Source organism: Phaenicophaeus curvirostris, chromosome 1 (assembly GCF_032191515.1).
Source record: "Phaenicophaeus curvirostris isolate KB17595 chromosome 1, BPBGC_Pcur_1.0, whole genome shotgun sequence".
NCBI classification, from domain to species: Eukaryota; Metazoa; Chordata; class Aves; order Cuculiformes; family Cuculidae; genus Phaenicophaeus; species Phaenicophaeus curvirostris.
The window spans coordinates 45,347,885-45,419,585 of record NC_091392.1 but is presented as its reverse complement, the minus strand read 5'-3'; positions in this window follow the sequence as shown (position 1 = coordinate 45,419,585).

The window sequence follows — 71,701 nt, the reverse complement described above, 5'->3', positions numbered from 1 at the left end:
CCGATATGATTTTTAGCGTGGCAGGAAAAAATAGTGGTTTTTTTGCATGGCAACAGGTAAAGAAAGAGTCGGTGTCACTTCTCAAGTACCTCTCTTATATTACACAGACTAATTCCGTGGCTTCTGAGGACAGGCTGGCCAATGATCTGATCCCACCTCCCTCCTCTGGGGAGGCTTGAGATGGGATTGTGCTCCAGGTCAAGGACTAGCACAGACCTACTGCTAACAATCAGTTACCAGGGTTTTTTTTGCCTTAAAATGCAGAAAAAAAGAGCTCTAAAGAGCAATCCTCAGTCCTCCAGGGAGTCTAGGCAAAAGATGGTGGCTGGGCTTCTGGTAGCCATGGAAGCTTTGCAGATCCCACAGGGATCTGATGGATTTGTAGCCTGCTGAGGGGAAAGATGTGAAGAAGTGGCACAAGCTGGTGAGAGAGCGATGTCAGGGAGCAGCATGGGCACTGCTCCCTTGCGGACTGGGAGCCAACGAGATCCCCACGGCCGGCAGGGCAGGGCCCAGCCTCGCCCGATGTGAGCAAGAGAAGCAGGCGGTGCCAGGGCGGGCAGCTGGGGCAGCCGAGAGCCCAGGGGGTTGAAGAAGTGCCTGGTGAGGCCGCAGCTCTGAGGGCGCGCCAGGACCAGGCCAGGCCGGGCTGGGGTTCAGGCCCGGTGGTGGCAGCAGGGTCAGACACAGCCCAGCCATGGCCAGGCAGGGCCACGGGGAGGCCAAGGGCAGGCCGGAAAGGCAGCCGGGGGCTGGAGCAGCGAGGTCTGTGGCCAGGCAGAGGCTCAGCTGAGACACAGCTGGAGACAGGGACACCGTGACAGAGCTCAGGCAGGGTCTGGAGGCCTGCGCCTCAGCTCAGCTTGCTCATGGTTTCTTTGTGCCACTGAGAGGTTGTGGAGCCTCCATGCCCAGAGATGCTCCAAACTGGACATGGTCCTGTGCCACCTGCCTTGTATGACCTTGCTTTCAGCAGGGTGTAGATGGAAGAGAGGAGGCCCCTTGATTATGCTGTGCTTTCAAGGCACAAACATCTGTAGTCATTGAGAAATTTCACACTGCTGTGTGAAAACAAACCCTCTAAGGCTCATTCTGGAGTGTTAAAAAGCAAGCATCCTTTATCAGGCCTGGGCAACACGAGGGACTGATCTCCGTCAATCATGTGCTGCAACACAAGTGCTGGTTACAGAATATATCTCCCACTCACATGCAGACAGATAAATCTTCCCAGAAATCTTGTGCACATTCTATTACTTCTCCGTCACCCTGATCCAGCCCAGGAGCAGCCGCTGCTGGATGCCCCTCGCCACCTCCGCACTAGAAGCTGTCATACCGCCCCAAGTGGGAAGCACAGGCACCCACGTGCCCCAAAGCATCGCTAGGGCAGCATTCTCTCGTCAGTCCCAGCCCTTTTTGCCTCCAAATCGTGGATACGGGTGAGCAGCAAACCAACCAGGTGATACAAGAAGTAGTTCTGCTGCATAAAGTGGAATATTTTTGCTCACCCAGGGGGAATAATGGACACCCAGATGCTGACATAGAACTTGACCTGATGCATCTCATGGCTGCGGGGCTATTGGCTTTTAGCTGGGGATGGTGGCAGGGAAGAGACATGCTATTCGGTGGAAGTTTGCAGATGACACCAAGCTGAGTGGTGGTGTTGTCACACCACAAGGACCGGATGTCATCCCGAGGGACTTGGGCAAGCTGGAGAAGTGGGCCTTTTTCTGGTGGTTGTCTCTGTTCATTTTTCAGAGACCTCAGTGCGTGGTGCCACCAGTCTATCTCTTACTCAGACTCCCTGATGCTTCTTAGCCTGTCTACTTCCTCTCACAGCTCTGCCACCAGGCTGAAGAGGTAGTCCACTGGATCACAGCTTATACAACTGTTGCCTCTACTGCCCTCTGTTTCCTCTGCACGCTGGTGTCACTCCCTGCAGCCAGAGACATGAATGGCTGTGTCTTCCTGGGAGCTCAGTCTGGGTTGACACCTCCCTTCTGGCAGGTGCAGAGGATGCAGTCTCACCAGGAGGACGCCATGGCTGGGCTCCCTCTCACTGACTGAACTTACCTCTTAACCTCGGAGACAGACTGCACCCTCCCTGCTCACCCTGCCTGCAAGGGATGCAGGCAACTTGCTGGGTGATCCCATCTGTGTCCATTCCGTGCATTCCAGAAAACCACAAATGTCTCAGGCTCTTCCTATTAGTTCTGCTTAGAGATCAAAGGCGGCATCAGCAGCTCTGTTCCTGTACCATCCGTGTGTGCAGCATCACGTGCAGGAAGGCAAAGAGCAACAACATGGGGTCATAGCCAGATAGAAGCCTCGGAGGGCTACACAAGGAGAGGGTGCCCTGCCGGGCTTGCTTGGTTGCCAGGACAGAGGCAGGAACTTGCACAGGGTGGGTAATGGACACACAGAAGCTGACACAGCATCAAGGGGAAATTGCCTTTTGAGCTGGGCAGGTGATAGTTGGTGATCTCAGATTTGCATAGGAGTATTCTGTTCCCACCTCAAGTCTAGGATTCCCTCTCTTGTCTGACTCTTTCTATGAAATCGCTAAGCATCCTTGGGCAGTGCACTTGCGTAGCTTGGAGCAAAGAGCACTGACTGACTGAAGCAGTTGATGGCAGGGATTAAGCAGAAGCTTCATGGGATTTCAAGCCTCTCCAGTGGTCTTTGACAATGTCCAGAAAGGGGCACTCTGAGAAACAATTGGATACTCTTAACTCTGAAAATGTTTGATGCTGTGTGAGCTAAGGTATAGTAGGAATTGATGGAGTTCAGTGGTCAGAGCTGTGAACAGGGGAAACAAAGGGGCCTACCAGCAGCCCCTGGGCTCACCCGTAGCATTCAGATACAGAGATATCCTCATCTCTGGCTTCCATTTCTCTTCTACTTCAGATAATTATGAGGAGTTAAAGCTCTGGTCCTCTGACCAACATTCCAGATCTGCCAGAGCTGCTCCAGTTGCCACCTCAAGGTCTCAGCATAAGGGCAATCTAGAAGAGATGCAAACACTCCAGAGAAGAGGAGATATTGATGATGGGCTGGCCCAATTCAGTGGTTTTCTGAGATGATCTTGCTTCTTGAGTATCATCTTTGGGTGGCCAGCTCATGGTGGCTTTCCTCCAGTCTAAGCTGCTGAAAGGAACACAGGAGGAACCTCCTGCCCCTGTTAAAAGCTTCCGCAGGGGAAGCAACTAGGGTATTAATGCAGAACACCACCTAGGAATTCTTGGATACAGCTGTTGGAAAACTCTGTGTACACAACACAGGACATGACTACACCTAGTGTACCGTTCTGCTGATATCCACATGCCAAGGCCCTTTTGCCTCATCTCCAGTTTTGTAAATAACTGCTTCATAAAATGACTGGCACACTTTAGCGGGGACTTCAAAAAGAAATACATGCATTGTTCCTCTAGAAGAAACAATACACTTTTTCCTCAGTAGGACAGATCAAGAATGCTCTAGGAACAGAAGGATACCTCCTTACTCCGAAGGTGGCCTCACTTCTTTGCTAAAACGACACTGGAAAGTAGCTCTGGATTAAATTCTTCACTGTGGCAAGCTTACACTTGAAATACAAATTCATAACTCTGTGCTAGAAATCCTAAATAGAAATGAGTGAGGCGGTCAAGGTTGCCACACCAGAGGATTCTGTGTCAGATACTGTGAAAAATAAGTGACAGAACATTTGAAATCCAGAAAATTTTTCCTGAGTTTTGGAATGTAATTTGAAAGTGCAACGATGAAAATCAGTCATCTCGAATGCTAGCCTGCTTCATCACTTTTTATGCAATGCTTTAGTATCATGTTCAAATTAACACAAGAAAATTCTATGAGAGTGGACCAGGTTGGAGTAGGCTTTGAGCAACCTGATCTAGGGGAAGGTGTCCCTGCCCTTGGCAGGAGCGTTGGAAATGGATGATGTTCCCAACGAAAACATTTTATGAGTCTATGGTTCTTCAATCTTGTGATCCTATGACTTCCACCGCCTCCATCACCCTGACCCTCCCCCTGCTGCCCCCCCACCCCCAGCCCTGACATGACACGCCCCAACAAACCCCACCCCCAGCCCTACCCCTCTTTGTGACACCACAGTAAACTCCCCACCCCTGTCCAGACACCCCGCAGGCAGCAGCCCTCAGTGCTGTCGGGGCTGTGCCTGGACTGGCAGCACTTCTCTGCCTGGCAGCGACGAGACTCAGTTCTTGGTGGTTCTCACCCTCCCCTCACAACCTCCCCCTCCCTACGCTCTCTCCACCCCCATCCCCATTGCACCATGCAGCGCCTCACCAAGCACCTGAGGCGGGCATGGAAGCGACTGTCATGCTGCAGCGCTTCTGCGGCCGGTGTTGATGAGGCTGATGAGCCCGACGAGCCCGACGAGCCCGACGAGCCCAACGAGCCCCAGGAGAAGGGCCAGGACGGACTGCACAGCGTAGCCATCAGTGGTCACCTGGCCAAGCCACATAAGCAGCGGTGGTGGAAGAGGCTTCACATCAAGAGACAGCCTGCAAAGAAACAGTAAGGATCAGGCAATGCCTGTTGCTAAGTCTCCAGCCCCTTGGCTGGAAGAGGGAGGAGGACTGCCCAAGCTGGAACAGGAGCCGGTGGATGCTCCACTCTGCCCTACACTGCCGTGCCCTTCCCTGCTCCGCTCTGCTAGACTGGTCCCTGTGAGAAACCTTGTGTGGAGCTCAGCAGGCCTTCGTCCAAGCAGAGATGGCTCCTTTCCTCTTGTCTGACTGAACACCTGGCTTGAGCAAGGCACGTGCTTCCAGGAAGACACCACACAGCCGTGCCGTTGCTGTTTAGAAATCCCTAATCCCCTCTGTCTCTGGGGCACGTCCGATGTGGGACTGATCAGGGTTAAAACCAGAGTTCTATACAGACTTTCCAGTCTCCATAGATGTAGGCAGCCTCCAGAGACTCCCGGCTTCCAAGACACAGTCTCTTTTGCTGTGCTTGATGGCTGGGCAGCCCTGCTGGAGGCAGAGACCAGTGCCTGGGCACAGGAGTCTCTTTGAGCAGGGAGCCTAGCGGTGGGTGAATGAACTGCATTATGCCTAGGAGCTGAGCATGCCTTGTCCTGCTACAAACCACTGCCTGACACTTCATGGCACTAGATCTCGACTTCAGTTCTTCTTCCCCTGCCCCTCTCTCAGCCTGGATTGATGGGAAGCAGGAGGAAAGGGTGCCTGTAGTAAAAGTCCCTTTAGGAAGACAGCAAGCTTAAGGACTTGCTCTAGCAAAACAAGATGTTCGTTCCCTGCCTCCAGGCTTCTGGCAAAGTATCAGTATGGTGTTAACACACCATTTAGCGGAGCAGACTTGACCTGGAGCACGTTTTTAATGTTTCCTTTCCTTGTTTGTTTGGGGGTTTTGTTTTGGTCTTAGTTCTGCTTATGAAGCAAACCTGAGAGCAGTCTCTCTCTGGAGCACCAAGAGACCCTCTGCCACGGGTGTTAGAAGAGAATGCCTATGCAAAGTAGTTAAGCAGTGCAGTGCTTGGAATGCAACCCCCATCTTTCTTGGTCCCTTGCTACTCCACTTAGGAGCTCTTTAAAAAACCGGCTCCTGAGACTATCCATGGGAACACCTGAAACCCTTCAAAATCAGGACTGGGTGTGAGGAGATGTTAGCCGAGCATGGTGTGCAGAGTTGTTGCAGCATTACTGCAGCATCCTGATGAGGTACAAGCCTTGTAGCTAGATGTTGGTATTCCAGTGGGCTCATTATCCTCCCCGACCCTCGAAGGGGAGAGGGGATTTATCAGCTGCGACTGTAGCCAGCAGGGACAAGTTACTCCAGGGACAAGAATAGGTGGCAGTAGCGTGAACGTGCCTGTAGTCAGTGTTTCAGTCTCCACTACTACTGTCGTGCAGTAAGTTGTGTGTGAGTTACCCTTTCTCAGAGGTCTATGAATGTAGGTAGAATGGCAAAGAAATGGCCGTTGAATTCCAGCAGAAAGTGTATGCAAGTGTGTGTGTATTTTTACAGAACGCATTCCCTTCCTTTCTGTGTATAGTGTTACTGACCATCAGAAGGATGATGCAGAAGATGAAAAGACAGAAGGTTGTTCTGCGTGGGGCACAAAAGGCCAGGAAAAAATGGAGGTGGCTGCAGCCTTTCCCAAGGGTGAACCTGTATCAATGAAAGAAGGTAGGACACTTGACCATGGAGGAGGCTATGGGGAGAGATTGGAGTGGCCTGTAGGAGGCACAGAAATATTCTGTGTCTTCCAACGATGGGCTGGACAATGACATTATTCCACCAGCAGAGAGAGACGGAGAATGCTCATGTTCCATTTTGGAGAAGGGTTGCAATGATAATTTCCTAATGAACTAAACAGGTCAAATCTGCAAGATTATCTGTAGTAAAGGAGATGGGGGAAAGCAGGGTGGAAAAGCACCCACAGCTCCTTTGTGCTTTTTGCCTCCTTTGCAGATGTCTTTCCCATGTCAGACTTTGAAAATGGTGACAATGACGAGGACATCGCCAAGGATTTTGAGGTAGAATGATACAATCTGTAGTTACGGCACAGAATTACACCGGCTATTGGAGGAACGGTCTCAGCAGTGCCAAGTCGAAAGGGGCAATCACTTTCCTAGTCCTGCCGGCCAAACTGCTCTTGCTGGAAGCCACGATGCAATTCGCCTTCTTGGCTGCCTGGCAACCCTTCCCACTCATATTCAGCACCTTTTGAGCAACACCCCCCAGCCCCTTTTCCACCAGCCAGCTTTCCAGTCACTCTTGCCCTTCTCTGAAGGAGGCAGTGGAGTCCCACTGGGCTGACTTGCTTCTGGACTCCTTTTCCTCTGCTGCTTCTGCCACACCTTCTCACGGGGACTTTGGCGCACCAGTGCTGCAGACAAGCTGTTCAATTAGGACTGAGACAATGTTAGGGCAATCCAATGACTTGGCTCTCCTAGCAGCTGCCCTTTGAGCTTGATTTCTAGTAGAGCACTGATGCAGCTAAGCCTCCTGCCACTTAGAGTCCTCCGAAAACCAAGGTGGCTTCTGCTGCAAGAAGAAATGCCTTTCCACCACTCAGCTCTCTTGCAGATCCCATCCGTGTCAAGTGATTGCCCATAGGACCCACAGTTTAGAGAAACAGGTGCCCCTGTGCATCTTGGGCTGGTGTACTTAAGCCCCTTTCAAAAGCCCTACTCAGCAGAAATGCCAAAGATGCTCTCGGTGTTTCTCCCTTCTCTTCTATCCCTCACCTCTAACATTTTACGCATGTTTTCAAAGAGGGAGCTTTGTGCGTGGCAATGGGTTGAGAAGGAGCCAGTGCCAATGCTCACGTATCTCTTTTAAATTACACAGAAGGAATCTGTGCCTTCCGATGATGAGCTGGACAATCACATTGTTCCAGAAGATGGCAGAGACGGAGCACGTTCGCGATCTATTTTGGAGCGGCATGGTAATGGTGAAAAAGATATCAAACCTATGGCAGCCAGCTGTGAAGCTTTTGGACAGAGACGTGCAACTCTGGGACAGTTTGCAGCAGCTGAAAATAAGGAATTACAACTCAATGAACTTATAAAACAGATTTCAAACAAAGCTAGTGAAGAGAAGAAGAAGATGGAGAAGAAACTTAAAAGTAGAGACCGATATATTAATAGCCTGAAAAAGAAATGCCTCAAGATGTCTAAGCAAAGCAAAGAAAAACAAAGACAAATTGAAACCTTATTGAAATATCTGACTGAGCTACGAACGCTGTATGATACACAAGGGCAGACTAAACAGCTACAGATTTTAGAAGAGAAGACCAAGCAACTTCATGAAACTATGACTGAGTTAGAAACAAAGCTCCCAGAGGTCCAGTCACAGTGCAGAGAGAGAGAATTGCAACTCGTGCATCAGAAGGAAAAAGAAAAAGAGCTGGTCACAGTGGTGCGGGGTTTACAACAGAGTGTGGAAGAATGCCTGGAAGATGATATGAGCCTTCCCCTGTTGGACAAAAACGAGCTTCTGAGTGAGAATGAATATCTCAAAGAGAAGAATGAGATAGCCAGTAAGGTCATAGAGAATCAGCAAAATCAGATAGCTGCACTGAATTTAGTCATGCAGTCTATGCAAGAGGACCTCTTGCAAGACTATCTGGTAAGCTGAGCAGATCACAAAAGAAGAAGAAGAAAGGAAAATAGAGCAGTTAAATGAAGCTTTCTCCTAAAACCAAAGACTGATTGAAGAGAATGCCACACTGTTATGCTCAGGGCATGGGGGACAATTGCACCGTTCAATAACAACATTTATTAAATGCTGCTGTGTCACAAGTCTTTGCCTTTTTATTTAGGAGCCATATTGGAAGACTGTAAATAGCACGGCACATGCAAGTCCCTGCAGATTGTGAAGATTTAATCTTGGGAATCTGGTGAGCAGGGGACAGTCATCATTGAATGGAGTGGTACAAACTATAAGAAATCTTTTCTCCAAACTACTGAATGTAGGAACAAGCTGTGAAGAATGATTAGTTGGATGCTCTCTTTCCTTCATTAGGGCTCATTTTATTATTTTACCTAGTTTCTGGAATCAAAGCATCAAAACAGCCATGCTGCTGCTACTCTCGGTCTTCTAAGGTAGAATCATAGAATCATTTTGTTCAGGAAAGAGCCTGAAGATCCTTGATTCCAACGGGAATCTTAACACTTCCAAGTTCACCTCATAAACCACGTCCGTAAGTGCCACATCTACAATTTTCTGAATACCTCCAATGATGGCAACGCAAGCACTTCCTTGGGAAGCCTGTGCCAGTGCTTGATAGCCCTTTCAGTGAAGAGCCTTTCTTAATCTCCTATCTAGTCCTCCCCAGGCACCACTTAAGGCCATTCCCTACTCTCCTATGACTTTCCGCTTGGAAAAGGACAGCCACTTTCACCTCGACCCAATCCACTTTCAGGTAGCTCTAGGCAGCAGTAAGGTTTCCCCTCAGCTTCCTGTTTTCTACTTTAAACAAGCCCAGTTCCTACGCTCCTCCTCCAAACAGTTGTTCTCTACACCATGCACCACTTCTTTGCTGGAGGTGTTTACCCTTTTTTTTTGCTTTGTCTCAACCGATATGATTTTTAGCGTGGCAGGAAAAAATAGTGGTTTTTTTGCATGGCAACAGGTAAAGAAAGAGTCGGTGTCACTTCTCAAGTACCTCTCTTATATTACACAGACTAATTCCGTGGCTTCTGAGGACAGGCTGGCCAATGATCTGATCCCACCTCCCTCCTCTGGGGAGGCTTGAGATGGGATTGTGCTCCAGGTCAAGGACTAGCACAGACCTACTGCTAACAATCAGTTACCAGGGTTTTTTTTGCCTTAAAATGCAGAAAAAAAGAGCTCTAAAGAGCAATCCTCAGTCCTCCAGGGAGTCTAGGCAAAAGATGGTGGCTGGGCTTCTGGTAGCCATGGAAGCTTTGCAGATCCCACAGGGATCTGATGGATTTGTAGCCTGCTGAGGGGAAAGATGTGAAGAAGTGGCACAAGCTGGTGAGAGAGCGATGTCAGGGAGCAGCATGGGCACTGCTCCCTTGCGGACTGGGAGCCAACGAGATCCCCACGGCCGGCAGGGCAGGGCCCAGCCTCGCCCGATGTGAGCAAGAGAAGCAGGCGGTGCCAGGGCGGGCAGCTGGGGCAGCCGAGAGCCCAGGGGGTTGAAGAAGTGCCTGGTGAGGCCGCAGCTCTGAGGGCGCGCCAGGACCAGGCCAGGCCGGGCTGGGGTTCAGGCCCGGTGGTGGCAGCAGGGTCAGACACAGCCCAGCCATGGCCAGGCAGGGCCACGGGGAGGCCAAGGGCAGGCCGGAAAGGCAGCCGGGGGCTGGAGCAGCGAGGTCTGTGGCCAGGCAGAGGCTCAGCTGAGACACAGCTGGAGACAGGGACACCGTGACAGAGCTCAGGCAGGGTCTGGAGGCCTGCGCCTCAGCTCAGCTTGCTCATGGTTTCTTTGTGCCACTGAGAGGTTGTGGAGCCTCCATGCCCAGAGATGCTCCAAACTGGACATGGTCCTGTGCCACCTGCCTTGTATGACCTTGCTTTCAGCAGGGTGTAGATGGAAGAGAGGAGGCCCCTTGATTATGCTGTGCTTTCAAGGCACAAACATCTGTAGTCATTGAGAAATTTCACACTGCTGTGTGAAAACAAACCCTCTAAGGCTCATTCTGGAGTGTTAAAAAGCAAGCATCCTTTATCAGGCCTGGGCAACACGAGGGACTGATCTCCGTCAATCATGTGCTGCAACACAAGTGCTGGTTACAGAATATATCTCCCACTCACATGCAGACAGATAAATCTTCCCAGAAATCTTGTGCACATTCTATTACTTCTCCGTCACCCTGATCCAGCCCAGGAGCAGCCGCTGCTGGATGCCCCTCGCCACCTCCGCACTAGAAGCTGTCATACCGCCCCAAGTGGGAAGCACAGGCACCCACGTGCCCCAAAGCATCGCTAGGGCAGCATTCTCTCGTCAGTCCCAGCCCTTTTTGCCTCCAAATCGTGGATACGGGTGAGCAGCAAACCAACCAGGTGATACAAGAAGTAGTTCTGCTGCATAAAGTGGAATATTTTTGCTCACCCAGGGGGAATAATGGACACCCAGATGCTGACATAGAACTTGACCTGATGCATCTCATGGCTGCGGGGCTATTGGCTTTTAGCTGGGGATGGTGGCAGGGAAGAGACATGCTATTCGGTGGAAGTTTGCAGATGACACCAAGCTGAGTGGTGGTGTTGTCACACCACAAGGACCGGATGTCATCCCGAGGGACTTGGGCAAGCTGGAGAAGTGGGCCTTTTTCTGGTGGTTGTCTCTGTTCATTTTTCAGAGACCTCAGTGCGTGGTGCCACCAGTCTATCTCTTACTCAGACTCCCTGATGCTTCTTAGCCTGTCTACTTCCTCTCACAGCTCTGCCACCAGGCTGAAGAGGTAGTCCACTGGATCACAGCTTATACAACTGTTGCCTCTACTGCCCTCTGTTTCCTCTGCACGCTGGTGTCACTCCCTGCAGCCAGAGACATGAATGGCTGTGTCTTCCTGGGAGCTCAGTCTGGGTTGACACCTCCCTTCTGGCAGGTGCAGAGGATGCAGTCTCACCAGGAGGACGCCATGGCTGGGCTCCCTCTCACTGACTGAACTTACCTCTTAACCTCGGAGACAGACTGCACCCTCCCTGCTCACCCTGCCTGCAAGGGATGCAGGCAACTTGCTGGGTGATCCCATCTGTGTCCATTCCGTGCATTCCAGAAAACCACAAATGTCTCAGGCTCTTCCTATTAGTTCTGCTTAGAGATCAAAGGCGGCATCAGCAGCTCTGTTCCTGTACCATCCGTGTGTGCAGCATCACGTGCAGGAAGGCAAAGAGCAACAACATGGGGTCATAGCCAGATAGAAGCCTCGGAGGGCTACACAAGGAGAGGGTGCCCTGCCGGGCTTGCTTGGTTGCCAGGACAGAGGCAGGAACTTGCACAGGGTGGGTAATGGACACACAGAAGCTGACACAGCATCAAGGGGAAATTGCCTTTTGAGCTGGGCAGGTGATAGTTGGTGATCTCAGATTTGCATAGGAGTATTCTGTTCCCACCTCAAGTCTAGGATTCCCTCTCTTGTCTGACTCTTTCTATGAAATCGCTAAGCATCCTTGGGCAGTGCACTTGCGTAGCTTGGAGCAAAGAGCACTGACTGACTGAAGCAGTTGATGGCAGGGATTAAGCAGAAGCTTCATGGGATTTCAAGCCTCTCCAGTGGTCTTTGACAATGTCCAGAAAGGGGCACTCTGAGAAACAATTGGATACTCTTAACTCTGAAAATGTTTGATGCTGTGTGAGCTAAGGTATAGTAGGAATTGATGGAGTTCAGTGGTCAGAGCTGTGAACAGGGGAAACAAAGGGGCCTACCAGCAGCCCCTGGGCTCACCCGTAGCATTCAGATACAGAGATATCCTCATCTCTGGCTTCCATTTCTCTTCTACTTCAGATAATTATGAGGAGTTAAAGCTCTGGTCCTCTGACCAACATTCCAGATCTGCCAGAGCTGCTCCAGTTGCCACCTCAAGGTCTCAGCATAAGGGCAATCTAGAAGAGATGCAAACACTCCAGAGAAGAGGAGATATTGATGATGGGCTGGCCCAATTCAGTGGTTTTCTGAGATGATCTTGCTTCTTGAGTATCATCTTTGGGTGGCCAGCTCATGGTGGCTTTCCTCCAGTCTAAGCTGCTGAAAGGAACACAGGAGGAACCTCCTGCCCCTGTTAAAAGCTTCCGCAGGGGAAGCAACTAGGGTATTAATGCAGAACACCACCTAGGAATTCTTGGATACAGCTGTTGGAAAACTCTGTGTACACAACACAGGACATGACTACACCTAGTGTACCGTTCTGCTGATATCCACATGCCAAGGCCCTTTTGCCTCATCTCCAGTTTTGTAAATAACTGCTTCATAAAATGACTGGCACACTTTAGCGGGGACTTCAAAAAGAAATACATGCATTGTTCCTCTAGAAGAAACAATACACTTTTTCCTCAGTAGGACAGATCAAGAATGCTCTAGGAACAGAAGGATACCTCCTTACTCCGAAGGTGGCCTCACTTCTTTGCTAAAACGACACTGGAAAGTAGCTCTGGATTAAATTCTTCACTGTGGCAAGCTTACACTTGAAATACAAATTCATAACTCTGTGCTAGAAATCCTAAATAGAAATGAGTGAGGCGGTCAAGGTTGCCACACCAGAGGATTCTGTGTCAGATACTGTGAAAAATAAGTGACAGAACATTTGAAATCCAGAAAATTTTTCCTGAGTTTTGGAATGTAATTTGAAAGTGCAACGATGAAAATCAGTCATCTCGAATGCTAGCCTGCTTCATCACTTTTTATGCAATGCTTTAGTATCATGTTCAAATTAACACAAGAAAATTCTATGAGAGTGGACCAGGTTGGAGTAGGCTTTGAGCAACCTGATCTAGGGGAAGGTGTCCCTGCCCTTGGCAGGAGCGTTGGAAATGGATGATGTTCCCAACGAAAACATTTTATGAGTCTATGGTTCTTCAATCTTGTGATCCTATGACTTCCACCGCCTCCATCACCCTGACCCTCCCCCTGCTGCCCCCCCACCCCCAGCCCTGACATGACACGCCCCAACAAACCCCACCCCCAGCCCTACCCCTCTTTGTGACACCACAGTAAACTCCCCACCCCTGTCCAGACACCCCGCAGGCAGCAGCCCTCAGTGCTGTCGGGGCTGTGCCTGGACTGGCAGCACTTCTCTGCCTGGCAGCGACGAGACTCAGTTCTTGGTGGTTCTCACCCTCCCCTCACAACCTCCCCCTCCCTACGCTCTCTCCACCCCCATCCCCATTGCACCATGCAGCGCCTCACCAAGCACCTGAGGCGGGCATGGAAGCGACTGTCATGCTGCAGCGCTTCTGCGGCCGGTGTTGATGAGGCTGATGAGCCCGATGAGCCCGACGAGCCCGACGAGCCCAACGAGCCCCAGGAGAAGGGCCAGGACGGACTGCACAGCGTAGCCATCAGTGGTCACCTGGCCAAGCCACATAAGCAGCGGTGGTGGAAGAGGCTTCACATCAAGAGACAGCCTGCAAAGAAACAGTAAGGATCAGGCAATGCCTGTTGCTAAGTCTCCAGCCCCTTGGCTGGAAGAGGGAGGAGGACTGCCCAAGCTGGAACAGGAGCCGGTGGATGCTCCACTCTGCCCTACACTGCCGTGCCCTTCCCTGCTCCGCTCTGCTAGACTGGTCCCTGTGAGAAACCTTGTGTGGAGCTCAGCAGGCCTTCGTCCAAGCAGAGATGGCTCCTTTCCTCTTGTCTGACTGAACACCTGGCTTGAGCAAGGCACGTGCTTCCAGGAAGACACCACACAGCCGTGCCGTTGCTGTTTAGAAATCCCTAATCCCCTCTGTCTCTGGGGCACGTCCGATGTGGGACTGATCAGGGTTAAAACCAGAGTTCTATACAGACTTTCCAGTCTCCATAGATGTAGGCAGCCTCCAGAGACTCCCGGCTTCCAAGACACAGTCTCTTTTGCTGTGCTTGATGGCTGGGCAGCCCTGCTGGAGGCAGAGACCAGTGCCTGGGCACAGGAGTCTCTTTGAGCAGGGAGCCTAGCGGTGGGTGAATGAACTGCATTATGCCTAGGAGCTGAGCATGCCTTGTCCTGCTGCAAACCACTGCCTGACACTTCATGGCACTAGATCTCGACTTCAGTTCTTCTTCCCCTGCCCCTCTCTCAGCCTGGATTGATGGGAAGCAGGAGGAAAGGGTGCCTGTAGTAAAAGTCCCTTTAGGAAGACAGCAAGCTTAAGGACTTGCTCTAGCAAAACAAGATGTTCGTTCCCTGCCTCCAGGCTTCTGGCAAAGTATCAGTATGGTGTTAACACACCATTTAGCGGAGCAGACTTGACCTGGAGCACGTTTTTAATGTTTCCTTTCCTTGTTTGTTTGGGGGTTTTGTTTTGGTCTTAGTTCTGCTTATGAAGCAAACCTGAGAGCAGTCTCTCTCTGGAGCACCAAGAGACCCTCTGCCACGGGTGTTAGAAGAGAATGCCTATGCAAAGTAGTTAAGCAGTGCAGTGCTTGGAATGCAACCCCCATCTTTCTTGGTCCCTTGCTACTCCACTTAGGAGCTCTTTAAAAAACCGGCTCCTGAGACTATCCATGGGAACACCTGAAACCCTTCAAAATCAGGACTGGGTGTGAGGAGATGTTAGCCGAGCATGGTGTGCAGAGTTGTTGCAGCATTACTGCAGCATCCTGATGAGGTACAAGCCTTGTAGCTAGATGTTGGTATTCCAGTGGGCTCATTATCCTCCCCGACCCTCGAAGGGGAGAGGGGATTTATCAGCTGCGACTGTAGCCAGCAGGGACAAGTTACTCCAGGGACAAGAATAGGTGGCAGTAGCGTGAACGTGCCTGTAGTCAGTGTTTCAGTCTCCACTACTACTGTCGTGCAGTAAGTTGTGTGTGAGTTACCCTTTCTCAGAGGTCTATGAATGTAGGTAGAATGGCAAAGAAATGGCCGTTGAATTCCAGCAGAAAGTGTATGCAAGTGTGTGTGTATTTTTACAGAACGCATTCCCTTCCTTTCTGTGTATAGTGTTACTGACCATCAGAAGGATGATGCAGAAGATGAAAAGACAGAAGGTTGTTCTGCGTGGGGCACAAAAGGCCAGGAAAAAATGGAGGTGGCTGCAGCCTTTCCCAAGGGTGAACCTGTATCAATGAAAGAAGGTAGGACACTTGACCATGGAGGAGGCTATGGGGAGAGATTGGAGTGGCCTGTAGGAGGCACAGAAATATTCTGTGTCTTCCAACGATGGGCTGGACAATGACATTATTCCACCAGCAGAGAGAGACGGAGAATGCTCATGTTCCATTTTGGAGAAGGGTTGCAATGATAATTTCCTAATGAACTAAACAGGTCAAATCTGCAAGATTATCTGTAGTAAAGGAGATGGGGGAAAGCAGGGTGGAAAAGCACCCACAGCTCCTTTGTGCTTTTTGCCTCCTTTGCAGATGTCTTTCCCATGTCAGACTTTGAAAATGGTGACAATGACGAGGACATCGCCAAGGATTTTGAGGTAGAATGATACAATCTGTAGTTACGGCACAGAATTACACCGGCTGTTGGAGGAACGGTCTCAGCAGTGCCAAGTCGAAAGGGGCAATCACTTTCCTAGTCCTGCCGGCCAAACTGCTCTTGCTGGAAGCCACGATGCAATTCGCCTTCTTGGCTGCCTGGCAACCCTTCCCACTCATATTCAGCACCTTTTGAGCAACACCCCCCAGCCCCTTTTCCACCAGCCAGCTTTCCAGTCACTCTTGCCCTTCTCTGAAGGAGGCAGTGGAGTCCCACTGGGCTGACTTGCTTCTGGACTCCTTTTCCTCTGCTGCTTCTGCCACACCTTCTCACGGGGACTTTGGCGCACCAGTGCTGCAGACAAGCTGTTCAATTAGGACTGAGACAATGTTAGGGCAATCCAATGACTTGGCTCTCCTAGCAGCTGCCCTTTGAGCTTGATTTCTAGTAGAGCACTGATGCAGCTAAGCCTCCTGCCACTTAGAGTCCTCCGAAAACCAAGGTGGCTTCTGCTGCAAGAAGAAATGCCTTTCCACCACTCAGCTCTCTTGCAGATCCCATCCGTGTCAAGTGATTGCCCATAGGACCCACAGTTTAGAGAAACAGGTGCCCCTGTGCATCTTGGGCTGGTGTACTTAAGCCCCTTTCAAAAGCCCTACTCAGCAGAAATGCCAAAGATGCTCTCGGTGTTTCTCCCTTCTCTTCTATCCCTCACCTCTAACATTTTACGCATGTTTTCAAAGAGGGAGCTTTGTGCGTGGCAATGGGTTGAGAAGGAGCCAGTGCCAATGCTCACGTATCTCTTTTAAATTACACAGAAGGAATCTGTGCCTTCCGATGATGAGCTGGACAATCACATTGTTCCAGAAGATGGCAGAGACGGAGCACGTTCGCGATCTATTTTGGAGCGGCATGGTAATGGTGAAAAAGATATCAAACCTATGGCAGCCAGCTGTGAAGCTTTTGGACAGAGACGTGCAACTCTGGGACAGTTTGCAGCAGCTGAAAATAAGGAATTACAACTCAATGAACTTATAAAACAGATTTCAAACAAAGCTAGTGAAGAGAAGAAGAAGATGGAGAAGAAACTTAAAAGTAGAGACCGATATATTAATAGCCTGAAAAAGAAATGCCTCAAGATGTCTAAGCAAAGCAAAGAAAAACAAAGACAAATTGAAACCTTATTGAAATATCTGACTGAGCTACGAACGCTGTATGATACACAAGGGCAGACTAAACAGCTACAGATTTTAGAAGAGAAGACCAAGCAACTTCATGAAACTATGACTGAGTTAGAAACAAAGCTCCCAGAGGTCCAGTCACAGTGCAGAGAGAGAGAATTGCAACTCGTGCATCAGAAGGAAAAAGAAAAAGAGCTGGTCACAGTGGTGCGGGGTTTACAACAGAGTGTGGAAGAATGCCTGGAAGATGATATGAGCCTTCCCCTGTTGGACAAAAACGAGCTTCTGAGTGAGAATGAATATCTCAAAGAGAAGAATGAGATAGCCAGTAAGGTCATAGAGAATCAGCAAAATCAGATAGCTGCACTGAATTTAGTCATGCAGTCTATGCAAGAGGACCTCTTGCAAGACTATCTGGTAAGCTGAGCAGATCACAAAAGAAGAAGAAGAAAGGAAAATAGAGCAGTTAAATGAAGCTTTCTCCTAAAACCAAAGACTGATTGAAGAGAATGCCACACTGTTATGCTCAGGGCATGGGGGACAATTGCACCGTTCAATAACAACATTTATTAAATGCTGCTGTGTCACAAGTCTTTGCCTTTTTATTTAGGAGCCATATTGGAAGACTGTAAATAGCACGGCACATGCAAGTCCCTGCAGATTGTGAAGATTTAATCTTGGGAATCTGGTGAGCAGGGGACAGTCATCATTGAATGGAGTGGTACAAACTATAAGAAATCTTTTCTCCAAACTACTGAATGTAGGAACAAGCTGTGAAGAATGATTAGTTGGATGCTCTCTTTCCTTCATTAGGGCTCATTTTATTATTTTACCTAGTTTCTGGAATCAAAGCATCAAAACAGCCATGCTGCTGCTACTCTCGGTCTTCTAAGGTAGAATCATAGAATCATTTTGTTCAGGAAAGAGCCTGAAGATCCTTGATTCCAACGGGAATCTTAACACTTCCAAGTTCACCTCATAAACCACGTCCGTAAGTGCCACATCTACAATTTTCTGAATACCTCCAATGATGGCAACGCAAGCACTTCCTTGGGAAGCCTGTGCCAGTGCTTGATAGCCCTTTCAGTGAAGAGCCTTTCTTAATCTCCTATCTAGTCCTCCCCAGGCACCACTTAAGGCCATTCCCTACTCTCCTATGACTTTCCGCTTGGAAAAGGACAGCCACTTTCACCTCGACCCAATCCACTTTCAGGTAGCTCTAGGCAGCAGTAAGGTTTCCCCTCAGCTTCCTGTTTTCTACTTTAAACAAGCCCAGTTCCTACGCTCCTCCTCCAAACAGTTGTTCTCTACACCATGCACCACTTCTTTGCTGGAGGTGTTTACCCTTTTTTTTTGCTTTGTCTCAACCGATATGATTTTTAGCGTGGCAGGAAAAAATAGTGGTTTTTTTGCATGGCAACAGGTAAAGAAAGAGTCGGTGTCACTTCTCAAGTACCTCTCTTATATTACACAGACTAATTCCGTGGCTTCTGAGGACAGGCTGGCCAATGATCTGATCCCACCTCCCTCCTCTGGGGAGGCTTGAGATGGGATTGTGCTCCAGGTCAAGGACTAGCACAGACCTACTGCTAACAATCAGTTACCAGGGTTTTTTTTGCCTTAAAATGCAGAAAAAAAGAGCTCTAAAGAGCAATCCTCAGTCCTCCAGGGAGTCTAGGCAAAAGATGGTGGCTGGGCTTCTGGTAGCCATGGAAGCTTTGCAGATCCCACAGGGATCTGATGGATTTGTAGCCTGCTGAGGGGAAAGATGTGAAGAAGTGGCACAAGCTGGTGAGAGAGCGATGTCAGGGAGCAGCATGGGCACTGCTCCCTTGCGGACTGGGAGCCAACGAGATCCCCACGGCCGGCAGGGCAGGGCCCAGCCTCGCCCGATGTGAGCAAGAGAAGCAGGCGGTGCCAGGGCGGGCAGCTGGGGCAGCCGAGAGCCCAGGGGGTTGAAGAAGTGCCTGGTGAGGCCGCAGCTCTGAGGGCGCGCCAGGACCAGGCCAGGCCGGGCTGGGGTTCAGGCCCGGTGGTGGCAGCAGGGTCAGACACAGCCCAGCCATGGCCAGGCAGGGCCACGGGGAGGCCAAGGGCAGGCCGGAAAGGCAGCCGGGGGCTGGAGCAGCGAGGTCTGTGGCCAGGCAGAGGCTCAGCTGAGACACAGCTGGAGACAGGGACACCGTGACAGAGCTCAGGCAGGGTCTGGAGGCCTGCGCCTCAGCTCAGCTTGCTCATGGTTTCTTTGTGCCACTGAGAGGTTGTGGAGCCTCCATGCCCAGAGATGCTCCAAACTGGACATGGTCCTGTGCCACCTGCCTTGTATGACCTTGCTTTCAGCAGGGTGTAGATGGAAGAGAGGAGGCCCCTTGATTATGCTGTGCTTTCAAGGCACAAACATCTGTAGTCATTGAGAAATTTCACACTGCTGTGTGAAAACAAACCCTCTAAGGCTCATTCTGGAGTGTTAAAAAGCAAGCATCCTTTATCAGGCCTGGGCAACACGAGGGACTGATCTCCGTCAATCATGTGCTGCAACACAAGTGCTGGTTACAGAATATATCTCCCACTCACATGCAGACAGATAAATCTTCCCAGAAATCTTGTGCACATTCTATTACTTCTCCGTCACCCTGATCCAGCCCAGGAGCAGCCGCTGCTGGATGCCCCTCGCCACCTCCGCACTAGAAGCTGTCATACCGCCCCAAGTGGGAAGCACAGGCACCCACGTGCCCCAAAGCATCGCTAGGGCAGCATTCTCTCGTCAGTCCCAGCCCTTTTTGCCTCCAAATCGTGGATACGGGTGAGCAGCAAACCAACCAGGTGATACAAGAAGTAGTTCTGCTGCATAAAGTGGAATATTTTTGCTCACCCAGGGGGAATAATGGACACCCAGATGCTGACATAGAACTTGACCTGATGCATCTCATGGCTGCGGGGCTATTGGCTTTTAGCTGGGGATGGTGGCAGGGAAGAGACATGATATTCGGTGGAAGTTTGCAGATGACACCAAGCTGAGTGGTGGTGTTGTCACACCACAAGGACCGGATGTCATCCCGAGGGACTTGGGCAAGCTGGAGAAGTGGGCCTTTTTCTGGTGGTTGTCTCTGTTCATTTTTCAGAGACCTCAGTGCGTGGTGCCACCAGTCTATCTCTTACTCAGACTCCCTGATGCTTCTTAGCCTGTCTACTTCCTCTCACAGCTCTGCCACCAGGCTGAAGAGGTAGTCCACTGGATCACAGCTTATACAACTGTTGCCTCTACTGCCCTCTGTTTCCTCTGCACGCTGGTGTCACTCCCTGCAGCCAGAGACATGAATGGCTGTGTCTTCCTGGGAGCTCAGTCTGGGTTGACACCTCCCTTCTGGCAGGTGCAGAGGATGCAGTCTCACCAGGAGGACGCCATGGCTGGGCTCCCTCTCACTGACTGAACTTACCTCTTAACCTCGGAGACAGACTGCACCCTCCCTGCTCACCCTGCCTGCAAGGGATGCAGGCAACTTGCTGGGTGGTCCCATCTGTGTCCATTCCGTGCATTCCAGAAAACCACAAATGTCTCAGGCTCTTCCTATTAGTTCTGCTTAGAGATCAAAGGCGGCATCAGCAGCTCTGTTCCTGTACCATCCGTGTGTGCAGCATCACGTGCAGGAAGGCAAAGAGCAACAACATGGGGTCATAGCCAGATAGAAGCCTCGGAGGGCTACACAAGGAGAGGGTGCCCTGCCGGGCTTGCTTGGTTGCCAGGACAGAGGCAGGAACTTGCACAGGGTGGGTAATGGACACACAGAAGCTGACACAGCATCAAGGGGAAATTGCCTTTTGAGCTGGGCAGGTGATAGTTGGTGATCTCAGATTTGCATAGGAGTATTCTGTTCCCAGCTCAAGTCTAGGATTCCCTCTCTTGTCTGACTCTTTCTATGAAATCGCTAAGCATCCTTGGGCAGTGCACTTGCGTAGCTTGGAGCAAAGAGCACTGACTGACTGAAGCAGTTGATGGCAGGGATTAAGCAGAAGCTTCATGGGATTTCAAGCCTCTCCAGTGGTCTTTGACAATGTCCAGAAAGGGGCACTCTGAGAAACAATTGGATACTCTTAACTCTGAAAATGTTTGATGCTGTGTGAGCTAAGGTATAGTAGGAATTGATGGAGTTCAGTGGTCAGAGCTGTGAACAGGGGAAACAAAGGGGCCTACCAGCAGCCCCTGGGCTCACCCGTAGCATTCAGATACAGAGATATCCTCATCTCTGGCTTCCATTTCTCTTCTACTTCAGATAATTATGAGGAGTTAAAGCTCTGGTCCTCTGACCAACATTCCAGATCTGCCAGAGCTGCTCCAGTTGCCACCTCAAGGTCTCAGCATAAGGGCAATCTAGAAGAGATGCAAACACTCCAGAGAAGAGGAGATATTGATGATGGGCTGGCCCAATTCAGTGGTTTTCTGAGATGATCTTGCTTCTTGAGTATCATCTTTGGGTGGCCAGCTCATGGTGGCTTTCCTCCAGTCTAAGCTGCTGAAAGGAACACAGGAGGAACCTCCTGCCCCTGTTAAAAGCTTCCGCAGGGGAAGCAACTAGGGTATTAATGCAGAACACCACCTAGGAATTCTTGGATACAGCTGTTGGAAAACTCTGTGTACACAACACAGGACATGACTACACCTAGTGTACCGTTCTGCTGATATCCACATGCCAAGGCCCTTTTGCCTCATCTCCAGTTTTGTAAATAACTGCTTCATAAAATGACTGGCACACTTTAGCGGGGACTTCAAAAAGAAATACATGCATTGTTCCTCTAGAAGAAACAATACACTTTTTCCTCAGTAGGACAGATCAAGAATGCTCTAGGAACAGAAGGATACCTCCTTACTCCGAAGGTGGCCTCACTTCTTTGCTAAAACGACACTGGAAAGTAGCTCTGGATTAAATTCTTCACTGTGGCAAGCTTACACTTGAAATACAAATTCATAACTCTGTGCTAGAAATCCTAAATAGAAATGAGTGAGGCGGTCAAGGTTGCCACACCAGAGGATTCTGTGTCAGATACTGTGAAAAATAAGTGACAGAACATTTGAAATCCAGAAAATTTTTCCTGAGTTTTGGAATGTAATTTGAAAGTGCAACGATGAAAATCAGTCATCTCGAATGCTAGCCTGCTTCATCACTTTTTATGCAATGCTTTAGTATCATGTTCAAATTAACACAAGAAAATTCTATGAGAGTGGACCAGGTTGGAGTAGGCTTTGAGCAACCTGATCTAGGGGAAGGTGTCCCTGCCCTTGGCAGGAGCGTTGGAAATGGATGATGTTCCCAACGAAAACATTTTATGAGTCTATGGTTCTTCAATCTTGTGATCCTATGACTTCCACCGCCTCCATCACCCTGACCCTCCCCCTGCTGCCCCCCGACCCCCAGCCCTGACATGACACGCCCCAACAAACCCCACCCCCAGCCCTACCCCTCTTTGTGACACCACAGTAAACTCCCCACCCCTGTCCAGACACCCCGCAGGCAGCAGCCCTCAGTGCTGTCGGGGCTGTGCCTGGACTGGCAGCACTTCTCTGCCTGGCAGCGACGAGACTCAGTTCTTGGTGGTTCTCACCCTCCCCTCACAACCTCCCCCTCCCTACGCTCTCTCCACCCCCATCCCCATTGCACCATGCAGCGCCTCACCAAGCACCTGAGGCGGGCATGGAAGCGACTGTCATGCTGCAGCGCTTCTGCGGCCGGTGTTGATGAGGCTGATGAGCCCGACGAGCCCGACGAGCCCGACGAGCCCAACGAGCCCCAGGAGAAGGGCCAGGACGGACTGCACAGCGTAGCCATCAGTGGTCACCTGGCCAAGCCACATAAGCAGCGGTGGTGGAAGAGGCTTCACATCAAGAGACAGCCTGCAAAGAAACAGTAAGGATCAGGCAATGCCTGTTGCTAAGTCTCCAGCCCCTTGGCTGGAAGAGGGAGGAGGACTGCCCAAGCTGGAACAGGAGCCGGTGGATGCTCCACTCTGCCCTACACTGCCGTGCCCTTCCCTGCTCCGCTCTGCTAGACTGGTCCCTGTGAGAAACCTTGTGTGGAGCTCAGCAGGCCTTCGTCCAAGCAGAGATGGCTCCTTTCCTCTTGTCTGACTGAACACCTGGCTTGAGCAAGGCACGTGCTTCCAGGAAGACACCACACAGCCGTGCCGTTGCTGTTTAGAAATCCCTAATCCCCTCTGTCTCTGGGGCACGTCCGATGTGGGACTGATCAGGGTTAAAACCAGAGTTCTATACAGACTTTCCAGTCTCCATAGATGTAGGCAGCCTCCAGAGACTCCCGGCTTCCAAGACACAGTCTCTTTTGCTGTGCTTGATGGCTGGGCAGCCCTGCTGGAGGCAGAGACCAGTGCCTGGGCACAGGAGTCTCTTTGAGCAGGGAGCCTAGCGGTGGGTGAATGAACTGCATTATGCCTAGGAGCTGAGCATGCCTTGTCCTGCTACAAACCACTGCCTGACACTTCATGGCACTAGATCTCGACTTCAGTTCTTCTTCCCCTGCCCCTCTCTCAGCCTGGATTGATGGGAAGCAGGAGGAAAGGGTGCCTGTAGTAAAAGTCCCTTTAGGAAGACAGCAAGCTTAAGGACTTGCTCTAGCAAAACAAGATGTTCGTTCCCTGCCTCCAGGCTTCTGGCAAAGTATCAGTATGGTGTTAACACACCATTTAGCGGAGCAGACTTGACCTGGAGCACGTTTTTAATGTTTCCTTTCCTTGTTTGTTTGGGGGTTTTGTTTTGGTCTTAGTTCTGCTTATGAAGCAAACCTGAGAGCAGTCTCTCTCTGGAGCACCAAGAGACCCTCTGCCACGGGTGTTAGAAGAGAATGCCTATGCAAAGTAGTTAAGCAGTGCAGTGCTTGGAATGCAACCCCCATCTTTCTTGGTCCCTTGCTACTCCACTTAGGAGCTCTTTAAAAAACCGGCTCCTGAGACTATCCATGGGAACACCTGAAACCCTTCAAAATCAGGACTGGGTGTGAGGAGATGTTAGCCGAGCATGGTGTGCAGAGTTGTTGCAGCATTACTGCAGCATCCTGATGAGGTACAAGCCTTGTAGCTAGATGTTGGTATTCCAGTGGGCTCATTATCCTCCCCGACCCTCGAAGGGGAGAGGGGATTTATCAGCTGCGACTGTAGCCAGCAGGGACAAGTTACTCCAGGGACAAGAATAGGTGGCAGTAGCGTGAACGTGCCTGTAGTCAGTGTTTCAGTCTCCACTACTACTGTCGTGCAGTAAGTTGTGTGTGAGTTACCCTTTCTCAGAGGTCTATGAATGTAGGTAGAATGGCAAAGAAATGGCCGTTGAATTCCAGCAGAAAGTGTATGCAAGTGTGTGTGTATTTTTACAGAACGCATTCCCTTCCTTTCTGTGTATAGTGTTACTGACCATCAGAAGGATGATGCAGAAGATGAAAAGACAGAAGGTTGTTCTGCGTGGGGCACAAAAGGCCAGGAAAAAATGGAGGTGGCTGCAGCCTTTCCCAAGGGTGAACCTGTATCAATGAAAGAAGGTAGGACACTTGACCATGGAGGAGGCTATGGGGAGAGATTGGAGTGGCCTGTAGGAGGCACAGAAATATTCTGTGTCTTCCAACGATGGGCTGGACAATGACATTATTCCACCAGCAGAGAGAGACGGAGAATGCTCATGTTCCATTTTGGAGAAGGGTTGCAATGATAATTTCCTAATGAACTAAACAGGTCAAATCTGCAAGATTATCTGTAGTAAAGGAGATGGGGGAAAGCAGGGTGGAAAAGCACCCACAGCTCCTTTGTGCTTTTTGCCTCCTTTGCAGATGTCTTTCCCATGTCAGACTTTGAAAATGGTGACAATGACGAGGACATCGCCAAGGATTTTGAGGTAGAATGATACAATCTGTAGTTACGGCACAGAATTACACCGGCTATTGGAGGAACGGTCTCAGCAGTGCCAAGTCGAAAGGGGCAATCACTTTCCTAGTCCTGCCGGCCAAACTGCTCTTGCTGGAAGCCACGATGCAATTCGCCTTCTTGGCTGCCTGGCAACCCTTCCCACTCATATTCAGCACCTTTTGAGCAACACCCCCCAGCCCCTTTTCCACCAGCCAGCTTTCCAGTCACTCTTGCCCTTCTCTGAAGGAGGCAGTGGAGTCCCACTGGGCTGACTTGCTTCTGGACTCCTTTTCCTCTGCTGCTTCTGCCACACCTTCTCACGGGGACTTTGGCGCACCAGTGCTGCAGACAAGCTGTTCAATTAGGACTGAGACAATGTTAGGGCAATCCAATGACTTGGCTCTCCTAGCAGCTGCCCTTTGAGCTTGATTTCTAGTAGAGCACTGATGCAGCTAAGCCTCCTGCCACTTAGAGTCCTCCGAAAACCAAGGTGGCTTCTGCTGCAAGAAGAAATGCCTTTCCACCACTCAGCTCTCTTGCAGATCCCATCCGTGTCAAGTGATTGCCCATAGGACCCACAGTTTAGAGAAACAGGTGCCCCTGTGCATCTTGGGCTGGTGTACTTAAGCCCCTTTCAAAAGCCCTACTCAGCAGAAATGCCAAAGATGCTCTCGGTGTTTCTCCCTTCTCTTCTATCCCTCACCTCTAACATTTTACGCATGTTTTCAAAGAGGGAGCTTTGTGCGTGGCAATGGGTTGAGAAGGAGCCAGTGCCAATGCTCACGTATCTCTTTTAAATTACACAGAAGGAATCTGTGCCTTCCGATGATGAGCTGGACAATCACATTGTTCCAGAAGATGGCAGAGACGGAGCACGTTCGCGATCTATTTTGGAGCGGCATGGTAATGGTGAAAAAGATATCAAACCTATGGCAGCCAGCTGTGAAGCTTTTGGACAGAGACGTGCAACTCTGGGACAGTTTGCAGCAGCTGAAAATAAGGAATTACAACTCAATGAACTTATAAAACAGATTTCAAACAAAGCTAGTGAAGAGAAGAAGAAGATGGAGAAGAAACTTAAAAGTAGAGACCGATATATTAATAGCCTGAAAAAGAAATGCCTCAAGATGTCTAAGCAAAGCAAAGAAAAACAAAGACAAATTGAAACCTTATTGAAATATCTGACTGAGCTACGAACGCTGTATGATACACAAGGGCAGACTAAACAGCTACAGATTTTAGAAGAGAAGACCAAGCAACTTCATGAAACTATGACTGAGTTAGAAACAAAGCTCCCAGAGGTCCAGTCACAGTGCAGAGAGAGAGAATTGCAACTCGTGCATCAGAAGGAAAAAGAAAAAGAGCTGGTCACAGTGGTGCGGGGTTTACAACAGAGTGTGGAAGAATGCCTGGAAGATGATATGAGCCTTCCCCTGTTGGACAAAAACGAGCTTCTGAGTGAGAATGAATATCTCAAAGAGAAGAATGAGATAGCCAGTAAGGTCATAGAGAATCAGCAAAATCAGATAGCTGCACTGAATTTAGTCATGCAGTCTATGCAAGAGGACCTCTTGCAAGACTATCTGGTAAGCTGAGCAGATCACAAAAGAAGAAGAAGAAAGGAAAATAGAGCAGTTAAATGAAGCTTTCTCCTAAAACCAAAGACTGATTGAAGAGAATGCCACACTGTTATGCTCAGGGCATGGGGGACAATTGCACCGTTCAATAACAACATTTATTAAATGCTGCTGTGTCACAAGTCTTTGCCTTTTTATTTAGGAGCCATATTGGAAGACTGTAAATAGCACGGCACATGCAAGTCCCTGCAGATTGTGAAGATTTAATCTTGGGAATCTGGTGAGCAGGGGACAGTCATCATTGAATGGAGTGGTACAAACTATAAGAAATCTTTTCTCCAAACTACTGAATGTAGGAACAAGCTGTGAAGAATGATTAGTTGGATGCTCTCTTTCCTTCATTAGGGCTCATTTTATTATTTTACCTAGTTTCTGGAATCAAAGCATCAAAACAGCCATGCTGCTGCTACTCTCGGTCTTCTAAGGTAGAATCATAGAATCATTTTGTTCAGGAAAGAGCCTGAAGATCCTTGATTCCAACGGGAATCTTAACACTTCCAAGTTCACCTCATAAACCACGTCCGTAAGTGCCACATCTACAATTTTCTGAATACCTCCAATGATGGCAACGCAAGAACTTCCTTGGGAAGCCTGTGCCAGTGCTTGATAGCCCTTTCAGTGAAGAGCCTTTCTTAATCTCCTATCTAGTCCTCCCCAGGCACCACTTAAGGCCATTCCCTACTCTCCTATGACTTTCCGCTTGGAAAAGGACAGCCACTTTCACCTCGACCCAATCCACTTTCAGGTAGCTCTAGGCAGCAGTAAGGTTTCCCCTCAGCTTCCTGTTTTCTACTTTAAACAAGCCCAGTTCCTACGCTCCTCCTCCAAACAGTTGTTCTCTACACCATGCACCACTTCTTTGCTGGAGGTGTTTACCCTTTTTTTTTGCTTTGTCTCAACCGATATGATTTTTAGCGTGGCAGGAAAAAATAGTGGTTTTTTTGCATGGCAACAGGTAAAGAAAGAGTCGGTGTCACTTCTCAAGTACCTCTCTTATATTACACAGACTAATTCCGTGGCTTCTGAGGACAGGCTGGCCAATGATCTGATCCCACCTCCCTCCTCTGGGGAGGCTTGAGATGGGATTGTGCTCCAGGTCAAGGACTAGCACAGACCTACTGCTAACAATCAGTTACCAGGGTTTTTTTTGCCTTAAAATGCAGAAAAAAAGAGCTCTAAAGAGCAATCCTCAGTCCTCCAGGGAGTCTAGGCAAAAGATGGTGGCTGGGCTTCTGGTAGCCATGGAAGCTTTGCAGATCCCACAGGGATCTGATGGATTTGTAGCCTGCTGAGGGGAAAGATGTGAAGAAGTGGCACAAGCTGGTGAGAGAGCGATGTCAGGGAGCAGCATGGGCACTGCTCCCTTGCGGACTGGGAGCCAACGAGATCCCCACGGCCGGCAGGGCAGGGCCCAGCCTCGCCCGATGTGAGCAAGAGAAGCAGGCGGTGCCAGGGCGGGCAGCTGGGGCAGCCGAGAGCCCAGGGGGTTGAAGAAGTGCCTGGTGAGGCCGCAGCTCTGAGGGCGCGCCAGGACCAGGCCAGGCCGGGCTGGGGTTCAGGCCCGGTGGTGGCAGCAGGGTCAGACACAGCCCAGCCATGGCCAGGCAGGGCCACGGGGAGGCCAAGGGCAGGCCGGAAAGGCAGCCGGGGGCTGGAGCAGCGAGGTCTGTGGCCAGGCAGAGGCTCAGCTGAGACACAGCTGGAGACAGGGACACCGTGACAGAGCTCAGGCAGGGTCTGGAGGCCTGCGCCTCAGCTCAGCTTGCTCATGGTTTCTTTGTGCCACTGAGAGGTTGTGGAGCCTCCATGCCCAGAGATGCTCCAAACTGGACATGGTCCTGTGCCACCTGCCTTGTATGACCTTGCTTTCAGCAGGGTGTAGATGGAAGAGAGGAGGCCCCTTGATTATGCTGTGCTTTCAAGGCACAAACATCTGTAGTCATTGAGAAATTTCACACTGCTGTGTGAAAACAAACCCTCTAAGGCTCATTCTGGAGTGTTAAAAAGCAAGCATCCTTTATCAGGCCTGGGCAACACGAGGGACTGATCTCCGTCAATCATGTGCTGCAACACAAGTGCTGGTTACAGAATATATCTCCCACTCACATGCAGACAGATAAATCTTCCCAGAAATCTTGTGCACATTCTATTACTTCTCCGTCACCCTGATCCAGCCCAGGAGCAGCCGCTGCTGGATGCCCCTCGCCACCTCCGCACTAGAAGCTGTCATACCGCCCCAAGTGGGAAGCACAGGCACCCACGTGCCCCAAAGCATCGCTAGGGCAGCATTCTCTCGTCAGTCCCAGCCCTTTTTGCCTCCAAATCGTGGATACGGGTGAGCAGCAAACCAACCAGGTGATACAAGAAGTAGTTCTGCTGCATAAAGTGGAATATTTTTGCTCACCCAGGGGGAATAATGGACACCCAGATGCTGACATAGAACTTGACCTGATGCATCTCATGGCTGCGGGGCTATTGGCTTTTAGCTGGGGATGGTGGCAGGGAAGAGACATGCTATTCGGTGGAAGTTTGCAGATGACACCAAGCTGAGTGGTGGTGTTGTCACACCAGAAGGACCGGATGTCATCCCGAGGGACTTGGGCAAGCTGGAGAAGTGGGCCTTTTTCTGGTGGTTGTCTCTGTTCATTTTTCAGAGACCTCAGTGCGTGGTGCCACCAGTCTATCTCTTACTCAGACTCCCTGATGCTTCTTAGCCTGTCTACTTCCTCTCACAGCTCTGCCACCAGGCTGAAGAGGTAGTCCACTGGATCACAGCTTATACAACTGTTGCCTCTACTGCCCTCTGTTTCCTCTGCACGCTGGTGTCACTCCCTGCAGCCAGAGACATGAATGGCTGTGTCTTCCTGGGAGCTCAGTCTGGGTTGACACCTCCCTTCTGGCAGGTGCAGAGGATGCAGTCTCACCAGGAGGACGCCATGGCTGGGCTCCCTCTCACTGACTGAACTTACCTCTTAACCTCGGAGACAGACTGCACCCTCCCTGCTCACCCTGCCTGCAAGGGATGCAGGCAACTTGCTGGGTGATCCCATCTGTGTCCATTCCGTGCATTCCAGAAAACCACAAATGTCTCAGGCTCTTCCTATTAGTTCTGCTTAGAGATCAAAGGCGGCATCAGCAGCTCTGTTCCTGTACCATCCGTGTGTGCAGCATCACGTGCAGGAAGGCAAAGAGCAACAACATGGGGTCATAGCCAGATAGAAGCCTCGGAGGGCTACACAAGGAGAGGGTGCCCTGCCGGGCTTGCTTGGTTGCCAGGACAGAGGCAGGAACTTGCACAGGGTGGGTAATGGACACACAGAAGCTGACACAGCATCAAGGGGAAATTGCCTTTTGAGCTGGGCAGGTGATAGTTGGTGATCTCAGATTTGCATAGGAGTATTCTGTTCCCAGCTCAAGTCTAGGATTCCCTCTCTTGTCTGACTCTTTCTATGAAATCGCTAAGCATCCTTGGGCAGTGCACTTGCGTAGCTTGGAGCAAAGAGCACTGACTGACTGAAGCAGTTGATGGCAGGGATTAAGCAGAAGCTTCATGGGATTTCAAGCCTCTCCAGTGGTCTTTGACAATGTCCAGAAAGGGGCACTCTGAGAAACAATTGGATACTCTTAACTCTGAAAATGTTTGATGCTGTGTGAGCTAAGGTATAGTAGGAATTGATGGAGTTCAGTGGTCAGAGCTGTGAACAGGGGAAACAAAGGGGCCTACCAGCAGCCCCTGGGCTCACCCGTAGCATTCAGATACAGAGATATCCTCATCTCTGGCTTCCATTTCTCTTCTACTTCAGATAATTATGAGGAGTTAAAGCTCTGGTCCTCTGACCAACATTCCAGATCTGCCAGAGCTGCTCCAGTTGCCACCTCAAGGTCTCAGCATAAGGGCAATCTAGAAGAGATGCAAACACTCCAGAGAAGAGGAGATATTGATGATGGGCTGGCCCAATTCAGTGGTTTTCTGAGATGATCTTGCTTCTTGAGTATCATCTTTGGGTGGCCAGCTCATGGTGGCTTTCCTCCAGTCTAAGCTGCTGAAAGGAACACAGGAGGAACCTCCTGCCCCTGTTAAAAGCTTCCGCAGGGGAAGCAACTAGGGTATTAATGCAGAACACCACCTAGGAATTCTTGGATACAGCTGTTGGAAAACTCTGTGTACACAACACAGGACATGACTACACCTAGTGTACCGTTCTGCTGATATCCACATGCCAAGGCCCTTTTGCCTCATCTCCAGTTTTGTAAATAACTGCTTCATAAAATGACTGGCACACTTTAGCGGGGACTTCAAAAAGAAATACATGCATTGTTCCTCTAGAAGAAACAATACACTTTTTCCTCAGTAGGACAGATCAAGAATGCTCTAGGAACAGAAGGATACCTCCTTACTCCGAAGGTGGCCTCACTTCTTTGCTAAAACGACACTGGAAAGTAGCTCTGGATTAAATTCTTCACTGTGGCAAGCTTACACTTGAAATACAAATTCATAACTCTGTGCTAGAAATCCTAAATAGAAATGAGTGAGGCGGTCAAGGTTGCCACACCAGAGGATTCTGTGTCAGATACTGTGAAAAATAAGTGACAGAACATTTGAAATCCAGAAAATTTTTCCTGAGTTTTGGAATGTAATTTGAAAGTGCAACGATGAAAATCAGTCATCTCGAATGCTAGCCTGCTTCATCACTTTTTATGCAATGCTTTAGTATCATGTTCAAATTAACACAAGAAAATTCTATGAGAGTGGACCAGGTTGGAGTAGGCTTTGAGCAACCTGATCTAGGGGAAGGTGTCCCTGCCCTTGGCAGGAGCGTTGGAAACGGATGATGTTCCCAACGAAAACATTTTATGAGTCTATGGTTCTTCAATCTTGTGATCCTATGACTTCCACCGCCTCCATCACCCTGACCCTCCCCCTGCTGCCCCCCCACCCCCAGCCCTGACATGACACGCCCCAACAAACCCCACCCCCAGCCCTACCCCTCTTTGTGACACCACAGTAAACTCCCCACCCCTGTCCAGACACCCCGCAGGCAGCAGCCCTCAGTGCTGTCGGGGCTGTGCCTGGACTGGCAGCACTTCTCTGCCTGGCAGCGACGAGACTCAGTTCTTGGTGGTTCTCACCCTCCCCTCACAACCTCCCCCTCCCTACGCTCTCTCCACCCCCATCCCCATTGCACCATGCAGCGCCTCACCAAGCACCTGAGGCGGGCATGGAAGCGACTGTCATGCTGCAGCGCTTCTGCGGCCGGTGTTGATGAGGCTGATGAGCCCGACGAGCCCGACGAGCCCGACGAGCCCAACGAGCCCCAGGAGAAGGGCCAGGACGGACTGCACAGCGTAGCCATCAGTGGTCACCTGGCCAAGCCACATAAGCAGCGGTGGTGGAAGAGGCTTCACATCAAGAGACAGCCTGCAAAGAAACAGTAAGGATCAGGCAATGCCTGTTGCTAAGTCTCCAGCCCCTTGGCTGGAAGAGGGAGGAGGACTGCCCAAGCTGGAACAGGAGCCGGTGGATGCTCCACTCTGCCCTACACTGCCGTGCCCTTCCCTGCTCCGCTCTGCTAGACTGGTCCCTGTGAGAAACCTTGTGTGGAGCTCAGCAGGCCTTCGTCCAAGCAGAGATGGCTCCTTTCCTCTTGTCTGACTGAACACCTGGCTTGAGCAAGGCACGTGCTTCCAGGAAGACACCACACAGCCGTGCCGTTGCTGTTTAGAAATCCCTAATCCCCTCTGTCTCTGGGGCACGTCCGATGTGGGACTGATCAGGGTTAAAACCAGAGTTCTATACAGACTTTCCAGTCTCCATAGATGTAGGCAGCCTCCAGAGACTCCCGGCTTCCAAGACACAGTCTCTTTTGCTGTGCTTGATGGCTGGGCAGCCCTGCTGGAGGCAGAGACCAGTGCCTGGGCACAGGAGTCTCTTTGAGCAGGGAGCCTAGCGGTGGGTGAATGAACTGCATTATGCCTAGGAGCTGAGCATGCCTTGTCCTGCTACAAACCACTGCCTGACACTTCATGGCACTAGATCTCGACTTCAGTTCTTCTTCCCCTGCCCCTCTCTCAGCCTGGATTGATGGGAAGCAGGAGGAAAGGGTGCCTGTAGTAAAAGTCCCTTTAGGAAGACAGCAAGCTTAAGGACTTGCTCTAGCAAAACAAGATGTTCGTTCCCTGCCTCCAGGCTTCTGGCAAAGTATCAGTATGGTGTTAACACACCATTTAGCGGAGCAGACTTGACCTGGAGCACGTTTTTAATGTTTCCTTTCCTTGTTTGTTTGGGGGTTTTGTTTTGGTCTTAGTTCTGCTTATGAAGCAAACCTGAGAGCAGTCTCTCTCTGGAGCACCAAGAGACCCTCTGCCACGGGTGTTAGAAGAGAATGCCTATGCAAAGTAGTTAAGCAGTGCAGTGCTTGGAATGCAACCCCCATCTTTCTTGGTCCCTTGCTACTCCACTTAGGAGCTCTTTAAAAAACCGGCTCCTGAGACTATCCATGGGAACACCTGAAACCCTTCAAAATCAGGACTGGGTGTGAGGAGATGTTAGCCGAGCATGGTGTGCAGAGTTGTTGCAGCATTACTGCAGCATCCTGATGAGGTACAAGCCTTGTAGCTAGATGTTGGTATTCCAGTGGGCTCATTATCCTCCCCGACCCTCGAAGGGGAGAGGGGATTTATCAGCTGCGACTGTAGCCAGCAGGGACAAGTTACTCCAGGGACAAGAATAGGTGGCAGTAGCGTGAACGTGCCTGTAGTCAGTGTTTCAGTCTCCACTACTACTGTCGTGCAGTAAGTTGTGTGTGAGTTACCCTTTCTCAGAGGTCTATGAATGTAGGTAGAATGGCAAAGAAATGGCCGTTGAATTCCAGCAGAAAGTGTATGCAAGTGTGTGTGTATTTTTACAGAACGCATTCCCTTCCTTTCTGTGTATAGTGTTACTGACCATCAGAAGGATGATGCAGAAGATGAAAAGACAGAAGGTTGTTCTGCGTGGGGCACAAAAGGCCAGGAAAAAATGGAGGTGGCTGCAGCCTTTCCCAAGGGTGAACCTGTATCAATGAAAGAAGGTAGGACACTTGACCATGGAGGAGGCTATGGGGAGAGATTGGAGTGGCCTGTAGGAGGCACAGAAATATTCTGTGTCTTCCAACGATGGGCTGGACAATGACATTATTCCACCAGCAGAGAGAGACGGAGAATGCTCATGTTCCATTTTGGAGAAGGGTTGCAATGATAATTTCCTAATGAACTAAACAGGTCAAATCTGCAAGATTATCTGTAGTAAAGGAGATGGGGGAAAGCAGGGTGGAAAAGCACCCACAGCTCCTTTGTGCTTTTTGCCTCCTTTGCAGATGTCTTTCCCATGTCAGACTTTGAAAATGGTGACAATGACGAGGACATCGCCAAGGATTTTGAGGTAGAATGATACAATCTGTAGTTACGGCACAGAATTACACCGGCTATTGGAGGAACGGTCTCAGCAGTGCCAAGTCGAAAGGGGCAATCACTTTCCTAGTCCTGCCGGCCAAACTGCTCTTGCTGGAAGCCACGATGCAATTCGCCTTCTTGGCTGCCTGGCAACCCTTCCCACTCATATTCAGCACCTTTTGAGCAACACCCCCCAGCCCCTTTTCCACCAGCCAGCTTTCCAGTCACTCTTGCCCTTCTCTGAAGGAGGCAGTGGAGTCCCACTGGGCTGACTTGCTTCTGGACTCCTTTTCCTCTGCTGCTTCTGCCACACCTTCTCACGGGGACTTTGGCGCACCAGTGCTGCAGACAAGCTGTTCAATTAGGACTGAGACAATGTTAGGGCAATCCAATGACTTGGCTCTCCTAGCAGCTGCCCTTTGAGCTTGATTTCTAGTAGAGCACTGATGCAGCTAAGCCTCCTGCCACTTAGAGTCCTCCGAAAACCAAGGTGGCTTCTGCTGCAAGAAGAAATGCCTTTCCACCACTCAGCTCTCTTGCAGATCCCATCCGTGTCAAGTGATTGCCCATAGGACCCACAGTTTAGAGAAACAGGTGCCCCTGTGCATCTTGGGCTGGTGTACTTAAGCCCCTTTCAAAAGCCCTACTCAGCAGAAATGCCAAAGATGCTCTCGGTGTTTCTCCCTTCTCTTCTATCCCTCACCTCTAACATTTTACGCATGTTTTCAAAGAGGGAGCTTTGTGCGTGGCAATGGGTTGAGAAGGAGCCAGTGCCAATGCTCACGTATCTCTTTTAAATTACACAGAAGGAATCTGTGCCTTCCGATGATGAGCTGGACAATCACATTGTTCCAGAAGATGGCAGAGACGGAGCACGTTCGCGATCTATTTTGGAGCGGCATGGTAATGGTGAAAAAGATATCAAACCTATGGCAGCCAGCTGTGAAGCTTTTGGACAGAGACGTGCAACTCTGGGACAGTTTGCAGCAGCTGAAAATAAGGAATTACAACTCAATGAACTTATAAAACAGATTTCAAACAAAGCTAGTGAAGAGAAGAAGAAGATGGAGAAGAAACTTAAAAGTAGAGACCGATATATTAATAGCCTGAAAAAGAAATGCCTCAAGATGTCTAAGCAAAGCAAAGAAAAACAAAGACAAATTGAAACCTTATTGAAATATCTGACTGAGCTACGAACGCTGTATGATACACAAGGGCAGACTAAACAGCTACAGATTTTAGAAGAGAAGACCAAGCAACTTCATGAAACTATGACTGAGTTAGAAACAAAGCTCCCAGAGGTCCAGTCACAGTGCAGAGAGAGAGAATTGCAACTCGTGCATCAGAAGGAAAAAGAAAAAGAGCTGGTCACAGTGGTGCGGGGTTTACAACAGAGTGTGGAAGAATGCCTGGAAGATGATATGAGCCTTCCCCTGTTGGACAAAAACGAGCTTCTGAGTGAGAATGAATATCTCAAAGAGAAGAATGAGATAGCCAGTAAGGTCATAGAGAATCAGCAAAATCAGATAGCTGCACTGAATTTAGTCATGCAGTCTATGCAAGAGGACCTCTTGCAAGACTATCTGGTAAGCTGAGCAGATCACAAAAGAAGAAGAAGAAAGGAAAATAGAGCAGTTAAATGAAGCTTTCTCCTAAAACCAAAGACTGATTGAAGAGAATGCCACACTGTTATGCTCAGGGCATGGGGGACAATTGCACCGTTCAATAACAACATTTATTAAATGCTGCTGTGTCACAAGTCTTTGCCTTTTTATTTAGGAGCCATATTGGAAGACTGTAAATAGCACGGCACATGCAAGTCCCTGCAGATTGTGAAGATTTAATCTTGGGAATCTGGTGAGCAGGGGACAGTCATCATTGAATGGAGTGGTACAAACTATAAGAAATCTTTTCTCCAAACTACTGAATGTAGGAACAAGCTGTGAAGAATGATTAGTTGGATGCTCTCTTTCCTTCATTAGGGCTCATTTTATTATTTTACCTAGTTTCTGGAATCAAAGCATCAAAACAGCCATGCTGCTGCTACTCTCGGTCTTCTAAGGTAGAATCATAGAATCATTTTGTTCAGGAAAGAGCCTGAAGATCCTTGATTCCAACGGGAATCTTAACACTTCCAAGTTCACCTCATAAACCACGTCCGTAAGTGCCACATCTACAATTTTCTGAATACCTCCAATGATGGCAACGCAAGCACTTCCTTGGGAAGCCTGTGCCAGTGCTTGATAGCCCTTTCAGTGAAGAGCCTTTCTTAATCTCCTATCTAGTCCTCCCCAGGCACCACTTAAGGCCATTCCCTACTCTCCTATGACTTTCCGCTTGGAAAAGGACAGCCACTTTCACCTCGACCCAATCCACTTTCAGGTAGCTCTAGGCAGCAGTAAGGTTTCCCCTCAGCTTCCTGTTTTCTACTTTAAACAAGCCCAGTTCCTACGCTCCTCCTCCAAACAGTTGTTCTCTACACCATGCACCACTTCTTTGCTGGAGGTGTTTACCCTTTTTTTTTGCTTTGTCTCAACCGATATGATTTTTAGCGTGGCAGGAAAAAATAGTGGTTTTTTTGCATGGCAACAGGTAAAGAAAGAGTCGGTGTCACTTCTCAAGTACCTCTCTTATATTACACAGACTAATTCCGTGGCTTCTGAGGACAGGCTGGCCAATGATCTGATCCCACCTCCCTCCTCTGGGGAGGCTTGAGATGGGATTGTGCTCCAGGTCAAGGACTAGCACAGACCTACTGCTAACAATCAGTTACCAGGGTTTTTTTTGCCTTAAAATGCAGAAAAAAAGAGCTCTAAAGAGCAATCCTCAGTCCTCCAGGGAGTCTAGGCAAAAGATGGTGGCTGGGCTTCTGGTAGCCATGGAAGCTTTGCAGATCCCACAGGGATCTGATGGATTTGTAGCCTGCTGAGGGGAAAGATGTGAAGAAGTGGCACAAGCTGGTGAGAGAGCGATGTCAGGGAGCAGCATGGGCACTGCTCCCTTGCGGACTGGGAGCCAACGAGATCCCCACGGCCGGCAGGGCAGGGCCCAGCCTCGCCCGATGTGAGCAAGAGAAGCAGGCGGTGCCAGGGCGGGCAGCTGGGGCAGCCGAGAGCCCAGGGGGTTGAAGAAGTGCCTGGTGAGGCCGCAGCTCTGAGGGCGCGCCAGGACCAGGCCAGGCCGGGCTGGGGTTCAGGCCCGGTGGTGGCAGCAGGGTCAGACACAGCCCAGCCATGGCCAGGCAGGGCCACGGGGAGGCCAAGGGCAGGCCGGAAAGGCAGCCGGGGGCTGGAGCAGCGAGGTCTGTGGCCAGGCAGAGGCTCAGCTGAGACACAGCTGGAGACAGGGACACCGTGACAGAGCTCAGGCAGGGTCTGGAGGCCTGCGCCTCAGCTCAGCTTGCTCATGGTTTCTTTGTGCCACTGAGAGGTTGTGGAGCCTCCATGCCCAGAGATGCTCCAAACTGGACATGGTCCTGTGCCACCTGCCTTGTATGACCTTGCTTTCAGCAGGGTGTAGATGGAAGAGAGGAGGCCCCTTGATTATGCTGTGCTTTCAAGGCACAAACATCTGTAGTCATTGAGAAATTTCACACTGCTGTGTGAAAACAAACCCTCTAAGGCTCATTCTGGAGTGTTAAAAAGCAAGCATCCTTTATCAGGCCTGGGCAACACGAGGGACTGATCTCCGTCAATCATGTGCTGCAACACAAGTGCTGGTTACAGAATATATCTCCCACTCACATGCAGACAGATAAATCTTCCCAGAAATCTTGTGCACATTCTATTACTTCTCCGTCACCCTGATCCAGCCCAGGAGCAGCCGCTGCTGGATGCCCCTCACCACCTCCGCACTAGAAGCTGTCATACCGCCCCAAGTGGGAAGCACAGGCACCCACGTGCCCCAAAGCATCGCTAGGGCAGCATTCTCTCGTCAGTCCCAGCCCTTTTTGCCTCCAAATCGTGGATACGGGTGAGCAGCAAACCAACCAGGTGATACAAGAAGTAGTTCTGCTGCATAAAGTGGAATATTTTTGCTCACCCAGGGGGAATAATGGACACCCAGATGCTGACATAGAACTTGACCTGATGCATCTCATGGCTGCGGGGCTATTGGCTTTTAGCTGGGGATGGTGGCAGGGAAGAGACATGATATTCGGTGGAAGTTTGCAGATGACACCAAGCTGAGTGGTGGTGGTGTCACACCACAAGGACCGGATGTCATCCCGAGGGACTTGGGCAAGCTGGAGAAGTGGGCCTTTTTCTGGTGGTTGTCTCTGTTCATTTTTCAGAGACCTCAGTGCGTGGTGCCACCAGTCTATCTCTTACTCAGACTCCCTGATGCTTCTTAGCCTGTCTACTTCCTCTCACAGCTCTGCCACCAGGCTGAAGAGGTAGTCCACTGGATCACAGCTTATACAACTGTTGCCTCTACTGCCCTCTGTTTCCTCTGCACGCTGGTGTCACTCCCTGCAGCCAGAGACATGAATGGCTGTGTCTTCCTGGGAGCTCAGTCTGGGTTGACACCTCCCTTCTGGCAGGTGCAGAGGATGCAGTCTCACCAGGAGGACGCCATGGCTGGGCTCCCTCTCACTGACTGAACTTACCTCTTAACCTCGGAGACAGACTGCACCCTCCCTGCTCACCCTGCCTGCAAGGGATGCAGGCAACTTGCTGGGTGATCCCATCTGTGTCCATTCCGTGCATTCCAGAAAACCACAAATGTCTCAGGCTCTTCCTATTAGTTCTGCTTAGAGATCAAAGGCGGCATCAGCAGCTCTGTTCCTGTACCATCCGTGTGTGCAGCATCACGTGCAGGAAGGCAAAGAGCAACAACATGGGGTCATAGCCAGATAGAAGCCTCGGAGGGCTACACAAGGAGAGGGTGCCCTGCCGGGCTTGCTTGGTTGCCAGGACAGAGGCAGGAACTTGCACAGGGTGGGTAATGGACACACAGAAGCTGACACAGCATCAAGGGGAAATTGCCTTTTGAGCTGGGCAGGTGATAGTTGGTGATCTCAGATTTGCATAGGAGTATTCTGTTCCCAGCTCAAGTCTAGGATTCCCTCTCTTGTCTGACTCTTTCTATGAAATCGCTAAGCATCCTTGGGCAGTGCACTTGCGTAGCTTGGAGCAAAGAGCACTGACTGACTGAAGCAGTTGATGGCAGGGATTAAGCAGAAGCTTCATGGGATTTCAAGCCTCTCCAGTGGTCTTTGACAATGTCCAGAAAGGGGCACTCTGAGAAACAATTGGATACTCTTAACTCTGAAAATGTTTGATGCTGTGTGAGCTAAGGTATAGTAGGAATTGATGGAGTTCAGTGGTCAGAGCTGTGAACAGGGGAAACAAAGGGGCCTACCAGCAGCCCCTGGGCTCACCCGTAGCATTCAGATACAGAGATATCCTCATCTCTGGCTTCCATTTCTCTTCTACTTCAGATAATTATGAGGAGTTAAAGCTCTGGTCCTCTGACCAACATTCCAGATCTGCCAGAGCTGCTCCAGTTGCCACCTCAAGGTCTCAGCATAAGGGCAATCTAGAAGAGATGCAAACACTCCAGAGAAGAGGAGATATTGATGATGGGCTGGCCCAATTCAGTGGTTTTCTGAGATGATCTTGCTTCTTGAGTATCATCTTTGGGTGGCCAGCTCATGGTGGCTTTCCTCCAGTCTAAGCTGCTGAAAGGAACACAGGAGGAACCTCCTGCCCCTGTTAAAAGCTTCCGCAGGGGAAGCAACTAGGGTATTAATGCAGAACACCACCTAGGAATTCTTGGATACAGCTGTTGGAAAACTCTGTGTACACAACACAGGACATGACTACACCTAGTGTACCGTTCTGCTGATATCCACATGCCAAGGCCCTTTTGCCTCATCTCCAGTTTTGTAAATAACTGCTTCATAAAATGACTGGCACACTTTAGCGGGGACTTCAAAAAGAAATACATGCATTGTTCCTCTAGAAGAAACAATACACTTTTTCCTCAGTAGGACAGATCAAGAATGCTCTAGGAACAGAAGGATACCTCCTTACTCCGAAGGTGGCCTCACTTCTTTGCTAAAACGACACTGGAAAGTAGCTCTGGATTAAATTCTTCACTGTGGCAAGCTTACACTTGAAATACAAATTCATAACTCTGTGTTAGAAATCCTAAATAGAAATGAGTGAGGCGGTCAAGGTTGCCACACCAGAGGATTCTGTGTCAGATACTGTGAAAAATAAGTGACAGAACATTTGAAATCCAGAAAATTTTTCCTGAGTTTTGGAATGTAATTTGAAAGTGCAACGATGAAAATCAGTCATCTCGAATGCTAGCCTGCTTCATCACTTTTTATGCAATGCTTTAGTATCATGTTCAAATTAACACAAGAAAATTCTATGAGAGTGGACCAGGTTGGAGTAGGCTTTGAGCAACCTGATCTAGGGGAAGGTGTCCCTGCCCTTGGCAGGAGCGTTGGAAACGGATGATGTTCCCAACGAAAACATTTTATGAGTCTATGGTTCTTCAATCTTGTGATCCTATGACTTCCACCGCCTCCATCACCCTGACCCTCCCCCTGCTGCCCCCCCACCCCCAGCCCTGACATGACACGCCCCAACAAACCCCACCCCCAGCCCTACCCCTCTTTGTGACACCACAGTAAACTCCCCACCCCTGTCCAGACACCCCGCAGGCAGCAGCCCTCAGTGCTGTCGGGGCTGTGCCTGGACTGGCAGCACTTCTCTGCCTGGCAGCGACGAGACTCAGTTCTTGGTGGTTCTCACCCTCCCCTCACAACCTCCCCCTCCCTACGCTCTCTCCACCCCCATCCCCATTGCACCATGCAGCGCCTCACCAAGCACCTGAGGCGGGCATGGAAGCGACTGTCATGCTGCAGCGCTTCTGCGGCCGGTGTTGATGAGGCTGATGAGCCCGACGAGCCCGACGAGCCCGACGAGCCCAACGAGCCCCAGGAGAAGGGCCAGGACGGACTGCACAGCGTAGCCATCAGTGGTCACCTGGCCAAGCCACATAAGCAGCGGTGGTGGAAGAGGCTTCACATCAAGAGACAGCCTGCAAAGAAACAGTAAGGATCAGGCAATGCCTGTTGCTAAGTCTCCAGCCCCTTGGCTGGAAGAGGGAGGAGGACTGCCCAAGCTGGAACAGGAGCCGGTGGATGCTCCACTCTGCCCTACACTGCCGTGCCCTTCCCTGCTCCGCTCTGCTAGACTGGTCCCTGTGAGAAACCTTGTGTGGAGCTCAGCAGGCCTTCGTCCAAGCAGAGATGGCTCCTTTCCTCTTGTCTGACTGAACACCTGGCTTGAGCAAGGCACGTGCTTCCAGGAAGACACCACACAGCCGTGCCGTTGCTGTTTAGAAATCCCTAATCCCCTCTGTCTCTGGGGCACGTCCGATGTGGGACTGATCAGGGTTAAAACCAGAGTTCTATACAGACTTTCCAGTCTCCATAGATGTAGGCAGCCTCCAGAGACTCCCGGCTTCCAAGACACAGTCTCTTTTGCTGTGCTTGATGGCTGGGCAGCCCTGCTGGAGGCAGAGACCAGTGCCTGGGCACAGGAGTCTCTTTGAGCAGGGAGCCTAGCGGTGGGTGAATGAACTGCATTATGCCTAGGAGCTGAGCATGCCTTGTCCTGCTACAAACCACTGCCTGACACTTCATGGCACTAGATCTCGACTTCAGTTCTTCTTCCCCTGCCCCTCTCTCAGCCTGGATTGATGGGAAGCAGGAGGAAAGGGTGCCTGTAGTAAAAGTCCCTTTAGGAAGACAGCAAGCTTAAGGACTTGCTCTAGCAAAACAAGATGTTCGTTCCCTGCCTCCAGGCTTCTGGCAAAGTATCAGTATGGTGTTAACACACCATTTAGCGGAGCAGACTTGACCTGGAGCACGTTTTTAATGTTTCCTTTCCTTGTTTGTTTGGGGGTTTTGTTTTGGTCTTAGTTCTGCTTATGAAGCAAACCTGAGAGCAGTCTCTCTCTGGAGCACCAAGAGACCCTCTGCCACGGGTGTTAGAAGAGAATGCCTATGCAAAGTAGTTAAGCAGTGCAGTGCTTGGAATGCAACCCCCATCTTTCTTGGTCCCTTGCTACTCCACTTAGGAGCTCTTTAAAAAACCGGCTCCTGAGACTATCCATGGGAACACCTGAAACCCTTCAAAATCAGGACTGGGTGTGAGGAGATGTTAGCCGAGCATGGTGTGCAGAGTTGTTGCAGCATTACTGCAGCATCCTGATGAGGTACAAGCCTTGTAGCTAGATGTTGGTATTCCAGTGGGCTCATTATCCTCCCCGACCCTCGAAGGGGAGAGGGGATTTATCAGCTGCGACTGTAGCCAGCAGGGACAAGTTACTCCAGGGACAAGAATAGGTGGCAGTAGCGTGAACGTGCCTGTAGTCAGTGTTTCAGTCTCCACTACTACTGTCGTGCAGTAAGTTGTGTGTGAGTTACCCTTTCTCAGAGGTCTATGAATGTAGGTAGAATGGCAAAGAAATGGCCGTTGAATTCCAGCAGAAAGTGTATGCAAGTGTGTGTGTATTTTTACAGAACGCATTCCCTTCCTTTCTGTGTATAGTGTTACTGACCATCAGAAGGATGATGCAGAAGATGAAAAGACAGAAGGTTGTTCTGCGTGGGGCACAAAAGGCCAGGAAAAAATGGAGGTGGCTGCAGCCTTTCCCAAGGGTGAACCTGTATCAATGAAAGAAGGTAGGACACTTGACCATGGAGGAGGCTATGGGGAGAGATTGGAGTGGCCTGTAGGAGGCACAGAAATATTCTGTGTCTTCCAACGATGGGCTGGACAATGACATTATTCCACCAGCAGAGAGAGACGGAGAATGCTCATGTTCCATTTTGGAGAAGGGTTGCAATGATAATTTCCTAATGAACTAAACAGGTCAAATCTGCAAGATTATCTGTAGTAAAGGAGATGGGGGAAAGCAGGGTGGAAAAGCACCCACAGCTCCTTTGTGCTTTTTGCCTCCTTTGCAGATGTCTTTCCCATGTCAGACTTTGAAAATGGTGACAATGACGAGGACATCGCCAAGGATTTTGAGGTAGAATGATACAATCTGTAGTTACGGCACAGAATTACACCGGCTATTGGAGGAACGGTCTCAGCAGTGCCAAGTCGAAAGGGGCAATCACTTTCCTAGTCCTGCCGGCCAAACTGCTCTTGCTGGAAGCCACGATGCAATTCGCCTTCTTGGCTGCCTGGCAACCCTTCCCACTCATATTCAGCACCTTTTGAGCAACACCCCCCAGCCCCTTTTCCACCAGCCAGCTTTCCAGTCACTCTTGCCCTTCTCTGAAGGAGGCAGTGGAGTCCCACTGGGCTGACTTGCTTCTGGACTCCTTTTCCTCTGCTGCTTCTGCCACACCTTCTCACGGGGACTTTGGCGCACCAGTGCTGCAGACAAGCTGTTCAATTAGGACTGAGACAATGTTAGGGCAATCCAATGACTTGGCTCTCCTAGCAGCTGCCCTTTGAGCTTGATTTCTAGTAGAGCACTGATGCAGCTAAGCCTCCTGCCACTTAGAGTCCTCCGAAAACCAAGGTGGCTTCTGCTGCAAGAAGAAATGCCTTTCCACCACTCAGCTCTCTTGCAGATCCCATCCGTGTCAAGTGATTGCCCATAGGACCCACAGTTTAGAGAAACAGGTGCCCCTGTGCATCTTGGGCTGGTGTACTTAAGCCCCTTTCAAAAGCCCTACTCAGCAGAAATGCCAAAGATGCTCTCGGTGTTTCTCCCTTCTCTTCTATCCCTCACCTCTAACATTTTACGCATGTTTTCAAAGAGGGAGCTTTGTGCGTGGCAATGGGTTGAGAAGGAGCCAGTGCCAATGCTCACGTATCTCTTTTAAATTACACAGAAGGAATCTGTGCCTTCCGATGATGAGCTGGACAATCACATTGTTCCAGAAGATGGCAGAGACGGAGCACGTTCGCGATCTATTTTGGAGCGGCATGGTAATGGTGAAAAAGATATCAAACCTATGGCAGCCAGCTGTGAAGCTTTTGGACAGAGACGTGCAACTCTGGGACAGTTTGCAGCAGCTGAAAATAAGGAATTACAACTCAATGAACTTATAAAACAGATTTCAAACAAAGCTAGTGAAGAGAAGAAGAAGATGGAGAAGAAACTTAAAAGTAGAGACCGATATATTAATAGCCTGAAAAAGAAATGCCTCAAGATGTCTAAGCAAAGCAAAGAAAAACAAAGACAAATTGAAACCTTATTGAAATATCTGACTGAGCTACGAACGCTGTATGATACACAAGGGCAGACTAAACAGCTACAGATTTTAGAAGAGAAGACCAAGCAACTTCATGAAACTATGACTGAGTTAGAAACAAAGCTCCCAGAGGTCCAGTCACAGTGCAGAGAGAGAGAATTGCAACTCGTGCATCAGAAGGAAAAAGAAAAAGAGCTGGTCACAGTGGTGCGGGGTTTACAACAGAGTGTGGAAGAATGCCTGGAAGATGATATGAGCCTTCCCCTGTTGGACAAAAACGAGCTTCTGAGTGAGAATGAATATCTCAAAGAGAAGAATGAGATAGCCAGTAAGGTCATAGAGAATCAGCAAAATCAGATAGCTGCACTGAATTTAGTCATGCAGTCTATGCAAGAGGACCTCTTGCAAGACTATCTGGTAAGCTGAGCAGATCACAAAAGAAGAAGAAGAAAGGAAAATAGAGCAGTTAAATGAAGCTTTCTCCTAAAACCAAAGACTGATTGAAGAGAATGCCACACTGTTATGCTCAGGGCATGGGGGACAATTGCACCGTTCAATAACAACATTTATTAAATGCTGCTGTGTCACAAGTCTTTGCCTTTTTATTTAGGAGCCATATTGGAAGACTGTAAATAGCACGGCACATGCAAGTCCCTGCAGATTGTGAAGATTTAATCTTGGGAATCTGGTGAGCAGGGGACAGTCATCATTGAATGGAGTGGTACAAACTATAAGAAATCTTTTCTCCAAACTACTGAATGTAGGAACAAGCTGTGAAGAATGATTAGTTGGATGCTCTCTTTCCTTCATTAGGGCTCATTTTATTATTTTACCTAGTTTCTGGAATCAAAGCATCAAAACAGCCATGCTGCTGCTACTCTCGGTCTTCTAAGGTAGAATCATAGAATCATTTTGTTCAGGAAAGAGCCTGAAGATCCTTGATTCCAACGGGAATCTTAACACTTCCAAGTTCACCTCATAAACCACGTCCGTAAGTGCCACATCTACAATTTTCTGAATACCTCCAATGATGGCAACACAAGCACTTCCTTGGGAAGCCTGTGCCAGTGCTTGATAGCCCTTTCAGTGAAGAGCCTTTCTTAATCTCCTATCTAGTCCTCCCCAGGCACCACTTAAGGCCATTCCCTACTCTCCTATGACTTTCCGCTTGGAAAAGGACAGCCACTTTCACCTCGACCCAATCCACTTTCAGGTAGCTCTAGGCAGCAGTAAGGTTTCCCCTCAGCTTCCTGTTTTCTACTTTAAACAAGCCCAGTTCCTACGCTCCTCCTCCAAACAGTTGTTCTCTACACCATGCACCACTTCTTTGCTGGAGGTGTTTACCCTTTTTTTTTGCTTTGTCTCAACCGATATGATTTTTAGCGTGGCAGGAAAAAATAGTGGTTTTTTTGCATGGCAACAGGTAAAGAAAGAGTCGGTGTCACTTCTCAAGTACCTCTCTTATATTACACAGACTAATTCCGTGGCTTCTGAGGACAGGCTGGCCAATGATCTGATCCCACCTCCCTCCTCTGGGGAGGCTTGAGATGGGATTGTGCTCCAGGTCAAGGACTAGCACAGACCTACTGCTAACAATCAGTTACCAGGGTTTTTTTTGCCTTAAAATGCAGAAAAAAAGAGCTCTAAAGAGCAATCCTCAGTCCTCCAGGGAGTCTAGGCAAAAGATGGTGGCTGGGCTTCTGGTAGCCATGGAAGCTTTGCAGATCCCACAGGGATCTGATGGATTTGTAGCCTGCTGAGGGGAAAGATGTGAAGAAGTGGCACAAGCTGGTGAGAGAGCGATGTCAGGGAGCAGCATGGGCACTGCTCCCTTGCGGACTGGGAGCCAACGAGATCCCCACGGCCGGCAGGGCAGGGCCCAGCCTCGCCCGATGTGAGCAAGAGAAGCAGGCGGTGCCAGGGCGGGCAGCTGGGGCAGCCGAGAGCCCAGGGGGTTGAAGAAGTGCCTGGTGAGGCCGCAGCTCTGAGGGCGCGCCAGGACCAGGCCAGGCCGGGCTGGGGTTCAGGCCCGGTGGTGGCAGCAGGGTCAGACACAGCCCAGCCATGGCCAGGCAGGGCCACGGGGAGGCCAAGGGCAGGCCGGAAAGGCAGCCGGGGGCTGGAGCAGCGAGGTCTGTGGCCAGGCAGAGGCTCAGCTGAGACACAGCTGGAGACAGGGACACCGTGACAGAGCTCAGGCAGGGTCTGGAGGCCTGCGCCTCAGCTCAGCTTGCTCATGGTTTCTTTGTGCCACTGAGAGGTTGTGGAGCCTCCATGCCCAGAGATGCTCCAAACTGGACATGGTCCTGTGCCACCTGCCTTGTATGACCTTGCTTTCAGCAGGGTGTAGATGGAAGAGAGGAGGCCCCTTGATTATGCTGTGCTTTCAAGGCACAAACATCTGTAGTCATTGAGAAATTTCACACTGCTGTGTGAAAACAAACCCTCTAAGGCTCATTCTGGAGTGTTAAAAAGCAAGCATCCTTTATCAGGCCTGGGCAACACGAGGGACTGATCTCCGTCAATCATGTGCTGCAACACAAGTGCTGGTTACAGAATATATCTCCCACTCACATGCAGACAGATAAATCTTCCCAGAAATCTTGTGCACATTCTATTACTTCTCCGTCACCCTGATCCAGCCCAGGAGCAGCCGCTGCTGGATGCCCCTCGCCACCTCCGCACTAGAAGCTGTCATACCGCCCCAAGTGGGAAGCACAGGCACCCACGTGCCCCAAAGCATCGCTAGGGCAGCATTCTCTCGTCAGTCCCAGCCCTTTTTGCCTCCAAATCGTGGATACGGGTGAGCAGCAAACCAACCAGGTGATACAAGAAGTAGTTCTGCTGCATAAAGTGGAATATTTTTGCTCACCCAGGGGGAATAATGGACACCCAGATGCTGACATAGAACTTGACCTGATGCATCTCATGGCTGCGGGGCTATTGGCTTTTAGCTGGGGATGGTGGCAGGGAAGAGACATGCTATTCGGTGGAAGTTTGCAGATGACACCAAGCTGAGTGGTGGTGTTGTCACACCACAAGGACCGGATGTCATCCCGAGGGACTTGGGCAAGCTGGAGAAGTGGGCCTTTTTCTGGTGGTTGTCTCTGTTCATTTTTCAGAGACCTCAGTGCGTGGTGCCACCAGTCTATCTCTTACTCAGACTCCCTGATGCTTCTTAGCCTGTCTACTTCCTCTCACAGCTCTGCCACCAGGCTGAAGAGGTAGTCCACTGGATCACAGCTTATACAACTGTTGCCTCTACTGCCCTCTGTTTCCTCTGCACGCTGGTGTCACTCCCTGCAGCCAGAGACATGAATGGCTGTGTCTTCCTGGGAGCTCAGTCTGGGTTGACACCTCCCTTCTGGCAGGTGCAGAGGATGCAGTCTCACCAGGAGGACGCCATGGCTGGGCTCCCTCTCACTGACTGAACTTACCTCTTAACCTCGGAGACAGACTGCACCCTCCCTGCTCACCCTGCCTGCAAGGGATGCAGGCAACTTGCTGGGTGATCCCATCTGTGTCCATTCCGTGCATTCCAGAAAACCACAAATGTCTCAGGCTCTTCCTATTAGTTCTGCTTAGAGATCAAAGGCGGCATCAGCAGCTCTGTTCCTGTACCATCCGTGTGTGCAGCATCACGTGCAGGAAGGCAAAGAGCAACAACATGGGGTCATAGCCAGATAGAAGCCTCGGAGGGCTACACAAGGAGAGGGTGCCCTGCCGGGCTTGCTTGGTTGCCAGGACAGAGGCAGGAACTTGCACAGGGTGGGTAATGGACACACAGAAGCTGACACAGCATCAAGGGGAAATTGCCTTTTGAGCTGGGCAGGTGATAGTTGGTGATCTCAGATTTGCATAGGAGTATTCTGTTCCCAGCTCAAGTCTAGGATTCCCTCTCTTGTCTGACTCTTTCTATGAAATCGCTAAGCATCCTTGGGCAGTGCACTTGCGTAGCTTGGAGCAAAGAGCACTGACTGACTGAAGCAGTTGATGGCAGGGATTAAGCAGAAGCTTCATGGGATTTCAAGCCTCTCCAGTGGTCTTTGACAATGTCCAGAAAGGGGCACTCTGAGAAACAATTGGATACTCTTAACTCTGAAAATGTTTGATGCTGTGTGAGCTAAGGTATAGTAGGAATTGATGGAGTTCAGTGGTCAGAGCTGTGAACAGGGGAAACAAAGGGGCCTACCAGCAGCCCCTGGGCTCACCCGTAGCATTCAGATACAGAGATATCCTCATCTCTGGCTTCCATTTCTCTTCTACTTCAGATAATTATGAGGAGTTAAAGCTCTGGTCCTCTGACCAACATTCCAGATCTGCCAGAGCTGCTCCAGTTGCCACCTCAAGGTCTCAGCATAAGGGCAATCTAGAAGAGATGCAAACACTCCAGAGAAGAGGAGATATTGATGATGGGCTGGCCCAATTCAGTGGTTTTCTGAGATGATCTTGCTTCTTGAGTATCATCTTTGGGTGGCCAGCTCATGGTGGCTTTCCTCCAGTCTAAGCTGCTGAAAGGAACACAGGAGGAACCTCCTGCCCCTGTTAAAAGCTTCCGCAGGGGAAGCAACTAGGGTATTAATGCAGAACACCACCTAGGAATTCTTGGATACAGCTGTTGGAAAACTCTGTGTACACAACACAGGACATGACTACACCTAGTGTACCGTTCTGCTGATATCCACATGCCAAGGCCCTTTTGCCTCATCTCCAGTTTTGTAAATAACTGCTTCATAAAATGACTGGCACACTTTAGCGGGGACTTCAAAAAGAAATACATGCATTGTTCCTCTAGAAGAAACAATACACTTTTTCCTCAGTAGGACAGATCAAGAATGCTCTAGGAACAGAAGGATACCTCCTTACTCCGAAGGTGGCCTCACTTCTTTGCTAAAACGACACTGGAAAGTAGCTCTGGATTAAATTCTTCACTGTGGCAAGCTTACACTTGAAATACAAATTCATAACTCTCTGCTAGAAATCCTAAATAGAAATGAGTGAGGCGGTCAAGGTTGCCACACCAGAGGATTCTGTGTCAGATACTGTGAAAAATAAGTGACAGAACATTTGAAATCCAGAAAATTTTTCCTGAGTTTTGGAATGTAATTTGAAAGTGCAACGATGAAAATCAGTCATCTCGAATGCTAGCCTGCTTCATCACTTTTTATGCAATGCTTTAGTATCATGTTCAAATTAACACAAGAAAATTCTATGAGAGTGGACCAGGTTGGAGTAGGCTTTGAGCAACCTGATCTAGGGGAAGGTGTCCCTGCCCTTGGCAGGAGCGTTGGAAATGGATGATGTTCCCAACGAAAACATTTTATGAGTCTATGGTTCTTCAATCTTGTGATCCTATGACTTCCACCGCCTCCATCACCCTGACCCTCCCCCTGCTGCCCCCCCACCCCCAGCCCTGACATGACACGCCCCAACAAACCCCACCCCCAGCCCTACCCCTCTTTGTGACACCACAGTAAACTCCCCACCCCTGTCCAGACACCCCGCAGGCAGCAGCCCTCAGTGCTGTCGGGGCTGTGCCTGGACTGGCAGCACTTCTCTGCCTGGCAGCGACGAGACTCAGTTCTTGGTGGTTCTCACCCTCCCCTCACAACCTCCCCCTCCCTACGCTCTCTCCACCCCCATCCCCATTGCACCATGCAGCGCCTCACCAAGCACCTGAGGCGGGCATGGAAGCGACTGTCATGCTGCAGCGCTTCTGCGGCCGGTGTTGATGAGGCTGATGAGCCCGACGAGCCCGACGAGCCCGACGAGCCCAACGAGCCCCAGGAGAAGGGCCAGGACGGACTGCACAGCGTAGCCATCAGTGGTCACCTGGCCAAGCCACATAAGCAGCGGTGGTGGAAGAGGCTTCACATCAAGAGACAGCCTGCAAAGAAACAGTAAGGATCAGGCAATGCCTGTTGCTAAGTCTCCAGCCCCTTGGCTGGAAGAGGGAGGAGGACTGCCCAAGCTGGAACAGGAGCCGGTGGATGCTCCACTCTGCCCTACACTGCCGTGCCCTTCCCTGCTCCGCTCTGCTAGACTGGTCCCTGTGAGAAACCTTGTGTGGAGCTCAGCAGGCCTTCGTCCAAGCAGAGATGGCTCCTTTCCTCTTGTCTGACTGAACACCTGGCTTGAGCAAGGCACGTGCTTCCAGGAAGACACCACACAGCCGTGCCGTTGCTGTTTAGAAATCCCTAATCCCCTCTGTCTCTGGGGCACGTCCGATGTGGGACTGATCAGGGTTAAAACCAGAGTTCTATACAGACTTTCCAGTCTCCATAGATGTAGGCAGCCTCCAGAGACTCCCGGCTTCCAAGACACAGTCTCTTTTGCTGTGCTTGATGGCTGGGCAGCCCTGCTGGAGGCAGAGACCAGTGCCTGGGCACAGGAGTCTCTTTGAGCAGGGAGCCTAGCGGTGGGTGAATGAACTGCATTATGCCTAGGAGCTGAGCATGCCTTGTCCTGCTGCAAACCACTGCCTGACACTTCATGGCACTAGATCTCGACTTCAGTTCTTCTTCCCCTGCCCCTCTCTCAGCCTGGATTGATGGGAAGCAGGAGGAAAGGGTGCCTGTAGTAAAAGTCCCTTTAGGAAGACAGCAAGCTTAAGGACTTGCTCTAGCAAAACAAGATGTTCGTTCCCTGCCTCCAGGCTTCTGGCAAAGTATCAGTATGGTGTTAACACACCATTTAGCGGAGCAGACTTGACCTGGAGCACGTTTTTAATGTTTCCTTTCCTTGTTTGTTTGGGGGTTTTGTTTTGGTCTTAGTTCTGCTTATGAAGCAAACCTGAGAGCAGTCTCTCTCTGGAGCACCAAGAGACCCTCTGCCACGGGTGTTAGAAGAGAATGCCTATGCAAAGTAGTTAAGCAGTGCAGTGCTTGGAATGCAACCCCCATCTTTCTTGGTCCCTTGCTACTCCACTTAGGAGCTCTTTAAAAAACCGGCTCCTGAGACTATCCATGGGAACACCTGAAACCCTTCAAAATCAGGACTGGGTGTGAGGAGATGTTAGCCGAGCATGGTGTGCAGAGTTGTTGCAGCATTACTGCAGCATCCTGATGAGGTACAAGCCTTGTAGCTAGATGTTGGTATTCCAGTGGGCTCATTATCCTCCCCGACCCTCGAAGGGGAGAGGGGATTTATCAGCTGCGACTGTAGCCAGCAGGGACAAGTTACTCCAGGGACAAGAATAGGTGGCAGTAGCGTGAACGTGCCTGTAGTCAGTGTTTCAGTCTCCACTACTACTGTCGTGCAGTAAGTTGTGTGTGAGTTACCCTTTCTCAGAGGTCTATGAATGTAGGTAGAATGGCAAAGAAATGGCCGTTGAATTCCAGCAGAAAGTGTATGCAAGTGTGTGTGTATTTTTACAGAACGCATTCCCTTCCTTTCTGTGTATAGTGTTACTGACCATCAGAAGGATGATGCAGAAGATGAAAAGACAGAAGGTTGTTCTGCGTGGGGCACAAAAGGCCAGGAAAAAATGGAGGTGGCTGCAGCCTTTCCCAAGGGTGAACCTGTATCAATGAAAGAAGGTAGGACACTTGACCATGGAGGAGGCTATGGGGAGAGATTGGAGTGGCCTGTAGGAGGCACAGAAATATTCTGTGTCTTCCAACGATGGGCTGGACAATGACATTATTCCACCAGCAGAGAGAGACGGAGAATGCTCATGTTCCATTTTGGAGAAGGGTTGCAATGATAATTTCCTAATGAACTAAACAGGTCAAATCTGCAAGATTATCTGTAGTAAAGGAGATGGGGGAAAGCAGGGTGGAAAAGCACCCACAGCTCCTTTGTGCTTTTTGCCTCCTTTGCAGATGTCTTTCCCATGTCAGACTTTGAAAATGGTGACAATGACGAGGACATCGCCAAGGATTTTGAGGTAGAATGATACAATCTGTAGTTACGGCACAGAATTACACCGGCTATTGGAGGAACGGTCTCAGCAGTGCCAAGTCGAAAGGGGCAATCACTTTCCTAGTCCTGCCGGCCAAACTGCTCTTGCTGGAAGCCACGATGCAATTCGCCTTCTTGGCTGCCTGGCAACCCTTCCCACTCATATTCAGCACCTTTTGAGCAACACCCCCCAGCCCCTTTTCCACCAGCCAGCTTTCCAGTCACTCTTGCCCTTCTCTGAAGGAGGCAGTGGAGTCCCACTGGGCTGACTTGCTTCTGGACTCCTTTTCCTCTGCTGCTTCTGCCACACCTTCTCACGGGGACTTTGGCGCACCAGTGCTGCAGACAAGCTGTTCAATTAGGACTGAGACAATGTTAGGGCAATCCAATGACTTGGCTCTCCTAGCAGCTGCCCTTTGAGCTTGATTTCTAGTAGAGCACTGATGCAGCTAAGCCTCCTGCCACTTAGAGTCCTCCGAAAACCAAGGTGGCTTCTGCTGCAAGAAGAAATGCCTTTCCACCACTCAGCTCTCTTGCAGATCCCATCCGTGTCAAGTGATTGCCCATAGGACCCACAGTTTAGAGAAACAGGTGCCCCTGTGCATCTTGGGCTGGTGTACTTAAGCCCCTTTCAAAAGCCCTACTCAGCAGAAATGCCAAAGATGCTCTCGGTGTTTCTCCCTTCTCTTCTATCCCTCACCTCTAACATTTTACGCATGTTTTCAAAGAGGGAGCTTTGTGCGTGGCAATGGGTTGAGAAGGAGCCAGTGCCAATGCTCACGTATCTCTTTTAAATTACACAGAAGGAATCTGTGCCTTCCGATGATGAGCTGGACAATCACATTGTTCCAGAAGATGGCAGAGACGGAGCACGTTCGCGATCTATTTTGGAGCGGCATGGTAATGGTGAAAAAGATATCAAACCTATGGCAGCCAGCTGTGAAGCTTTTGGACAGAGACGTGCAACTCTGGGACAGTTTGCAGCAGCTGAAAATAAGGAATTACAACTCAATGAACTTATAAAACAGATTTCAAACAAAGCTAGTGAAGAGAAGAAGAAGATGGAGAAGAAACTTAAAAGTAGAGACCGATATATTAATAGCCTGAAAAAGAAATGCCTCAAGATGTCTAAGCAAAGCAAAGAAAAACAAAGACAAATTGAAACCTTATTGAAATATCTGACTGAGCTACGAACGCTGTATGATACACAAGGGCAGACTAAACAGCTACAGATTTTAGAAGAGAAGACCAAGCAACTTCATGAAACTATGACTGAGTTAGAAACAAAGCTCCCAGAGGTCCAGTCACAGTGCAGAGAGAGAGAATTGCAACTCGTGCATCAGAAGGAAAAAGAAAAAGAGCTGGTCACAGTGGTGCGGGGTTTACAACAGAGTGTGGAAGAATGCCTGGAAGATGATATGAGCCTTCCCCTGTTGGACAAAAACGAGCTTCTGAGTGAGAATGAATATCTCAAAGAGAAGAATGAGATAGCCAGTAAGGTCATAGAGAATCAGCAAAATCAGATAGCTGCACTGAATTTAGTCATGCAGTCTATGCAAGAGGACCTCTTGCAAGACTATCTGGTAAGCTGAGCAGATCACAAAAGAAGAAGAAGAAAGGAAAATAGAGCAGTTAAATGAAGCTTTCTCCTAAAACCAAAGACTGATTGAAGAGAATGCCACACTGTTATGCTCAGGGCATGGGGGACAATTGCACCGTTCAATAACAACATTTATTAAATGCTGCTGTGTCACAAGTCTTTGCCTTTTTATTTAGGAGCCATATTGGAAGACTGTAAATAGCACGGCACATGCAAGTCCCTGCAGATTGTGAAGATTTAATCTTGGGAATCTGGTGAGCAGGGGACAGTCATCATTGAATGGAGTGGTACAAACTATAAGAAATCTTTTCTCCAAACTACTGAATGTAGGAACAAGCTGTGAAGAATGATTAGTTGGATGCTCTCTTTCCTTCATTAGGGCTCATTTTATTATTTTACCTAGTTTCTGGAATCAAAGCATCAAAACAGCCATGCTGCTGCTACTCTCGGTCTTCTAAGGTAGAATCATAGAATCATTTTGTTCAGGAAAGAGCCTGAAGATCCTTGATTCCAACGGGAATCTTAACACTTCCAAGTTCACCTCATAAACCACGTCCGTAAGTGCCACATCTACAATTTTCTGAATACCTCCAATGATGGCAACGCAAGCACTTCCTTGGGAAGCCTGTGCCAGTGCTTGATAGCCCTTTCAGTGAAGAGCCTTTCTTAATCTCCTATCTAGTCCTCCCCAGGCACCACTTAAGGCCATTCCCTACTCTCCTATGACTTTCCGCTTGGAAAAGGACAGCCACTTTCACCTCGACCCAATCCACTTTCAGGTAGCTCTAGGCAGCAGTAAGGTTTCCCCTCAGCTTCCTGTTTTCTACTTTAAACAAGCCCAGTTCCTACGCTCCTCCTCCAAACAGTTGTTCTCTACACCATGCACCACTTCTTTGCTGGAGGTGTTTACCCTTTTTTTTTGCTTTGTCTCAACCGATATGATTTTTAGCGTGGCAGGAAAAAATAGTGGTTTTTTTGCATGGCAACAGGTAAAGAAAGAGTCGGTGTCACTTCTCAAGTACCTCTCTTATATTACACAGACTAATTCCGTGGCTTCTGAGGACAGGCTGGCCAATGATCTGATCCCACCTCCCTCCTCTGGGGAGGCTTGAGATGGGATTGTGCTCCAGGTCAAGGACTAGCACAGACCTACTGCTAACAATCAGTTACCAGGGTTTTTTTTGCCTTAAAATGCAGAAAAAAAGAGCTCTAAAGAGCAATCCTCAGTCCTCCAGGGAGTCTAGGCAAAAGATGGTGGCTGGGCTTCTGGTAGCCATGGAAGCTTTGCAGATCCCACAGGGATCTGATGGATTTGTAGCCTGCTGAGGGGAAAGATGTGAAGAAGTGGCACAAGCTGGTGAGAGAGCGATGTCAGGGAGCAGCATGGGCACTGCTCCCTTGCGGACTGGGAGCCAACGAGATCCCCACGGCCGGCAGGGCAGGGCCCAGCCTCGCCCGATGTGAGCAAGAGAAGCAGGCGGTGCCAGGGCGGGCAGCTGGGGCAGCCGAGAGCCCAGGGGGTTGAAGAAGTGCCTGGTGAGGCCGCAGCTCTGAGGGCGCGCCAGGACCAGGCCAGGCCGGGCTGGGGTTCAGGCCCGGTGGTGGCAGCAGGGTCAGACACAGCCCAGCCATGGCCAGGCAGGGCCACGGGGAGGCCAAGGGCAGGCCGGAAAGGCAGCCGGGGGCTGGAGCAGCGAGGTCTGTGGCCAGGCAGAGGCTCAGCTGAGACACAGCTGGAGACAGGGACACCGTGACAGAGCTCAGGCAGGGTCTGGAGGCCTGCGCCTCAGCTCAGCTTGCTCATGGTTTCTTTGTGCCACTGAGAGGTTGTGGAGCCTCCATGCCCAGAGATGCTCCAAACTGGACATGGTCCTGTGCCACCTGCCTTGTATGACCTTGCTTTCAGCAGGGTGTAGATGGAAGAGAGGAGGCCCCTTGATTATGCTGTGCTTTCAAGGCACAAACATCTGTAGTCATTGAGAAATTTCACACTGCTGTGTGAAAACAAACCCTCTAAGGCTCATTCTGGAGTGTTAAAAAGCAAGCATCCTTTATCAGGCCTGGGCAACACGAGGGACTGATCTCCGTCAATCATGTGCTGCAACACAAGTGCTGGTTACAGAATATATCTCCCACTCACATGCAGACAGATAAATCTTCCCAGAAATCTTGTGCACATTCTATTACTTCTCCGTCACCCTGATCCAGCCCAGGAGCAGCCGCTGCTGGATGCCCCTCGCCACCTCCGCACTAGAAGCTGTCATACCGCCCCAAGTGGGAAGCACAGGCACCCACGTGCCCCAAAGCATCGCTAGGGCAGCATTCTCTCGTCAGTCCCAGCCCTTTTTGCCTCCAAATCGTGGATACGGGTGAGCAGCAAACCAACCAGGTGATACAAGAAGTAGTTCTGCTGCATAAAGTGGAATATTTTTGCTCACCCAGGGGGAATAATGGACACCCAGATGCTGACATAGAACTTGACCTGATGCATCTCATGGCTGCGGGGCTATTGGCTTTTAGCTGGGGATGGTGGCAGGGAAGAGACATGATATTCGGTGGAAGTTTGCAGATGACACCAAGCTGAGTGGTGGTGGTGTCACACCAGAAGGACCGGATGTCATCCCGAGGGACTTGGGCAAGCTGGAGAAGTGGGCCTTTTTCTGGTGGTTGTCTCTGTTCATTTTTCAGAGACCTCAGTGCGTGGTGCCACCAGTCTATCTCTTACTCAGACTCCCTGATGCTTCTTAGCCTGTCTACTTCCTCTCACAGCTCTGCCACCAGGCTGAAGAGGTAGTCCACTGGATCACAGCTTATACAACTGTTGCCTCTACTGCCCTCTGTTTCCTCTGCACGCTGGTGTCACTCCCTGCAGCCAGAGACATGAATGGCTGTGTCTTCCTGGGAGCTCAGTCTGGGTTGACACCTCCCTTCTGGCAGGTGCAGAGGATGCAGTCTCACCAGGAGGACGCCATGGCTGGGCTCCCTCTCACTGACTGAACTTACCTCTTAACCTCGGAGACAGACTGCACCCTCCCTGCTCACCCTGCCTGCAAGGGATGCAGGCAACTTGCTGGGTGGTCCCATCTGTGTCCATTCCGTGCATTCCAGAAAACCACAAATGTCTCAGGCTCTTCCTATTAGTTCTGCTTAGAGATCAAAGGCGGCATCAGCAGCTCTGTTCCTGTACCATCCGTGTGTGCAGCATCACGTGCAGGAAGGCAAAGAGCAACAACATGGGGTCATAGCCAGATAGAAGCCTCGGAGGGCTACACAAGGAGAGGGTGCCCTGCCGGGCTTGCTTGGTTGCCAGGACAGAGGCAGGAACTTGCACAGGGTGGGTAATGGACACACAGAAGCTGACACAGCATCAAGGGGAAATTGCCTTTTGAGCTGGGCAGGTGATAGTTGGTGATCTCAGATTTGCATAGGAGTATTCTGTTCCCAGCTCAAGTCTAGGATTCCCTCTCTTGTCTGACTCTTTCTATGAAATCGCTAAGCATCCTTGGGCAGTGCACTTGCGTAGCTTGGAGCAAAGAGCACTGACTGACTGAAGCAGTTGATGGCAGGGATTAAGCAGAAGCTTCATGGGATTTCAAGCCTCTCCAGTGGTCTTTGACAATGTCCAGAAAGGGGCACTCTGAGAAACAATTGGATACTCTTAACTCTGAAAATGTTTGATGCTGTGTGAGCTAAGGTATAGTAGGAATTGATGGAGTTCAGTGGTCAGAGCTGTGAACAGGGGAAACAAAGGGGCCTACCAGCAGCCCCTGGGCTCACCCGTAGCATTCAGATACAGAGATATCCTCATCTCTGGCTTCCATTTCTCTTCTACTTCAGATAATTATGAGGAGTTAAAGCTCTGGTCCTCTGACCAACATTCCAGATCTGCCAGAGCTGCTCCAGTTGCCACCTCAAGGTCTCAGCATAAGGGCAATCTAGAAGAGATGCAAACACTCCAGAGAAGAGGAGATATTGATGATGGGCTGGCCCAATTCAGTGGTTTTCTGAGATGATCTTGCTTCTTGAGTATCATCTTTGGGTGGCCAGCTCATGGTGGCTTTCCTCCAGTCTAAGCTGCTGAAAGGAACACAGGAGGAACCTCCTGCCCCTGTTAAAAGCTTCCGCAGGGGAAGCAACTAGGGTATTAATGCAGAACACCACCTAGGAATTCTTGGATACAGCTGTTGGAAAACTCTGTGTACACAACACAGGACATGACTACACCTAGTGTACCGTTCTGCTGATATCCACATGCCAAGGCCCTTTTGCCTCATCTCCAGTTTTGTAAATAACTGCTTCATAAAATGACTGGCACACTTTAGCGGGGACTTCAAAAAGAAATACATGCATTGTTCCTCTAGAAGAAACAATACACTTTTTCCTCAGTAGGACAGATCAAGAATGCTCTAGGAACAGAAGGATACCTCCTTACTCCGAAGGTGGCCTCACTTCTTTGCTAAAACGACACTGGAAAGTAGCTCTGGATTAAATTCTTCACTGTGGCAAGCTTACACTTGAAATACAAATTCATAACTCTGTGCTAGAAATCCTAAATAGAAATGAGTGAGGCGGTCAAGGTTGCCACACCAGAGGATTCTGTGTCAGATACTGTGAAAAATAAGTGACAGAACATTTGAAATCCAGAAAATTTTTCCTGAGTTTTGGAATGTAATTTGAAAGTGCAACGATGAAAATCAGTCATCTCGAATGCTAGCCTGCTTCATCACTTTTTATGCAATGCTTTAGTATCATGTTCAAATTAACACAAGAAAATTCTATGAGAGTGGACCAGGTTGGAGTAGGCTTTGAGCAACCTGATCTAGGGGAAGGTGTCCCTGCCCTTGGCAGGAGCGTTGGAAACGGATGATGTTCCCAACGAAAACATTTTATGAGTCTATGGTTCTTCAATCTTGTGATCCTATGACTTCCACCGCCTCCATCACCCTGACCCTCCCCCTGCTGCCCCCCCACCCCCAGCCCTGACATGACACGCCCCAACAAACCCCACCCCCAGCCCTACCCCTCTTTGTGACACCACAGTAAACTCCCCACCCCTGTCCAGACACCCCGCAGGCAGCAGCCCTCAGTGCTGTCGGGGCTGTGCCTGGACTGGCAGCACTTCTCTGCCTGGCAGCGACGAGACTCAGTTCTTGGTGGTTCTCACCCTCCCCTCACAACCTCCCCCTCCCTACGCTCTCTCCACCCCCATCCCCATTGCACCATGCAGCGCCTCACCAAGCACCTGAGGCGGGCATGGAAGCGACTGTCATGCTGCAGCGCTTCTGCGGCCGGTGTTGATGAGGCTGATGAGCCCGACGAGCCCGACGAGCCCGACGAGCCCAACGAGCCCCAGGAGAAGGGCCAGGACGGACTGCACAGCGTAGCCATCAGTGGTCACCTGGCCAAGCCACATAAGCAGCGGTGGTGGAAGAGGCTTCACATCAAGAGACAGCCTGCAAAGAAACAGTAAGGATCAGGCAATGCCTGTTGCTAAGTCTCCAGCCCCTTGGCTGGAAGAGGGAGGAGGACTGCCCAAGCTGGAACAGGAGCCGGTGGATGCTCCACTCTGCCCTACACTGCCGTGCCCTTCCCTGCTCCGCTCTGCTAGACTGGTCCCTGTGAGAAACCTTGTGTGGAGCTCAGCAGGCCTTCGTCCAAGCAGAGATGGCTCCTTTCCTCTTGTCTGACTGAACACCTGGCTTGAGCAAGGCACGTGCTTCCAGGAAGACACCACACAGCCGTGCCGTTGCTGTTTAGAAATCCCTAATCCCCTCTGTCTCTGGGGCACGTCCGATGTGGGACTGATCAGGGTTAAAACCAGAGTTCTATACAGACTTTCCAGTCTCCATAGATGTAGGCAGCCTCCAGAGACTCCCGGCTTCCAAGACACAGTCTCTTTTGCTGTGCTTGATGGCTGGGCAGCCCTGCTGGAGGCAGAGACCAGTGCCTGGGCACAGGAGTCTCTTTGAGCAGGGAGCCTAGCGGTGGGTGAATGAACTGCATTATGCCTAGGAGCTGAGCATGCCTTGTCCTGCTACAAACCACTGCCTGACACTTCATGGCACTAGATCTCGACTTCAGTTCTTCTTCCCCTGCCCCTCTCTCAGCCTGGATTGATGGGAAGCAGGAGGAAAGGGTGCCTGTAGTAAAAGTCCCTTTAGGAAGACAGCAAGCTTAAGGACTTGCTCTAGCAAAACAAGATGTTCATTCCCTGCCTCCAGGCTTCTGGCAAAGTATCAGTATGGTGTTAACACACCATTTAGCGGAGCAGACTTGACCTGGAGCACGTTTTTAATGTTTCCTTTCCTTGTTTGTTTGGGGGTTTTGTTTTGGTCTTAGTTCTGCTTATGAAGCAAACCTGAGAGCAGTCTCTCTCTGGAGCACCAAGAGACCCTCTGCCACGGGTGTTAGAAGAGAATGCCTATGCAAAGTAGTTAAGCAGTGCAGTGCTTGGAATGCAACCCCCATCTTTCTTGGTCCCTTGCTACTCCACTTAGGAGCTCTTTAAAAAACCGGCTCCTGAGACTATCCATGGGAACACCTGAAACCCTTCAAAATCAGGACTGGGTGTGAGGAGATGTTAGCCGAGCATGGTGTGCAGAGTTGTTGCAGCATTACTGCAGCATCCTGATGAGGTACAAGCCTTGTAGCTAGATGTTGGTATTCCAGTGGGCTCATTATCCTCCCCGACCCTCGAAGGGGAGAGGGGATTTATCAGCTGCGACTGTAGCCAGCAGGGACAAGTTACTCCAGGGACAAGAATAGGTGGCAGTAGCGTGAACGTGCCTGTAGTCAGTGTTTCAGTCTCCACTACTACTGTCGTGCAGTAAGTTGTGTGTGAGTTACCCTTTCTCAGAGGTCTATGAATGTAGGTAGAATGGCAAAGAAATGGCCGTTGAATTCCAGCAGAAAGTGTATGCAAGTGTGTGTGTATTTTTACAGAACGCATTCCCTTCCTTTCTGTGTATAGTGTTACTGACCATCAGAAGGATGATGCAGAAGATGAAAAGACAGAAGGTTGTTCTGCGTGGGGCACAAAAGGCCAGGAAAAAATGGAGGTGGCTGCAGCCTTTCCCAAGGGTGAACCTGTATCAATGAAAGAAGGTAGGACACTTGACCATGGAGGAGGCTATGGGGAGAGATTGGAGTGGCCTGTAGGAGGCACAGAAATATTCTGTGTCTTCCAACGATGGGCTGGACAATGACATTATTCCACCAGCAGAGAGAGACGGAGAATGCTCATGTTCCATTTTGGAGAAGGGTTGCAATGATAATTTCCTAATGAACTAAACAGGTCAAATCTGCAAGATTATCTGTAGTAAAGGAGATGGGGGAAAGCAGGGTGGAAAAGCACCCACAGCTCCTTTGTGCTTTTTGCCTCCTTTGCAGATGTCTTTCCCATGTCAGACTTTGAAAATGGTGACAATGACGAGGACATCGCCAAGGATTTTGAGGTAGAATGATACAATCTGTAGTTACGGCACAGAATTACACCGGCTATTGGAGGAACGGTCTCAGCAGTGCCAAGTCGAAAGGGGCAATCACTTTCCTAGTCCTGCCGGCCAAACTGCTCTTGCTGGAAGCCACGATGCAATTCGCCTTCTTGGCTGCCTGGCAACCCTTCCCACTCATATTCAGCACCTTTTGAGCAACACCCCCCAGCCCCTTTTCCACCAGCCAGCTTTCCAGTCACTCTTGCCCTTCTCTGAAGGAGGCAGTGGAGTCCCACTGGGCTGACTTGCTTCTGGACTCCTTTTCCTCTGCTGCTTCTGCCACACCTTCTCACGGGGACTTTGGCGCACCAGTGCTGCAGACAAGCTGTTCAATTAGGACTGAGACAATGTTAGGGCAATCCAATGACTTGGCTCTCCTAGCAGCTGCCCTTTGAGCTTGATTTCTAGTAGAGCACTGATGCAGCTAAGCCTCCTGCCACTTAGAGTCCTCCGAAAACCAAGGTGGCTTCTGCTGCAAGAAGAAATGCCTTTCCACCACTCAGCTCTCTTGCAGATCCCATCCGTGTCAAGTGATTGCCCATAGGACCCACAGTTTAGAGAAACAGGTGCCCCTGTGCATCTTGGGCTGGTGTACTTAAGCCCCTTTCAAAAGCCCTACTCAGCAGAAATGCCAAAGATGCTCTCGGTGTTTCTCCCTTCTCTTCTATCCCTCACCTCTAACATTTTACGCATGTTTTCAAAGAGGGAGCTTTGTGCGTGGCAATGGGTTGAGAAGGAGCCAGTGCCAATGCTCACGTATCTCTTTTAAATTACACAGAAGGAATCTGTGCCTTCCGATGATGAGCTGGACAATCACATTGTTCCAGAAGATGGCAGAGACGGAGCACGTTCGCGATCTATTTTGGAGCGGCATGGTAATGGTGAAAAAGATATCAAACCTATGGCAGCCAGCTGTGAAGCTTTTGGACAGAGACGTGCAACTCTGGGACAGTTTGCAGCAGCTGAAAATAAGGAATTACAACTCAATGAACTTATAAAACAGATTTCAAACAAAGCTAGTGAAGAGAAGAAGAAGATGGAGAAGAAACTTAAAAGTAGAGACCGATATATTAATAGCCTGAAAAAGAAATGCCTCAAGATGTCTAAGCAAAGCAAAGAAAAACAAAGACAAATTGAAACCTTATTGAAATATCTGACTGAGCTACGAACGCTGTATGATACACAAGGGCAGACTAAACAGCTACAGATTTTAGAAGAGAAGACCAAGCAACTTCATGAAACTATGACTGAGTTAGAAACAAAGCTCCCAGAGGTCCAGTCACAGTGCAGAGAGAAAGAATTGCAACTCGTGCATCAGAAGGAAAAAGAAAAAGAGCTGGTCACAGTGGTGCGGGGTTTACAACAGAGTGTGGAAGAATGCCTGGAAGATGATATGAGCCTTCCCCTGTTGGACAAAAACGAGCTTCTGAGTGAGAATGAATATCTCAAAGAGAAGAATGAGATAGCCAGTAAGGTCATAGAGAATCAGCAAAATCAGATAGCTGCACTGAATTTAGTCATGCAGTCTATGCAAGAGGACCTCTTGCAAGACTATCTGGTAAGCTGAGCAGATCACAAAAGAAGAAGAAGAAAGGAAAATAGAGCAGTTAAATGAAGCTTTCTCCTAAAACCAAAGACTGATTGAAGAGAATGCCACACTGTTATGCTCAGGGCATGGGGGACAATTGCACCGTTCAATAACAACATTTATTAAATGCTGCTGTGTCACAAGTCTTTGCCTTTTTATTTAGGAGCCATATTGGAAGACTGTAAATAGCACGGCACATGCAAGTCCCTGCAGATTGTGAAGATTTAATCTTGGGAATCTGGTGAGCAGGGGACAGTCATCATTGAATGGAGTGGTACAAACTATAAGAAATCTTTTCTCCAAACTACTGAATGTAGGAACAAGCTGTGAAGAATGATTAGTTGGATGCTCTCTTTCCTTCATTAGGGCTCATTTTATTATTTTACCTAGTTTCTGGAATCAAAGCATCAAAACAGCCATGCTGCTGCTACTCTCGGTCTTCTAAGGTAGAATCATAGAATCATTTTGTTCAGGAAAGAGCCTGAAGATCCTTGATTCCAACGGGAATCTTAACACTTCCAAGTTCACCTCATAAACCACGTCCGTAAGTGCCACATCTACAATTTTCTGAATACCTCCAATGATGGCAACGCAAGCACTTCCTTGGGAAGCCTGTGCCAGTGCTTGATAGCCCTTTCAGTGAAGAGCCTTTCTTAATCTCCTATCTAGTCCTCCCCAGGCACCACTTAAGGCCATTCCCTACTCTCCTATGACTTTCCGCTTGGAAAAGGACAGCCACTTTCACCTCGACCCAATCCACTTTCAGGTAGCTCTAGGCAGCAGTAAGGTTTCCCCTCAGCTTCCTGTTTTCTACTTTAAACAAGCCCAGTTCCTACGCTCCTCCTCCAAACAGTTGTTCTCTACACCATGCACCACTTCTTTGCTGGAGGTGTTTACCCTTTTTTTTTGCTTTGTCTCAACCGATATGATTTTTAGCGTGGCAGGAAAAAATAGTGGTTTTTTTGCATGGCAACAGGTAAAGAAAGAGTCGGTGTCACTTCTCAAGTACCTCTCTTATATTACACAGACTAATTCCGTGGCTTCTGAGGACAGGCTGGCCAATGATCTGATCCCACCTCCCTCCTCTGGGGAGGCTTGAGATGGGATTGTGCTCCAGGTCAAGGACTAGCACAGACCTACTGCTAACAATCAGTTACCAGGGTTTTTTTTGCCTTAAAATGCAGAAAAAAAGAGCTCTAAAGAGCAATCCTCAGTCCTCCAGGGAGTCTAGGCAAAAGATGGTGGCTGGGCTTCTGGTAGCCATGGAAGCTTTGCAGATCCCACAGGGATCTGATGGATTTGTAGCCTGCTGAGGGGAAAGATGTGAAGAAGTGGCACAAGCTGGTGAGAGAGCGATGTCAGGGAGCAGCATGGGCACTGCTCCCTTGCGGACTGGGAGCCAACGAGATCCCCACGGCCGGCAGGGCAGGGCCCAGCCTCGCCCGATGTGAGCAAGAGAAGCAGGCGGTGCCAGGGCGGGCAGCTGGGGCAGCCGAGAGCCCAGGGGGTTGAAGAAGTGCCTGGTGAGGCCGCAGCTCTGAGGGCGCGCCAGGACCAGGCCAGGCCGGGCTGGGGTTCAGGCCCGGTGGTGGCAGCAGGGTCAGACACAGCCCAGCCATGGCCAGGCAGGGCCACGGGGAGGCCAAGGGCAGGCCGGAAAGGCAGCCGGGGGCTGGAGCAGCGAGGTCTGTGGCCAGGCAGAGGCTCAGCTGAGACACAGCTGGAGACAGGGACACCGTGACAGAGCTCAGGCAGGGTCTGGAGGCCTGCGCCTCAGCTCAGCTTGCTCATGGTTTCTTTGTGCCACTGAGAGGTTGTGGAGCCTCCATGCCCAGAGATGCTCCAAACTGGACATGGTCCTGTGCCACCTGCCTTGTATGACCTTGCTTTCAGCAGGGTGTAGATGGAAGAGAGGAGGCCCCTTGATTATGCTGTGCTTTCAAGGCACAAACATCTGTAGTCATTGAGAAATTTCACACTGCTGTGTGAAAACAAACCCTCTAAGGCTCATTCTGGAGTGTTAAAAAGCAAGCATCCTTTATCAGGCCTGGGCAACACGAGGGACTGATCTCCGTCAATCATGTGCTGCAACACAAGTGCTGGTTACAGAATATATCTCCCACTCACATGCAGACAGATAAATCTTCCCAGAAATCTTGTGCACATTCTATTACTTCTCCGTCACCCTGATCCAGCCCAGGAGCAGCCGCTGCTGGATGCCCCTCGCCACCTCCGCACTAGAAGCTGTCATACCGCCCCAAGTGGGAAGCACAGGCACCCACGTGCCCCAAAGCATCGCTAGGGCAGCATTCTCTCGTCAGTCCCAGCCCTTTTTGCCTCCAAATCGTGGATACGGGTGAGCAGCAAACCAACCAGGTGATACAAGAAGTAGTTCTGCTGCATAAAGTGGAATATTTTTGCTCACCCAGGGGGAATAATGGACACCCAGATGCTGACATAGAACTTGACCTGATGCATCTCATGGCTGCGGGGCTATTGGCTTTTAGCTGGGGATGGTGGCAGGGAAGAGACATGATATTCGGTGGAAGTTTGCAGATGACACCAAGCTGAGTGGTGGTGGTGTCACACCAGAAGGACCGGATGTCATCCCGAGGGACTTGGGCAAGCTGGAGAAGTGGGCCTTTTTCTGGTGGTTGTCTCTGTTCATTTTTCAGAGACCTCAGTGCGTGGTGCCACCAGTCTATCTCTTACTCAGACTCCCTGATGCTTCTTAGCCTGTCTACTTCCTCTCACAGCTCTGCCACCAGGCTGAAGAGGTAGTCCACTGGATCACAGCTTATACAACTGTTGCCTCTACTGCCCTCTGTTTCCTCTGCACGCTGGTGTCACTCCCTGCAGCCAGAGACATGAATGGCTGTGTCTTCCTGGGAGCTCAGTCTGGGTTGACACCTCCCTTCTGGCAGGTGCAGAGGATGCAGTCTCACCAGGAGGACGCCATGGCTGGGCTCCCTCTCACTGACTGAACTTACCTCTTAACCTCGGAGACAGACTGCACCCTCCCTGCTCACCCTGCCTGCAAGGGATGCAGGCAACTTGCTGGGTGGTCCCATCTGTGTCCATTCCGTGCATTCCAGAAAACCACAAATGTCTCAGGCTCTTCCTATTAGTTCTGCTTAGAGATCAAAGGCGGCATCAGCAGCTCTGTTCCTGTACCATCCGTGTGTGCAGCATCACGTGCAGGAAGGCAAAGAGCAACAACATGGGGTCATAGCCAGATAGAAGCCTCGGAGGGCTACACAAGGAGAGGGTGCCCTGCCGGGCTTGCTTGGTTGCCAGGACAGAGGCAGGAACTTGCACAGGGTGGGTAATGGACACACAGAAGCTGACACAGCATCAAGGGGAAATTGCCTTTTGAGCTGGGCAGGTGATAGTTGGTGATCTCAGATTTGCATAGGAGTATTCTGTTCCCAGCTCAAGTCTAGGATTCCCTCTCTTGTCTGACTCTTTCTATGAAATCGCTAAGCATCCTTGGGCAGTGCACTTGCGTAGCTTGGAGCAAAGAGCACTGACTGACTGAAGCAGTTGATGGCAGGGATTAAGCAGAAGCTTCATGGGATTTCAAGCCTCTCCAGTGGTCTTTGACAATGTCCAGAAAGGGGCACTCTGAGAAACAATTGGATACTCTTAACTCTGAAAATGTTTGATGCTGTGTGAGCTAAGGTATAGTAGGAATTGATGGAGTTCAGTGGTCAGAGCTGTGAACAGGGGAAACAAAGGGGCCTACCAGCAGCCCCTGGGCTCACCCGTAGCATTCAGATACAGAGATATCCTCATCTCTGGCTTCCATTTCTCTTCTACTTCAGATAATTATGAGGAGTTAAAGCTCTGGTCCTCTGACCAACATTCCAGATCTGCCAGAGCTGCTCCAGTTGCCACCTCAAGGTCTCAGCATAAGGGCAATCTAGAAGAGATGCAAACACTCCAGAGAAGAGGAGATATTGATGATGGGCTGGCCCAATTCAGTGGTTTTCTGAGATGATCTTGCTTCTTGAGTATCATCTTTGGGTGGCCAGCTCATGGTGGCTTTCCTCCAGTCTAAGCTGCTGAAAGGAACACAGGAGGAACCTCCTGCCCCTGTTAAAAGCTTCCGCAGGGGAAGCAACTAGGGTATTAATGCAGAACACCACCTAGGAATTCTTGGATACAGCTGTTGGAAAACTCTGTGTACACAACACAGGACATGACTACACCTAGTGTACCGTTCTGCTGATATCCACATGCCAAGGCCCTTTTGCCTCATCTCCAGTTTTGTAAATAACTGCTTCATAAAATGACTGGCACACTTTAGCGGGGACTTCAAAAAGAAATACATGCATTGTTCCTCTAGAAGAAACAATACACTTTTTCCTCAGTAGGACAGATCAAGAATGCTCTAGGAACAGAAGGATACCTCCTTACTCCGAAGGTGGCCTCACTTCTTTGCTAAAACGACACTGGAAAGTAGCTCTGGATTAAATTCTTCACTGTGGCAAGCTTACACTTGAAATACAAATTCATAACTCTGTGCTAGAAATCCTAAATAGAAATGAGTGAGGCGGTCAAGGTTGCCACACCAGAGGATTCTGTGTCAGATACTGTGAAAAATAAGTGACAGAACATTTGAAATCCAGAAAATTTTTCCTGAGTTTTGGAATGTAATTTGAAAGTGCAACGATGAAAATCAGTCATCTCGAATGCTAGCCTGCTTCATCACTTTTTATGCAATGCTTTAGTATCATGTTCAAATTAACACAAGAAAATTCTATGAGAGTGGACCAGGTTGGAGTAGGCTTTGAGCAACCTGATCTAGGGGAAGGTGTCCCTGCCCTTGGCAGGAGCGTTGGAAACGGATGATGTTCCCAACGAAAACATTTTATGAGTCTATGGTTCTTCAATCTTGTGATCCTATGACTTCCACCGCCTCCATCACCCTGACCCTCCCCCTGCTGCCCCCCCACCCCCAGCCCTGACATGACACGCCCCAACAAACCCCACCCCCAGCCCTACCCCTCTTTGTGACACCACAGTAAACTCCCCACCCCTGTCCAGACACCCCGCAGGCAGCAGCCCTCAGTGCTGTCGGGGCTGTGCCTGGACTGGCAGCACTTCTCTGCCTGGCAGCGACGAGACTCAGTTCTTGGTGGTTCTCACCCTCCCCTCACAACCTCCCCCTCCCTACGCTCTCTCCACCCCCATCCCCATTGCACCATGCAGCGCCTCACCAAGCACCTGAGGCGGGCATGGAAGCGACTGTCATGCTGCAGCGCTTCTGCGGCCGGTGTTGATGAGGCTGATGAGCCCGACGAGCCCGACGAGCCCGACGAGCCCAACGAGCCCCAGGAGAAGGGCCAGGACGGACTGCACAGCGTAGCCATCAGTGGTCACCTGGCCAAGCCACATAAGCAGCGGTGGTGGAAGAGGCTTCACATCAAGAGACAGCCTGCAAAGAAACAGTAAGGATCAGGCAATGCCTGTTGCTAAGTCTCCAGCCCCTTGGCTGGAAGAGGGAGGAGGACTGCCCAAGCTGGAACAGGAGCCGGTGGATGCTCCACTCTGCCCTACACTGCCGTGCCCTTCCCTGCTCCGCTCTGCTAGACTGGTCCCTGTGAGAAACCTTGTGTGGAGCTCAGCAGGCCTTCGTCCAAGCAGAGATGGCTCCTTTCCTCTTGTCTGACTGAACACCTGGCTTGAGCAAGGCACGTGCTTCCAGGAAGACACCACACAGCCGTGCCGTTGCTGTTTAGAAATCCCTAATCCCCTCTGTCTCTGGGGCACGTCCGATGTGGGACTGATCAGGGTTAAAACCAGAGTTCTATACAGACTTTCCAGTCTCCATAGATGTAGGCAGCCTCCAGAGACTCCCGGCTTCCAAGACACAGTCTCTTTTGCTGTGCTTGATGGCTGGGCAGCCCTGCTGGAGGCAGAGACCAGTGCCTGGGCACAGGAGTCTCTTTGAGCAGGGAGCCTAGCGGTGGGTGAATGAACTGCATTATGCCTAGGAGCTGAGCATGCCTTGTCCTGCTACAAACCACTGCCTGACACTTCATGGCACTAGATCTCGACTTCAGTTCTTCTTCCCCTGCCCCTCTCTCAGCCTGGATTGATGGGAAGCAGGAGGAAAGGGTGCCTGTAGTAAAAGTCCCTTTAGGAAGACAGCAAGCTTAAGGACTTGCTCTAGCAAAACAAGATGTTCATTCCCTGCCTCCAGGCTTCTGGCAAAGTATCAGTATGGTGTTAACACACCATTTAGCGGAGCAGACTTGACCTGGAGCACGTTTTTAATGTTTCCTTTCCTTGTTTGTTTGGGGGTTTTGTTTTGGTCTTAGTTCTGCTTATGAAGCAAACCTGAGAGCAGTCTCTCTCTGGAGCACCAAGAGACCCTCTGCCACGGGTGTTAGAAGAGAATGCCTATGCAAAGTAGTTAAGCAGTGCAGTGCTTGGAATGCAACCCCCATCTTTCTTGGTCCCTTGCTACTCCACTTAGGAGCTCTTTAAAAAACCGGCTCCTGAGACTATCCATGGGAACACCTGAAACCCTTCAAAATCAGGACTGGGTGTGAGGAGATGTTAGCCGAGCATGGTGTGCAGAGTTGTTGCAGCATTACTGCAGCATCCTGATGAGGTACAAGCCTTGTAGCTAGATGTTGGTATTCCAGTGGGCTCATTATCCTCCCCGACCCTCGAAGGGGAGAGGGGATTTATCAGCTGCGACTGTAGCCAGCAGGGACAAGTTACTCCAGGGACAAGAATAGGTGGCAGTAGCGTGAACGTGCCTGTAGTCAGTGTTTCAGTCTCCACTACTACTGTCGTGCAGTAAGTTGTGTGTGAGTTACCCTTTCTCAGAGGTCTATGAATGTAGGTAGAATGGCAAAGAAATGGCCGTTGAATTCCAGCAGAAAGTGTATGCAAGTGTGTGTGTATTTTTACAGAACGCATTCCCTTCCTTTCTGTGTATAGTGTTACTGACCATCAGAAGGATGATGCAGAAGATGAAAAGACAGAAGGTTGTTCTGCGTGGGGCACAAAAGGCCAGGAAAAAATGGAGGTGGCTGCAGCCTTTCCCAAGGGTGAACCTGTATCAATGAAAGAAGGTAGGACACTTGACCATGGAGGAGGCTATGGGGAGAGATTGGAGTGGCCTGTAGGAGGCACAGAAATATTCTGTGTCTTCCAACGATGGGCTGGACAATGACATTATTCCACCAGCAGAGAGAGACGGAGAATGCTCATGTTCCATTTTGGAGAAGGGTTGCAATGATAATTTCCTAATGAACTAAACAGGTCAAATCTGCAAGATTATCTGTAGTAAAGGAGATGGGGGAAAGCAGGGTGGAAAAGCACCCACAGCTCCTTTGTGCTTTTTGCCTCCTTTGCAGATGTCTTTCCCATGTCAGACTTTGAAAATGGTGACAATGACGAGGACATCGCCAAGGATTTTGAGGTAGAATGATACAATCTGTAGTTACGGCACAGAATTACACCGGCTATTGGAGGAACGGTCTCAGCAGTGCCAAGTCGAAAGGGGCAATCACTTTCCTAGTCCTGCCGGCCAAACTGCTCTTGCTGGAAGCCACGATGCAATTCGCCTTCTTGGCTGCCTGGCAACCCTTCCCACTCATATTCAGCACCTTTTGAGCAACACCCCCCAGCCCCTTTTCCACCAGCCAGCTTTCCAGTCACTCTTGCCCTTCTCTGAAGGAGGCAGTGGAGTCCCACTGGGCTGACTTGCTTCTGGACTCCTTTTCCTCTGCTGCTTCTGCCACACCTTCTCACGGGGACTTTGGCGCACCAGTGCTGCAGACAAGCTGTTCAATTAGGACTGAGACAATGTTAGGGCAATCCAATGACTTGGCTCTCCTAGCAGCTGCCCTTTGAGCTTGATTTCTAGTAGAGCACTGATGCAGCTAAGCCTCCTGCCACTTAGAGTCCTCCGAAAACCAAGGTGGCTTCTGCTGCAAGAAGAAATGCCTTTCCACCACTCAGCTCTCTTGCAGATCCCATCCGTGTCAAGTGATTGCCCATAGGACCCACAGTTTAGAGAAACAGGTGCCCCTGTGCATCTTGGGCTGGTGTACTTAAGCCCCTTTCAAAAGCCCTACTCAGCAGAAATGCCAAAGATGCTCTCGGTGTTTCTCCCTTCTCTTCTATCCCTCACCTCTAACATTTTACGCATGTTTTCAAAGAGGGAGCTTTGTGCGTGGCAATGGGTTGAGAAGGAGCCAGTGCCAATGCTCACGTATCTCTTTTAAATTACACAGAAGGAATCTGTGCCTTCCGATGATGAGCTGGACAATCACATTGTTCCAGAAGATGGCAGAGACGGAGCACGTTCGCGATCTATTTTGGAGCGGCATGGTAATGGTGAAAAAGATATCAAACCTATGGCAGCCAGCTGTGAAGCTTTTGGACAGAGACGTGCAACTCTGGGACAGTTTGCAGCAGCTGAAAATAAGGAATTACAACTCAATGAACTTATAAAACAGATTTCAAACAAAGCTAGTGAAGAGAAGAAGAAGATGGAGAAGAAACTTAAAAGTAGAGACCGATATATTAATAGCCTGAAAAAGAAATGCCTCAAGATGTCTAAGCAAAGCAAAGAAAAACAAAGACAAATTGAAACCTTATTGAAATATCTGACTGAGCTACGAACGCTGTATGATACACAAGGGCAGACTAAACAGCTACAGATTTTAGAAGAGAAGACCAAGCAACTTCATGAAACTATGACTGAGTTAGAAACAAAGCTCCCAGAGGTCCAGTCACAGTGCAGAGAGAGAGAATTGCAACTCGTGCATCAGAAGGAAAAAGAAAAAGAGCTGGTCACAGTGGTGCGGGGTTTACAACAGAGTGTGGAAGAATGCCTGGAAGATGATATGAGCCTTCCCCTGTTGGACAAAAACGAGCTTCTGAGTGAGAATGAATATCTCAAAGAGAAGAATGAGATAGCCAGTAAGGTCATAGAGAATCAGCAAAATCAGATAGCTGCACTGAATTTAGTCATGCAGTCTATGCAAGAGGACCTCTTGCAAGACTATCTGGTAAGCTGAGCAGATCACAAAAGAAGAAGAAGAAAGGAAAATAGAGCAGTTAAATGAAGCTTTCTCCTAAAACCAAAGACTGATTGAAGAGAATGCCACACTGTTAT